The sequence below is a fragment of the Mizuhopecten yessoensis genome, unplaced genomic scaffold, assembly GCF_002113885.1.
Source record: "Mizuhopecten yessoensis strain PY_sf001 unplaced genomic scaffold, ASM211388v2 scaffold716353, whole genome shotgun sequence".
Taxonomy (NCBI): Eukaryota; Metazoa; Mollusca; class Bivalvia; order Pectinida; family Pectinidae; genus Mizuhopecten; species Mizuhopecten yessoensis.
In genome coordinates, this window is record NW_018480074.1 from 887,945 (window position 1) to 944,113 (window position 56,169).

The window sequence follows — 56,169 nt, forward strand, 5'->3', positions numbered from 1 at the left end:
AAAGCATTATAAAGATAATACGCGACTGCCTTATCAGAGTTTTGAAATACGTTAAAAATACGAATGTGTTCAATAAGGGATATACATAAGATAACTAGATAAAAGTATATTTTCTTAAACAAAAACATCAGGGCCCGTATTCAATAAACCGTTCTCATGCTCAAGCATGGATTCTGTGCTCAAATCAACGTTCTTGTAACTCGATTAAATCATGTCAAACGTTAAAAAAGTCAAATGTAAACATTAAAAACAGTTTTCGGACTAATAACCCTTTTTATTAATTTATAACGATAACAAGAAGTTAGGCTTGAGCATGAGAACGGTTTCATGAATACGGTCCCAGATAATTGTCTAACCTTTGGTCACATTATCATCAATAGTGAATCCTCGATGTCTTTAAGAATTAACTAAAATGTACCAAGCAGAACAGTAACATGCATAGACGTTAAGCAATCAATTCTACCAAGTGACGGCTATATCATCAATCGTATCGTGTACTACCTGTTTGGGGATTACTCAACAAAATTATTTACAGAATTTTTATAATCCATACTTCATTAAACTATTCCTCTCGTGTCTTTCCAAGAACAATCCAGACACTCAATTTTTAACTGCATTTGAACGTTTCTCTTTCATCAACAACTTCCACAAACGCCGTCCAAATTTATTTCTATTTTATAGACTTATTTTAGATTTCAGGGAAAACAAGGAGAAAGCATCAAAATGATGTATAAACTCTAAAATATTCATCGAGGAATCACCAAGCGAGTCCGCCAGATCAGTGTTATACTCAATAGATATTTTCAATGGTAATGACTACACTTTTAACAGAAAACAATTTCGTGTACTAAAGTGATTTACAAATGACTCTCTACAGCTATCACTGGTTAGTGGAAGTTTGCATTTCAAAGCAAGATATGACCAGGCTGAAGGAAGAGATTTTCAGTTAAGCATTGATTGACATTATATAAATGTGTAGTTTGATTCAATGATAAACACATCAGAAATATTATTTAATGATCAATAGATTCACAAATCACCGTTTTGACAATATTACAGAGTTTTATAATAGAACGATTTCCCCCACAACTTCCTATAACCTTTATTATATTATTTGTATATTTTTCTCTTTCGGTACTTAATCAAGTCTCAAACAACGTGATATGTTGGGAAACAGCCGACATCAAACTAATATGAAATCGTAGGCTTCAATACCTCAACTGATTAACAGCCAAAACAATCGTTCACATATTAACATGATTTAACATTTAAATTAATTTACACTTCGGTTCATGCAACACTTTTCTACTTTTAAATAGCTCCTGACAAAAACTTAATTATTAAATGATCATCCTTCAGTTTTTTATTTGTTAATGAAAAATACGAAATTCGTCACCAACGACGACGAGATTTACAGCAAAAAACAATATTGCATATTAATTCAATGTAATGTTATATATTTCTGATTTTACTTTGAAACAAATCTAAAACTCATTAAACAAACTATGTTATTGACATATAGTCTATCAAAAGTCGTAATCAATGTAGAATGGCATTAAATTCACTCACCCATTATTTATCACAAAACAGTTCATACAATTCCATACCAATTACGACGACGTTATAACAAATGACGATTTCAAACCAATTGTTGCTCCAAATACAAAACAAGCCACGATTTTGTTAATCTACCCTGTCTATATATAACTAGATAATCCCTTTGTAAGGAATCCGGAGGATTAAGTGAAGAGGAGGAGGAAAGATAAAACCCTCGGAATGAGAGATAGCATATTGACCTGGTTGTTGCCGTTATATTGTGCTACATAACAACTGATATAGGAGATTAATCATAGGAGCCTGCTACAGCCTTTCTTGTGTTACAAAGACGAGACCAGAACTTCTGACGAAGCAATACGCCAGGCCGGCCTCGACTACCAGACCAAAACAATGAGTGTCATCCATACGCCTAGCCAATCAACAACTGTGATGAATGAAATCAAAATGAAACCCAATATGTGAGGCACCCAAAGGGGTATTTTATTGTTTATTGGTAAGTTGCTGCACACTTCGTGTATATATGTAAACAATGACAGAGAGAAAACAAATACAAAACACATACTAAATGGATGGTGTTGATGTGATTTTTCATTTCCTTTTCTTCCTTCGTGAATTTGTGGTTGATGATGGAGTGAAACGAAATACAGGCACAACCAAAGAGCATCTATTATTAATATTGTTTTGTATACATTTCCAAACTGGACCGTGAAGTTGAAGCTGCAAATGACATTAAACGTGTCATCTTTTGTTCCAGAACAGATGAAGCCTAGTTTAAGGACATACAGAGCTAGCTCAATCGATTACACAGCACTACGGTTGCTAGAAAATATTATCAGAATTATATTTGCAATAAAACAATTACATCAACATGTTTAGGACAAATAATCTGTATTAAAATCTATTAATTTCTTTTTTAACTTATGAATATTAATATTGCTTGATGATATAGCTCTTCTGACATTTTATGTCTATTTGATACATATCAAGAATTTATCAATACATTTTCATTAACAATACATTTTCAAACTCCGTACATTTTCCAAAAAAAAACACCTAAAATATCTGGTTTTGAAACAAAGAATGCTGTTAATGCTGGAGGCAATGTTATACTCCTGATCTGGAACACATGTTATACAAGACTTACTAGAAGTGCCCTTAAAACTGTCTGACATAACCACTAAAAACTGTACATCGTAATCACCAGCAAGTTTCGACAAAGCCAGAAGGAAGAGTGATCAATTGACAATGTTTTCATAACAGAAGAGCTGTCCCTGCTCCATCTGACAGCAAAAAACATAGCTTGTAACATATTAATACATAAGTTTATATTCAATTAATAAATGTAAATGTCAATATTTATTCAATATTCAAATATAGAAATAATTAAGTCTATGGATCAACAGTTTCTAAATATCTGAAAATCATATCAGAATATGTTTTTATTAGAGGACACAGTTTTGCAGAAATTATGAACATTTCATGAAAAAAGTCAATTCATTTAGTTTGTATACTTTATATCTATGACTTTTACCAGTCATTATGACAACGATTGTCAGCTCTCTGCCAAAACGATGACCAAATAAAATATCTTTAGTTTCACAAAGGCTAACATCCCTTTTCTTTGTAGCAAAAGACCAATTTCTGTTACTTATCACAATAGCTTACATCCCTTATCTTAGAAGCAACATACCAATTTCCCTTACTTGTCACAGTTGTTTAGCTACTCCCGAGTTTCTTCTGTTACCTAACTACCAGGACTTCCTACAGACGGCTGTGACCTGTTAACAAATAACTACTGGACCAAGGTTTCCAACCAGAGTGGTTGTAATCTACACTGAAAAAAACATGTAAAGGTCGTCATCATGAACAGATTTTGAACTTTTCTCATTGTCCGTGTCCATTTTATCTGAAATTGTACACGCATGCTTGTTTTTATTTTAATGATCTATGATATCAGATAAAAAAAAAAAGTTGTTTATAAAAGAGTAACAATATTGTCTTAAATGTACAAATAACACACCAACAAATTCAAAATTATTTTACCCGTTTGTTAACAATATGAAACACCTTTCAATCAGTTAATTTGTTATCAATATTATCATAACACAAACAAGGCAAGACTGTCAATATGTTAACTAGCTTTACAAAAATATGCCTATGAACGTTTTATTAAGAACGATTCCAGCTCATTATCAGTATATTGAGCAACACTATCACGCTTTATTTGTTGTTATATATAAGCAATGGCTAAGTACACCAGCAATTTGACGCATAAAGCAATCTATCTCATTTTATTTTGATACATTTGAGATATGCTGCTTCTTTATGTGGATATAGAATGCATCCACCTCCCAAAGAAGTGTCTAAGGATTGACCTTAGCCTCAGGATGTAGTCAATTAATTTGTAAACAGCAGTAAGTTACCTTTTTATTTATCAAGTATAATGAACAAAATAGCCTTGTAAGTGAAAGTGTTGGATATAATGCATTACAACTGTTACTTAACATGGGCTCAGCCTAAGTAAAAACAAGTTGTTTTTATTCTTCTAGCACCTGTCTTTTGAACTTGATTTCACACCTGGAGCTAAAGGTAAAATGTAAATTCTTACATGCAAATATACTACAAAAATTTCCAAAATACTTAATATTTTTTAAACTGTGATACATCATTGAAAAGCAGTGGCAGGTCATCTTGATGAAATATTAACATGTATTTATTTCAACAGTGTATGTTGTAGAGAAAGACTTGATGAAATTCTTCAGTGCTATAATATGAAATTACAACAGTGACAGTAACTAATGTCAAGAGATTACTAATGAATTGCAAGACATACATCTGTTATCAGAAATAATCTACAATGTCTTTCACAATGAAAAGAAATCTGATGACCAAATTTGATAAAGCAGATATATTATCATATGATAGAAAGGATGTTAAGACATTAATACTAAGAAAAAATCACTATAAGATTAGATATACAAATGTAAAGTATGATCATCCCTTTATATCCCTTTATTAGGGAACAAAGAAATGGTTAAATCTGTAAAGTGAGGAATGATTCTCTAGAATTTTTAATTACTATAATGGTATACTTATTGATTAAGGGTTTTAGAAAGAAGTTGATGCTCCTACTTGTAAGGATTAGATGACAAATAACCTTTTACGACAACACGTATTATACTAACATTATCCATACATGATGAAGAAGAGGCTCCACCGAAAGTAAGCAGCATGAACCATAGCTCAAGGTCCGATAATCTTATTATATTTCAGATAGTTTAGTTTGAAATTTGACATTATGAGACCATGTAAAATTTGAAACTTATACTTCAAAATAAAAATAAACCAAAATAAATCAGACTTTGAGTTATGGTTCCAGAAGCTCGTTAAACGTGTCATTAAATGAAAGACAAATTTTAACATATCTGGTTTATGAGTTGGAGTCTTAACACTTTGCTTTGTGATTTATATACAGGTTTAAATGACTTCACACACATTTTTCATGAAATCATCAAAAAAAATAAGTACAGAGCAGTTTCAATAAGGTCATATTAAAAATGCAAAGCTAGAAAGTTGTAAATACACATGGTAAACTTGACCTGTGTGTAAAGAGTGCAAATCTTATGTTCTATAATAAACTTAACACTGAGAATTGAGCAAGTATTGAAAAAGATAAAAACAAACAACTTTAAAGAAAGCATGTAAGATCCGTTTTGAAATGAAAATAACATGTAAACGTCTGTATAGTTGTCACAAACATTAACCGTTGCTTTTAAATAACAAGACATTTAAGTTTCATTGTCCTTCTTGCATGTGGCATTAATTTTTGTTTTTGTTTTTAATGGACAACATAATTCAAGTTCTTTATTAACTTTAAGTCTTGCGACTTATCAGTGTACATAGTTCTTAAACATGATTAAAAACCAAAATTTACTCATAATTACACAAAACTTTAATATTCATAAAAAACTGGTAAATATATTAAAAAAACACTCAATACATTTAATCCCTTACGGATCCCTGTCCCACTGCACTGGTGGGTTTTTTAAACCGTAACATCCCATTAATTGCATTTTGCATATGACTGTAACATATTTGGTTCAGAGCAGCTTCCGATGACCAGGTAGCCCAGTCAGTGAGAGCAATTGTATAGCAATCTGAAGTCTAGGGTTTGAATACCATTGCAGACGTGGTGAATTTTTACACTCAGAATATTTATAATTATATTTACAGTTAATTATAAGTTACTTTTTTCATCTTTGTTATTTTTTCATAAAGTCCCACAAGGTACCAGATTTTTTTTTTTCTTTTCAGAGAAAATTTATCACAGCTATAGTTATACCGGAAAAAGTCCAGTTTCTAATGCATAAGAACAGATTTTAGCTGTGGCATACGAATCCTTCAACAAAATCTTAAAATACTCAGAATCATAAGTATCAATACAAAAAATTCAAATGTGCATAATCATGCAAAAACCTCAATTTACCCATAAATACTTAAAATCCTCAATTTACTATTGATCATACAAACACCTCAATATACTCATAATCATATAAAACCTCATATAATTATGATCATATAAAAACCTCAATAATTGTATAATCATACAAAAGCCTTAATACACCCACCATCATACAAAAACCTCAATTTATTCATAATCACATAAAATCCTAAATTTACTTGTAAATATTAAAATTCTAATTATACTCATAATCATTCAAAAACCTGAATTTCGTCATTTTCATACAAGTCCTCAATTTACTCCTTATCATTCAAAAATCTCAAAAAAACACACAACTCTTTCATGTTTGTTAGTCTGTTCAAAATCTTACACTAGCTATGTGTTGTAGATAGGCATATCCATAAATACAAGTGATAAAGATTAAAAGACCACCTGAAATTAAAGGATCTACGAAATGTCCATATTACTTATTTTTCAGTCACAAAGAAAAATAATATTGCTTATCTTTCAGTCACAAAGAAAAATAATGTAAATAATTAACAAAATTATGAATGATATTTTCCCTCCCAATATCATAATTGTATCATTGACATCACCAGCAAGGTACAGGATTTAACATTGCATAAAAATAATTACAGGACAGATAACTCAACTAGATACATATATTTAATGTTGAAACACGTATGGCAAAAAAGCATTGATTCTTCAGGCAGTTTATAATGGTGATTTATAGCATGATCTACCTTTATACTTACACTTACTATATCTACAGAATATGTATTGACAATTTCATTTTTTGCAAACTCTAACATTTCAGAATTTGAAGTATTGGTATGTGTTCAGATACAAATATATGCAAAGATATATATTATGCTAGTGATTTTGCTACGATTACCTTCCTTCAAAATGTTTTTCAATTAGAAACTTGAATAAAGAATAACCAGATTGTTATGAATGCCCATATTCTCTTATACCTTTCAAATGTGTCATTAATTAATTAAACTTCTACAAAGTCCTTTTCCAAATTGACATTACACATTTTTAATCAGGGCTCTTTTTGTTTAACATTTATGAAAGCAAGCGACATGTAACAGTAAGATTACATATACCTTTAATTTAAAATCTCTTTAACATTGTAACTATGTACTACTGTGTGGTTTACACAAATGATAATGGTATGTTTATAATTGTTTTTTCCCTTTTTTTTAAAAATCTCTAGTTCTAATTATATTTGGTATTCAAAATTATACATAAACAGGAGTTATAAAATGTAAAAATTATACATAAACAGGAGTTATAAAACGTAAAAATGATACCTATCCGTGTACGGAAATGTTATCCATTGATGATGATGACAGAACAGGTGTATCAAGACCACAATGTTGGTTCCATTTAATCATGATGATAAAGGTAATAAAAATACAAGATTGAGTACCTCCTCAGCAACACTTAAAAGTCTTGCTTTAGTGTATGTTACCTGTAATTTACCTGTACATAAGGTTTATGTTACCTGTACGATAAAGACTAGAAGATGGGGAGATACCTTATTACCAAGATATCAAACAACCATCAAAGAAGGAGAACAGAAAAAATATCATAACTTGTTCTTTTGGTTAACCTTTATTTGACCTATGTAAGTATTAATTAACATCAAATATAAATAAATAACTAAAAAGTCAAGGAAACACTACTTGGTATGCCTATTTCCTATACTATACTAATAACATTATTCACACTAATTTGCACTGTTAGCTCCATCTAGTAGCAGCCAGAATTTGGAATATTCACTTCCAACTTGTCATGATCAACAAATTTAACTTTGTTCATTTACATATACTACTGTAGAATCATTTATTTTCGTGGGGTTAAAATTTCATGGTTTTCATATACAAGCCTGTTTCCAGGACATTATATTTCCCTGATTTTTTATTTCCCCCCTATCTATATCAAACCAAATTTATGTTTTCGTGGGGATTTCATTTTGTGGATTTTTTTTATCCACAAAATAAATGAAATTTAATCTCCCACGAAAATTTATGATTTTACAGTATACCGGTTGGAAAAATATTAAGATTTTTACAGAATTGTGTCAAAAGACACTACACCAGAGGAGGTATGCAGATTATTGGAAGAAGAAAAACTTTTACCTACAGAGAGCTAATGTTAGCCATAACATCCTTGCTCCACCAATCTTTTGTCTTCTGGCTTTTTTAAAATGAATTCACACCTTGTTGTGGTCACCCTCGGGTATTTCAAAACCACAAAACTATATATATCACAATTTTTACCTCATGTTGAATGCACCCTCAACATTTTGTTCAAAGAGATTTTTTATTTTTTTTTAATAAAAGAACGAAAATGAAGTTGGGGTGTAAAACCCCTCTTTACAGTGTATCCATGAAACATAATAATCATGTTATACAATGTACCCCACTATCCCATATGTGGCATGAAATAAGAGAAAAATGATGATCAGTAGATATTTTTTTACACCCGAGTTTCGATAACAAATGATTCAACATTAGATTTTGAAAGAAAGTTTGAAGGAATGCATTTTATATACTTTACATAAGAAAAATATTGCAAAATATCACCCTGTGCATGTATATTGTTAATCAGTTGTTACTTTTGTTAGTGAATGATGCAGCAACGTCTATAATTGACTTCAAACGATGCTGGTTAGAAATACAAAAGTTTGACTTGTAATGTTTTTCTCCAATTCCTACGAAATACTAAATTGTAATACCATCCGATGCGGTAACTACGTAATAACGACCATCGTTTGATTTGCCAACTTGGCAGTATAACAAGGTTTTACTGTCTTTACTGTGTTCACTTATTGTGAAGACCATATACGCAAAATTCTGGAAGAAATCTCCCAATTCTGGACTCTTTAATTTGATATTTTCAACCAGTGAATTTGTAAACTATGACCTGACCTATCATATTTTTTTTGAAGGAACAACTCAATTTTAAAGGTGTTTTTTCCTTGGGGTATATAAACACATTTCATTTATGTTTTTAATTTTGAGCATGCAAGATCTCCTCAATAGAAATTTCAAAAGATTGGCAAATAATAAAATATGGACAACATTAGATTCCATTTCACTGTAACATAAACTATCAAATGTTGTGCCTTAAACAAATGTATGCTGTGTTTAAAAGGGGTGAGCATTTTGTTCATGTTTCTTGTTACATTTCTGTCTCCTAGTAAATCAAGTTCTACAAATATGTAATAAATACTAATGCTAATTTTTACTGTGTATATCATGAATGAGTACCAAAGAACACCATTAATATGACCAATTGGTTTCAGGATGAAAAAGGATTTCAGCTACATGTGACAAAATTGTTATAGTTATAGGAAAAAATTGTTACAGAAGGATAATTGTCTGGAGAATTTTGATCCGATTGTGAGTCCTACTTAACCTTTTTACCCCTATGTAACTTTAGTAAACTCTACCATGCACTGATCTGGATGAGTCCATTATGGTCCGCAGTGGTGAATGGGTTAATGAGGTTTAATGCTCAAGACTAAGGTACACAGTACATCAAGTTTTCTGTACAGGTCTTGACCTTTCACCTTGTATGAATTATTACCTTTCACCTGTAAAGATCATGCCCTGTTACGCTGTAAAAGATCTTGTCCAATTATTTCAAACATATTTTTACCACTCATCATGAACAGATCGTTATAAGTCACATTGAACATATTTCTACTGTTCATATTGTACATATATTGACCTTTCACCCTGTATAAATATTGACTGTTTTTCTGGTACAGATTTTGACCTTTCACCTCCTGATAACCTTTGTACTGTGTTACACGTGAGAAAAGGACTGGAACTCCCTCAACCTGCGGCGCCTGAACACATTCAGCCAGTTGACACACGAACCCTTTCCACAAACCTCTCTGTATGCCACGATTTCCGGACGCATCTGAATCCTGTGAAAATAAACATATAATAATACATCTTCTTTTCAAAACTACTCTGGGAACAAGACAGTTTTGATATTGGGAAAAGTTCATAGTCTGGATATTCAATTTAATCAGTTTAGAAAATACTGTATTTGTCAACTTTCCTCCAATCAATGTAACAATATTCAACAATTTGTTGCGTTGTCTTCATTTAACACATTGATGTTTGTATTTATAAAAAATAAATAATTGAATTTCATCACCCGATCTTTATCCCATCAACCCCTGTATACAACAATATGTATTTCATTAAACTAGCTGTATTCTATTGACTGTCAACACTGTATACACTTCTTGTATAACACAATTCCATACATGTTCCCTTCCATTTGAAGCCGACTCTCACCGTATTGTATGTACTTTATCAAACAACTCCATACATTTGTCACCCTTCGAGAGAATCTAACCATTGTTGCTCTGTATGTACTGTACAACATAACAATTCTAAATGTCTTGGATCCCTTTGAAGAAATTGTTGCATACTTTACAGACTGACACAGGTTTATATATAGGCTTTTAATGACCTCATTCCTGATCAAATTTGTTGAATTTATGATGCAATTATATGTTTTCATAAACTTTCATATAAGATGCTACCTGCTCTAATAACAATCAAAACTTGCTTGTGAAGAAAATGTACAAAACATAACAGAGCTTCTACCTAGACATAACCAGGGTGATAAAACCTTCACAGGTTAGTATGACTAGTCTGATGTTCTGTTTACACCATCACACCTGGACTTAAAATGTTGTTGGTTTTATTACTTTGTATTTAGTCTAGATAATGCAAAATTCAACCAGTATCACAGACAAACAAAAATTAAACACAAGATAAAAGAGGCCCATAGGATCTGTACCACCCATATGACATCTTGAAAAGGGAGTAGGCAAAATGAGGGTCAAAGTAATTTATTGTAACAAAACTGAGAGCCCATCATTTCAGTAACTTACAGAGCAAATGTCATTACTCTAGGCCTTATGGTTCATTAAAAGAAGTTGTTTGAAGATTTTAACACAATTAACTTTATGACACAGATAGTGCAACGGGGTAAATTTCAACAAGGTGCTAGCCCTTCATTCCACCAAGCTACAGTTATATAAAGAAGTTAGGTATCTTGTTTTAGTGGTTCATATATGTCAATTGTGTGTTTATTGCTAAAGATATACACAAGCATGCAATATATGTTATTCTAGGGTGTGTCCTATGTATAAAGTATCCATGCCCTTGGTTGGCAGTGAGCCAAAATCTTCCTTAATTTCACAAAGGTGTGCTTTTTGGGCAGAGCCATGTAAACTCATGAATTGTGTAAAGCAAGGGTGGTCCTTGGTTGACAAATTGAACTTCTCTCTTGATTTGTTCCAAAAGAGTGTCATAAGTTGGAGGAGTAATCTGAAGCCTTGTTTTATTGAACTATGTTTAGCAAAATGATCTGAACACTTGTTGTAACAACAAGGTTGTCCCTGATTAACAAAGCTATCTGAAAACTTGCTTTATTTCACAGTGGTGTCCTTGGTTTGCAGAGTAAGCTTAACTCTTGAATTGTTCAACATGGGTGTCTTCGGTTGACAACGTGGGATGGAATCTTGCTTTAATGCACAAGGGTGCCCCTGGTTGGCAGAATGAAGTAAAATCTTGTTTTTTTTTAAACAAAGGTAGCCAAGATTGGCAAAGACATACTGAGAGTGATCTAAGCACTTCTTATGTTCAACAAGGGTGTCCTTGGTTGGCAGAGTGAGTTGCACTCTTGCATTGTTCCACCAATAATTCATGCAGCTTGTGTTGATGGGTAGAGATGGACAGAGCTATGTTATCTACATCTTTACTGTTGCCTCTAAAGTACAGGTGTCCCACTGTTAGGTCAGCTGATGCCAACTACCTCTGTATTAATCATAAGTGAAATGTCTGACACACTTACGTAAAATCATAAAATATCACTAAGATTAGTAACAGTCTAGGTTACAGAAGGAGGCTGCGGTATATAGTCTTACTGAAGAATGACTCAAATACACCAGCATAATGTATCTTATAAATAATGTAAATATAGTAGATTTTATCTTACATATTGTAAATAAAATTATTTTTTCTTACATAATGTCAATATAGTTGATTTTATATACCGGTAGGTAATTTATTACAATATTTATTTTCTATAATGTAAATGTAATATTTTATCATATATTATTTTACCTGGTACATGTATTATATAAATGTAAGATATTCTATATTACATCATGTTATGTTTTATCTTATATCATGTAGATGTACTGTAATAAGTTTTATTTAATGTAAATGTAACCCATTTTGCACTCTTCAATGAAAATATGTGTTGTATCTTAAAAAATGCATATATGTTTTATGTACATGAATAATGTGTTATATATATAAAAAAAAAATCAAAAAAATCATATATATCTTTTCTATATTTAAAATATTTTACTCAAACACTTAATGATACCCTGTTTCATATTTTCTGCTAAATAATTAAATTATAATTAAGGATGGCAACAGCTTACATCCTGAAATCAACAAAGTTTAGAACTGATCTCACTAATGACCGACTAGTCACATTATACATTTTGTATGTAGTCGACGGTGATGAACGGACTCATTCCTGTGAAAGAGACCCTTCCCATCACCTCCAAATTGTCTTCGTTGCAGGAAGTATAAATATAAAATACTAATAAAAATTCTCAGACAATTCCACACCTGAAGGAAGGTCATACTTCAAGTTAATGATGTAGACTGTTCAATGCCACACCTGAGGCCAGCCATACCTGTAGGTAACGAGGTACCTTGGAATACCACACCTGAGGAAAGGCCATATACCTGGTACATCCTGACCCCACAGTAACTATGACATTTGTGGAAATACTGCACTGTTTGCAACGGAATTTCCTAATTAACTGTCTGGGGTCTTGGCAATAAGTTGTCTGCAATCATATTCATAAGCTTATGACTGTCATCTTTTAAAGTGATAGCCATTGCTCATATCATCACACATGGTAACAGCAAGGACGGATCTAATACTTACCTACAGACTAAACTCAATCAATATTTCATATATAATCCCTCACAAAAATGTCTGAGTATATCATTCAGTTGAAATCATGATACAAAGGAGTGCCAGTCATTTGATTATCATATGGAAAAGTCAAACATTCTTACCATATTTTTTTTTATTTTTTTTAAATACATAAATAAAATGTGGTTCCAATTCCATCTCTTCAACTAGAGTACAATAACACAGAACACACTACAACTGCCAAACAGCTTTTACTTTTTGTTTGCCAGTCAAGCATTTTTTGTAACCAAATCATTACCAGTAATTCCTAATCATACCATCATTATAGTTAGTCTTTATCATAAAATACTTCAACTTAAGGCTTGGCTTTACCCCCCCCCCCCCCCCCCCCAAAAAAAAGAAAAAGGATACATGTACAAACAATATAGAAGTTTAAGTTCATTGAACTTATAAACCTATACATTTTGTAATTGCTTTTTTAACTCATTCAACCCTTAAATTTCATAATGAACTATTCCAGGCTTTGAATTGGAAGAGTTCAAATGTGTCTTCAGGGGTGGATGAGTTGAAAGACCAATGTGACATTTCAAGTTCTTCAAAATGTTTCACTCTATTTTCCTTGATATCTGGTCAGCATTAAGCAATCTTTTCAAGACTTTCAAATCATACAATGCTATTCTGGATAATCATGTGTCCCACCCACACCCTCTGTCCTTGACCTTACAGACTGGTCTTCGATAATTAACAGTTCAAGGTCGGGCAACCGATAGACACAAATGCACAGACGAATCATTAGCGTGAAACTATTTGGTATCTGGTGCTTTGGAGTAGAAATGGAGAAACAACATCAACCAAACACATTGTACTAAAATCGCCTAATTTCAACATGTGGTCTTGTTTTTTTTGAAATGCTCAAGGCCAGTAGCTTCTTCCTTCACAATGTACCTGTGAATTTAACCACCCATTCTTGCTGGATAATTACACAATTTTTGAATATTTCGAAAAGCAGTCACTGCAATAAAATCTGTTTTTTATCAGGAATGCATGGTTTTGTTTGTAATGAATTAGCGTAGGATTTGGTAACTCCAGCAGGGTCGTAACGATCAGACAGGATTTAACATCTTCTTACGTGATTCATCTTCCCGGTGTGATTGGTATTGCAGGAAACGTAGAGAATCAAGAACAGAGAGGTTTAGACAAAATCTCAAAAGCTTGTAGAAATATTAAAACAAGAAATCCCAAATGGGTCTGAGCACCCACATCATAAAATCGTTACTTTTATGCAAATTTGAACTTTTTTTGTATCTGTTGGATTCATGATAAATTTGGTTCAAAAAGTCATACAGTTGTGTTTGACAAGTGATATTGTCATTTGACCCATTTACTAGAATAGTAACATGTAAATATAGAGCAAGTGAGTAAAGGCTAAGTTTGTTTTGAAAACAAACAGTAATTGAAAAGTTATTTTGCAAGCTTTTGAAAATGTTGGTTTTCTTTTGTCAAACAAAGAGTGTAAAAGACTGGTGTCTCAACTCTAAACCACTGAAAACAACTCGCTAAGCTACAGTGGGTTGAATCAATAAAGTCAGCTGTCAAAAATGATAGAGACATTTCGCCCAATTGCACTATTACTGCAGGTAGTCAGGAGGAAGATGGGCAGAATGGGTAAACATCTTATTCAGAATAGAACAAGTGAGATTTTCAATTTCTGGCAGCCATAATTTTCTTCTGATTAGAATCTTAAGTTCAAAATGCATGAAAAATTAGAAATAAGGGAGTACCTACATATTAAGCTGAGAAAATTTGCACTTCATTTTGTAACAATTTTCTGTCAAATTTCAAGATAATCACCTGGCAGCCATCTTGTTCTTGTGATTGGTTCCAATACTAGTACTGAACATGTACAACTATGAAAAAGCCTGTGAAAATTCAACTTCGGAAATCATGAAATTGTGAAGGCTTTGAAAATATATGCCGAAAATCCTCAAGATTTCAAATAACTTGGAAGCTAACTGACAGGCCAAAGTCAACAAGAGAATTCAAATCAACTTTGAAACCCAGATCACGGTTATGATTATTACGAAAGTTTAAAAACAATTCCATCGGAATTCACATCAACTTTGAATCTAATGGACCAATGTGCAACAGTGTTCAGCGTAATCTTTGAAATCAACACCTAGGATAACAAAATTACAAATAAACTTCAAGCTGGATTGCAAAAAAGAATAAAGCATTATTGTTATACCAGGTAAATCTTCAGGGACACCGTTCCCTACAGGTATCTAATAACTAATTCTCCGCTTTATGTAGCGTAACTAAGAACCACGATCCGCTCATGTCAGGGTAAGATTAATTGTTTCTGCGTAAAATATGAACTAAGTTCTGGAGGTATTGGCATGCCCGTCAGACTAATGTCGTACATATTGATGTACAGGCCCCGCCATTGTAACCAACGGAGAGGTTTAAAAAAAATCCTTCGCTTTCTTGAAATGTCTTTTGCATTATATAAGGGATAATCAATCCGTATTCTATGGATCATGTTTGGGTTTTATAGAGGTAAGTAAATACCAGCGAGTGTTATTCTATTGCAGAATGTTAGATCTTTGCCAAGGCTTCGGAAAACGGGGCACAAATCTTAATTAAATTGACATCAGTTTTTTCAGCTGGCATGAGAGTCGGCCATCAAATTAAAGCTTATTTCTACTGCAATCCTGACAATAGAAGTCTGATCTAGGCCCTAAATCAGTCGGTTTTCACACATACCAGAGTGATTGTTCAAATGCAGACTTTAAATGCAACATGCTCTGCTGACTCGTGATCCTAGACACACAGCTTCTGTTTATTTCGGTTTTGATTACTGGACTTTTTCTTGAATATCTTTGCAATTACATTGTCCAAATAAAATTTTTGATATGCTGTGTGTCATGGGCAACGTCTAGGGCAACGTCTAAATATATGGTCTCCTTAAAGTACATCAAAGGAATTTTGGTGTTGGATTGACATAGGAAATGCCTATGTGGAATCCTTAATCAAAATATCTCTTTTTTTTTGCTCTGACTTAATCAACAGATATTTTTGCTGTTGATAGGTGGTCAACTTCATTATTTTTATTAATGTCAATAAATCTTAAACCCATTGTATATTAGATATATTTATATGATGAATGCTTTTAATTTCCCCCATTACCAGCCATCACATTTTAGAGAGGATTTTTATATGGCGACGACTGATAACAATTTATATCCATTCTATAGTGATACAAAATCTGATCAGATTTACAAGATATGAGCTTCAAGGAATAGCAAGAAAATAGTTATCACTTATAGACTTTGTTAATATGAATATGTGGTTATATGGACCTGAGAAAGTGATATTGACCAAGTTGAACAGGTAATGACAATTTGATGTCAATGATAAATAAAACACTGACTTAATGAGTACCGAAAACTAGAAGAAATAGATTCTGCAATTATGCTGAATAAACCTTCTACAGAAGGTGTAGGGACATGATTATATCACTACATTGTAACATACAAATGATGTAACTTTAATCATTATAAATATTTGTTTGACATTTGAATTTGTGAATAAAACCCCTTTTCAATTTAAAACTAAAACAAGTTTGTTTTTATTTATTAAAATTACTTACAAATTTCATAACCCGTGAGATTTAAAAAAATAAAATATTTAGTAACAAAAGAATCCAAATAACTCACTTGAAAAGCGTTTAAAAAAACCCACACCAAAGTGTGAGCTTAACATTCCAGGAACACCAACACATTTAACGGCCAATCACCCATCTGTGACCAGTGGTTTGAATACACAATGTAGTTAAGGCCGTTTACATCAGTTTATGACTCTTGTTTGGAGTGTGAATCCATTGCAAACTGCCAAAGACTATACAAAAGTCTGTAACTCAGCCTTTCAGTTTCTTAATAAACCGCCAAATAGTTTTGATCCTCTGAACCTTACGTTTTTTCTATAAATGTTTTCAGAGCATGAAAATCTGATGGAATTAATTTCACATAGAAATCTAAATGAGACTGACTTATTCCTCACTTGGCCTTGGAAACCATTAACTTACCAATAAAATCGGAACATTCTAACTCGTACTACTGATACTGCCAACTCTGCAGCAAGCACCTGCCGCTGGTCGTAACCAGGGAACTTATAAAGATGACAAACACTAAATATAATTGTCTTATATCTGTAGGTTATAATGTCTAATAACCTTGAGCGCTGGTGTATAGTTCTACGGTAAGCTTTATTGATCAACATGAAATAGCTGTTAAAATAATGTCAGAAATACAATTCAGGCATTTTATCAAATTTATGAGGCTGATATAGGTTTAATTAGTGGCAAAATTGCTTTAAAATTTTAGATTTTTACAAAAGTATTTACATTTTGACCAAGATAAACAAATATTTAATGTTGGCCTGTCTCCTCATTTTGATTTAGCACTACATAATAAGCTTCACAAGACATGAAATTTTGTAGTAAAAAATTGAATTCAAAACAAAACAAGGTATTGGGGGTTTTAACAAAAAAACAATCCTAATTCTATTAATACCATACAACATTTTATTTTTATTCCTGTTACTTTCACTCTTGTTTTGTTTGTTTTAACACATGTAATGCATATTTTGAAAATTAACAAATTGAAATTTATTTATAATTAATCAGTACAAATGATCAACACTAACATATTAGTTTAATTATATGTCTAATTATGTTTGTTTCAGTATTTGTTGTCTTATGACAGTTTTAATAGATACAATCTGGTGTTATAATTGATTATTGAAGAATAATTGTTTTGACTGAGGAATAATTGGATTAAATTTGTATTGAATTAGTTAATAAATTAAATTATTTACTTATGTATACAATATACTACAATGTATTTTTTCTGTTATCTTATTATAATAACTACCATGGGAAACAAATTAGTGCTGAAAATCTTTCTTTCAGAAGATAAGCTATCTTAATGAATTATTCTCAAATCTGGATTTTCACTTTAAGTTAAACTTAATTTGAATTTTCTTTGTTAAATTACTTTTTAGAGCTCCTTTATTTCACCCAGCTGTTTTGCCCACGGAAACATGACTACCTGTACCTGTCAGTGGATGAAGCCAATGTACCACAGCACAGCTACGTACGGTGTTACATCACAAGTTTTCAACATTTAAAGAATTTGCTGATAATCGATAGTGTAGAAAGATAATCATGGAGAAACCTCAACCTCAGAGAAACCTCAACCTCAGAGAAACCTCAACCTCAGAGAACCCTAATGATAAGATTGTATGTGTCTAGGATAACAGACCCTCATTCTGTTCATTGAATGCCCCACCCGCCAAATCCCTCGAAATCAAACTGGCCTGGTGTTGGGTTTTTTTAGTGTTTTTTTAAAAGTTATTAAGGATTATGATCACTGCCCTATATTTTGATTTCAAAATACATCTGTATATCAAATAAGCTGATTCTATGTTTATACCTAAAATCGTGAGAGGGATGATCCAGACCCTTGAGCCACTTCAGACATTCGGTGGAGGGCACTGACCGCTCTGCCAGGTAGGGAATGCTGGGATAGCCACATACACATCATTTCTGCTGGATGTCACCAATTAATTTAGAGTGATCCCTCACATCTTTGAAGTACCATCCACTTTACCATAATAATGCCCAAATTGACTTCGTGGCTCACATCAGGTCCAGATCTGGGATTCTTGATTTATGGTTCGACATTGTATTCCTTACTTATAATACTAACCAGGAGCGGTCAGAACTATACATCTATCTCGCCACAAAACATCAAATGAACTACCTTTAATCAGAGTTTTCTTTCTTTCCTTAAATACACCAATTCAGCAATTATCCATTTCTGATACACAAAATGTGTTTTTTGAGATTGAGCTAGTCGAAGGAAATACACATAGTGCTTTTTGTAGGACATTTGTATCTATCTCAAGACATTTCTAATTATAATGATAATTCATTTTATACAAATGCTGTATACCTCTGTAGCCCACTTTCACCCCTAATTAACCAGCTCATCCTCTTAAACTTAAACCCTACCTAAATATGAACCCTGCAATGTCAAAAGGTCACTCGTATCACTACACCATTCCTGATACCAGGAACACGATTTTCCTTTCCAGAACTTTGTTACACCTTATTACTGAAATGCTGTACAATATCTCCAGATGTTTTTATTTTTTTGGAGCACGCCTCCAGGTAATAACTGCAATGGCTTGCTGTGCATGGCCACATGGTTTCAATAGTTGTTGGAAAGAATGCTCACAAAGCAGAAAGAGGCATACCTGTATGAAGGAATGTTAAACAAAACCAACAACAGTATACCTGTATGTAGAAATGTTGAACAAAGCAGACAGGGGTATCCCTGTATGTAGGAATGTTAAACAAATATGACAGAAGTATATCTGTATGTAGAAATGTTAAACAAAACAGACAGGAGTATACCTGTATGTAGAAATGTTAAACAAAACAGACAGGGGTATACCTGTATGAAGGAATGTTGAGCAAATACCTGTATGTAGAAATGTTAAACAAAGCAGACAGGGGTATACCTGTATGTAGGAATGTTAAACAAAGCAGACAGGAGTATACCTGTATGTAGGAATGTTAAACAAAGCAGACAGAAGTATACATGTATGTAGGAATGTTAAACAAAGCAGACAGAGGTATACAAGTATGTAGGAATGTTAAACAAGGCAGTCAGGGGTATACATGTATGTAGGAATGTTAAACAAAGCAGACAGGAGTATACCTGTATGTAGGAATGTTAAATAAAGCAGACAGTGGTATACCTGTATGTAGAAATGTTAAACAAAACAGACAGGAGTATACCTGTATGTAGGAATGTTGAGCAAATACCTGTATGTAGGAATGTTAAACAAAGCAGACAGGGGTATATACCTGTATGTAGGAATGTTAAACAAAGCAGACAGAAGTAAACCTGTATGTAGAAATGTTAAACAAAACAGACAGGAGTATACCTGTATGTAGGAATGCTGAGCAAATACCTGTATGTAGGAATGTTAAACAAAGCAGACATGAGTATACCTGAATGTAGGAATGTTGAGCAAATACCTTTATGTAGAAATGTTAAACAAAGCAGTCAAGGGTATATCTGTATGTAGGAATGTTAAACAAAGCAGACAGGGGTATATACCTGTATGTAGGAATGTTAAACAAAACAGACAGGAGTATACCTGTATGTAGGAATGTTAAACAAAGCAGACAGGAGTATACCTGTATGTAGGAATGTTGAGCAAATACCTGTATGTAGGAATGTTAAACAAAGCAGACAGGAGTTTACCTGTATGAAGAAATGTTAAAACACAAAGATAGATGTTAACCTGTATGTACGAATGTTAAAACTCAAAGACTGATTATTTACCTGTATGTAGGAATGTTAAAACACAAAGAGAAATGTTCACCTGCATGTACGAATGTTAAAACTTAAAGACCGACTATTTACCTGTATGTAGAAATGTTAAAACCCAAAGACAGATGTTTACCTGTATGCAGAAATGTTAAAACCCATAGACAGATTTATTACCTGTATGTACGAATGTTAAAACTCTAAAGACAGATTCTTTACATGTATGTAGGAATGTTAAAACCCAAAGACAGATGTTTACCTGTATGTACAAATGTTTAAACCCAAAGACAGATGTTTTACCTGTATTAACCCAAGAATGCTTCAGACCAAATATGGAACAAATCCTTTCATTCCTACAGAAGAAGGATTTAAAAGAGTTTGCTATGTTTCCCCTATTGGGCCCCGCCCCTCAGTCCCCAGGGGGGCCAGACCCACCATTTATACAAACTTTGTTCCCCTTCCCCCAAGGATGCTTCTGATGCAATCCTTTCATTCCTACAGAACAAGAAGGATTTTAAAGAATAATTTGCTATGTTTCCCCTATTGGGCCCCGCCCCTCAGGCCCCTGGGGGGCAAGACCCATGGTTTATACATAATTGGTTCCCCACTACCCAAGGATGCTTCAGACCAAATATGGAACAAATCCTTCCATTCCTACAGAAGAAGAATGATATTAAAGAATTTGCTCATTTCCCCTATTGGGCCCTGCCTCTCAACCCCCAGGGGGGCCAGACCCACCATTTATACAAACTTTGTTCCCCTTCCCCCAAGGATGCTTCTAACCAAATATGGAACAAATCCTTTCATTTCTACAGAAGAAGAAGGATTTTAAAGAAGAATTTGCTATATTTCCCCTATTTGGCCCCGCCCCTCAGGCCCCTGGGGGGCCAGACCCACCATTTATACAAAAATGGTTCTTCTTCACCCAAGGATGCTCCACACCAAATTTTGTTAAAATCCGCTCAGTGGTTCAGGACAAGTAGTGTAAAGTTGACGGACGACTGACGACGGACGCTGCGGTATGGCATAAGCTCACCTTGGTCCTTTGGACCAGGTGAGCTAAAAACAGAGACAGATGTTTACCAGAACCTGTTTGTAGGAATTAAGTAGATAGTGTATACCTGTGGGTATAAACAATTCGTAGTACTAGTATGTCAACTAGGGTGTGACTTGAAGCTCCATTTCAAAGGAGTTCTACATTTGAATTACATTTATAATCATCTTTTAGAGATGGTATACTGTAGGCACAAATTGGTAAATCATCTTTTAATGATAGTAGATTAGACAAGCTAAACTCTGTTTTTACACAATGGTTTCAACACACAATTACATAATGCTAATTAGATTAAGGGAGGTAACCCTCACAGACAACACAGTTATGGTTTGGTTGTTAACAACCTTAACCTAAACAACCCTCACTGCTGGGTTAGGTACTGGTCCAGAGACATTCTGTTAATCAATTTCACAAAAGTACAATCCCATCAACGTATTCCTACAAACAGTTTCTGGGTCTTTCTATCCCTGTGTTTCACCGGCTCTGTTTGATGACTAATTTCTATTCTCTTGATGGGCTCTCTATTATGAAATTCTCAAACTGAATTACGGCAAATATCGTATATCACAGATAACAAACATATAAAGTGTTTCTGTACCATGGCATAGCTTACATCTGCTTAAATGGGACAGACAAACATGCTAAGAAATGACAGATACTTTTTGTCTTTAACTATATGTCAGAATGAACAAACTTTGAAAACTAGTGTTTTACAAAAAAAAAAGTAAAAACTTTCCTATCAGACATTTAGAATCAACATCAGAAAGTTTCTTTTATTGTTTTCTTTTAAATAAATAGATAAGGTTTTATAAAAAAATATCTTTCAAATCTAGATATGATACCTAGCCTAGAAGCCAATTATGATGGCTACCTAGCCTAGAAGCCAATTATGATGGCTGCACTCAGTTTCAACTGATTTTTTTTTCTATATGCTTAATTTTTGTCTGTATGACATGTACATGTTTTTCAACTAAACAAAAAAAATCTATAAATATTTCATCCAAACCCGAAATACATATACATGATGTATTTTCTTTATGAAATATTAGAAAACAAATTAGAACTAGAGTGATCTGTTTCCTAACTGTTGAGCCTTTCTTTATGTGTTAGGTTGAGGAAACAGGTCCATCCTGCTATATAGCCTAGGGCTAACATTCTTTGGGATGAAATTTTCCCACAGTCTCCTGGGAGGAAGAGATATATATCCACACATTTATACATGCTGAAGCTAAGAGATAATGCATAATGTAATTAGGCCCTGTATCTGCCCTGATCTAGGCATAGACCACCTGACTACGCTCTGCGCTGTGAATGCCACAGAAACACCGCTGATAACTCAACAGGTTACTTTCCACTTTTATCTGTTTTTCCTTTCTAAAGAGCAATTTTGACATAACGTAATATTCCGCTAACTTCCACAGTCTTACCTCTACAACATGTGAAATTTCACACCTTCACGTTTACGAGATAATTATTAAAAGGAGCCGTCTCTTCGGGACTTATATTAAATATTTACCCCTCAGAAATCCCTGGAAAAGACGAAAGCAATTCAGCCCATTGAGATAACAGGATTTAACGACTGAAAAGAGTCGAAAGAATATAATTTGATTTCGCTTGGAGAGCTCTTCAGAGTTTATCCGTCTATTTTTATATGCCATCCATACATGAGAGACGTTTAAGAAGACTAATTTTCAATTTAATAAAATAATTTCCTGTAAACCATTTTAAATCCTGAAATAGGCGTCCAGTAAGTGCCAACCTATCAAGACTAATTACAAGCATAAAGACCCTGTTAAATGTCTGAGTACTTCTCAACAGTAATCACGAGTTTTTTTTTTTATTTAACTTCATTACGAATCTCCAAAACTTCCACAAGTTCACCTAAGCTCTGTCTGATGGGCCATTAAAGATGGAAAGCTGGCAAGGGGCCTTAACTCCTACATACCATTCATTCATTAGTGAGGTTAAATATTACACACGTACAGATTATCACATAATTACATAAGTGATTAAAAATATGTACTTTTACCTATCAATGTGATCATCTGAGTTTTTGCTCCGAGCCTACATATGTATTATTGCATTTGTTATATAATTACATTGGTTTTATGCCACCACCTATTAACTTTATAGATGTTTTTTTTTTATAATTCTTGGGAATGGTTTAACATAAAAGGCTGCAGTCAAAAGAGTGCTCATACTTAATCATGAAATCAAAGTAAACAAACAAAATTGTGATGCATAAACAAGCAAACAAAAAAAACATTTATTTTTTATTGTAATCAGTTATGTAAATTATGATAACATTTTTGAAATAATTTCCTTTGAATAATTTGTCACATTTTGAGCTACAAGATTATGCATTTTGATGAGAGACAAATTCAGATAGTTTTCCTATACGATAAAAAATATCAATTTCAAAGGCATCATCATTGACTCAGGGATGAACTATACAGGGAAAAAACACTGTTTATCTTTAATTTGGCACAGTATAGTACTTTTCATAAATTGCCATGTATATAATACATCAATCAAAACTAGGTTAGATCATATTATACCTGTCAATACTCAGAGATTCTATGGGGTAACATGAGGTCACCTGGTATTAATCTCACACTTGTAATCTTAAAAGTGGACTAATATACAGCTACAGGCAAAATATCTGTGTTCTATCCATTTGAATCTATGAAATGATTTAAACATATTTGACCCCTGTGACCTTGAACGTTTATAGCCTTCTGTCCCGGCATACTTCTGGCTAAATATCATTACCCTAGACCTTTTGAATATTCAGAATAAGTCATTTAAAGATTTAAACATATTTGACCCCTGTGACCTTGAATATGAGCAAAGGACGTTCATCCCAGCATGTAACTGGCCAAATATCATCATCCAAGGCCTTTTGGTTATTGAGAAGAAATTGTTTAAAGGTTTTAAACATATTTGACCCCTGTGACCTCGAAAATTGGCGAAGGTCATTCATTTGAACAAACTTGGTAGCCCTTTATCCCAGGATGTTACTGGCCAAATATCATTAGTCTATGCCTCTTGGTTATTGAGAAGAAGTTGTTTAAAGGTTTTAAACATATTTGACCCCTGTGACCTCGAAAATGGGTGAAGGTCGTTTGTTTGAACAACTTGGTAGCCCTTCATCTGAGCATGATACTGGTCAAATATCATTGTTCTAGGCCTCTTGGGTATTCAGGAGAAGTTGTGTAAAGGTTTTAAACATATTTGACCCCTGTGGCCTTGAAAATAGATAAAGGTCATTTGTTTGATCAAACTTGGTAGCCCTTCATCCCAGCATGTTACTGGCCAAATATCATCATCCAAGGCCTTTTGGTTGTTGAGAAGAAGTTTTTAAAAGATGTTTGACATATTTGACCCCTGTGACCTTGAAAATAGATGAAGGTCATTTGTTTGAACAAACTTGGTAGCCCTTTATCCCAGGATGTTACTGGCCAAATATCATTATCCAAGGCTTCTTGGTTATTCAAAAGAAGTTGTTTAAAGGTTTTAAACATATTTGACCCCTGTGACCTTGAATATTAGTCAAGGTCATTCATTTGAACAAATTCTGTAGCCCTCTATTACAGCAAGCTACTGGTCAGATAGCATCATCCTAGGCCTCTTGGTTATTGAGAAGAAGTTGTTTAAAGGTTTTAAACATATTTGACCCCTGTGACCTTGAATATAGGTAAAGGTCATTCATTTTAACAAAAATTAGTAGCCCTTAATCCTAGCATGTTACTGGCTAAAAATCATTATCCTAGGTATCTTGGTTATTCAAAAGAAGTTGTTTAAAGGTTTTAAACATATTTGACCCTGTGACCTTGAATATTAGTCAAGGTCATTCATTTGAACAAATTCTGTAGCCCTCTATTACAGCATGCTACTGGTCAGATAGCATCATCCTAGGCCTCTAAGTTATTCTGAAGAAGTTGTTTAAAGATTTTTTAAGACAATTGACCCCTGTGAAAATGGGCGAAGGTCATTTATTTGAACAAACTTCGTAGCCCTTCATCCCAGCATGCTTCTAGCCAAATATCATCACCCTGGGAATCTTGGTTATTCAGAAGAAGTTGTTTAAAGTTTTTAACATATTTGACCCCTGTGACCTTGAAAATAGGTGAAGGTCATTTCTTTGAACAAAATTGGTAGCCCTTCATCCCAGTTTGCTTCTGGCCAAATATCAATACCCTAGGCATTTCGGTTATTAAGGAGAAGTCATTTAAAAATAAATAAAATTGACGCCGGACGGACGCCGCACCACGGCATAAGCTCACTTGGCACTTCATGCCAGGTGAGCTAAAAACTAAACCACAAACAATTGTATTAGTTATTGTTATCTGTATGTCTTTTTGTATGTTGTAGTAAAACAAAATCTATAACTATCAAATAAAATTTATAATCATTTATACAACTTACAGTTGATAAAATAACAGGATTTTACAAAAGACTTACAATTTCTTTTACTAAATAGGAATATGGGAGTTCAATGGGTTCCTATAAATTGTATTGCCCCTTTGTCTAAAATTACGCATTGAACAGGAATATAAAATCAGTATTTTAATCAAAATGTTGCAAAACATATTTCTTTATCGACCAAAGAAACAATCCGAAATACTGGACAGTATACATTATGAAACTTAGGGCCGACATCAATATATCATGATGCTCTTAAACTTTGTACATTGTACATGCTGGTGATATTTAATCAGAATAAGTGTCAAATGATACATAGAAAAACAAGAGGCCCATGGACCTTAACGGTCACCTGAGTCTTACAGTATTTATTTTTGTTGTTGAAATATGTACCAATTTGAGTAAAAAATTGTTAAGTATAACGTTAACTTAAGTTTATCAGGACCATGAGCTGATCATTACTAGACCAATTTTCAGTTAGTTCGGCCTATTAGAACTTTGAAATAGGTATTTTTAAAATAGCGGCCATGGCAGCCAAATTGTGTTTCTGACCCGAAAAATAACAAAACTTTGTCAGGACCATGAGTCGATCATTCCTACAAAGTTTCAGTTCAATCGGCCTAGCAGAACTTGACTAAGTTTGAAATAGTTTTTCAAAATGGCGTCTGTGGTGGCCATATTGGATTTCTGATCGACCCGAAAAATAACAACACTTTGTCAGAACCATGAGTCGATCATTCCTACAAAGTTTCAATTCAATCGGTCTAACGGAACTTGACTGTAAGTTTGAAATAGTTTTTAAAAATGGCGGCCGTGTTGGCCATATTGGATTTCTGATCGACCCGAAAAATAACAACACTTGGTCAGGGAGATGTCAGTAACCTTCCCATGAAATATTAATGAAATCCTTTTGCAAGTATTTCAGCTTAAGTTGAAAATGTGAAATGTTAACGGACGACGGATGACGCACGACGGACGACGGACGCTAAAGCTAAAGCTCAGGTGACCTAAAAATTGATACAAGAATTATTTTCCTTTTAACTAGTTTTATAAAAAAAAAAAAAAAAAAAAGCCAATGAGTTAATTTTTTTTCATAATACAAATTCAATTTTCCTAATTCATAGTTGTTAAGATTGCTAATTAAGAAGCCAATTATAGTTAAAATTTGAAAATATTTAATTACCTTCACCTAATTTCCTGTGAAACTGATCTAAACAGTACTATACAAGAGTTACCTCCCTTGTTTAAGTTTAGTTAGGAATATTAAGTTAAATCCAATAAGGAATAGTGCTAATTAATTATCCAAAGAAAGCACTCAAATTTGAATTCAAAGATAGCCAGATAGACCTACAGGGTGATTACTACCGGTATAGGGCTCCTGCATTGTCCTGTCCTCATGTGACCCTGGCTGTTACGAGGATGTTAAACCACAAACAAACAAAACCTGCATTGTCTGAATATGTCCAAATTACAATATTTTATTTTTAAATAAATTAATAATTTTGACATCATTATTCATGTATATAATTTTCATTTTTTTTTAAAAATTGTAATCAGAAAGAATTAACAGTATTTAAAGTAAGTTTTATACGACTGAAATAATCTCACTTTAAATCAATTTGATGTGATTTTAACAGATATGGAATGAAAATTATAAAGTTTTGATTTTACACATGCTAACATCCCAATTTCCACTTTTACAATTACAATGAACTTGGACAATTTCCACTTATATATTATCTATATGAGAAAATATCAAAAAGGCATAATAGATCGGTCTTAAGTGTTTGAAATATTTGTTCTGATGTTGATTACAAAAATACAGCGTAAAGGTGTACATGATAATTGTTTTACCTTGCCTGTGCTGACTTAAAAACAAGTCTGACATAACCTTGTAATATACAATCACGAAACACATAAATCAACCCTACCCCTTTACCTCAATACCAACAACACACACAATTAGAAGAACACTCTTTCTTCCCGGATTACTACAGTGAAATATGTTACTACAGAATTTACATATTCCGGTCAATGATTCTTCATGCTGTTAATTCTATTCTAATATGTTTTAGTCAAGCTGTTCGCACATTTTCACACATTTTTTCTGCATTTCAATACACCTGGTTTTGATATTTTGATAACCATCGGTTTTCAAGTTATTGCGATATTTTTGTAAGACAAGGTGAGAACATGCCTCGGATACAACAGGGAGATGTATTCCTGTCGGAGAAATCTTAGCAGGATAATAGGGTAGGACCAATCAATAGGTACTTTACAACTTCATAACCTGGCAATTCTTACAGAAATGGATTTTACTGATAACAAACATATGCATCTAGACTTGAACCCATACTGTAGTCGATGGTCATTTTGAAAAGATTATCATGAAATAATGATTAGTACTGCACTAATTATATAATTGTTTAAAATCTTTTCATAGGATTTTTTTGTAGCTTGCTTGTTAGCTCTTATGCATTAATCAAGACATTCATCTCAAATTGCTATTTTTACTTTATAATAAAATAATTGCCTTTGCAAACTTACCGGGAGCTGTACATTTTTTACAGACATGATATTAATAATTACACATCAGTAACTTTAAGTAGTGTGAAGAAATAAAAAAACCTGATAATAACATTACAGTAAAAGAAGTTGTGATTTTTTTATTTTTTTTTATGTATTAATTTGTTGTTTTAGATACTGTTATACATTTTTAGAACCTTATTTTCCCTTGAATCCTTTGAAGGGTTGATTCCATACAATTTCAATAATGCACAGGAAATTTCATTTACTCTTCTTCATTTTTTACTGTAAAACTTGAAACTTGAAAATAAAATTTAGGACCTAATATTCATGGATTTAAAAGCATTTTAAGATTCATCAACGGTACACTTCTGTAGAAATAAATTATTTACTGTCTTTTATTACCAGAGAAAATATATTCATGAAAACACAAAAAAAAATACCATAGGGTTGAGAGTCTACAGCATAAATTGGTCTGAATAAGGTTGATTTTTACGACCTCCCGAAGACTAGACTTCGAGCAAGAACATTTTATTAACATTTTTAGTGTTGATAACATATAATTAACGAATGATGTGTGGTGACGAAGAAAAAAGATTTTACATAACCTTTTTTTCTTTTTATACTATAATCATTGAATCATATACAACATCATATGAAATAACTTAACAGACAACTTGGTCTATGAAGTAAATGATTTCCGTAGACCTAGTGATTTTCATTGTGATCGTGTATGGATCTGCTGTTAAATAGAATACAACATTACACTTTTTACAAAGAAGGTACAAATCAATACGTGGTTACAAATGTATTAACACTTCACTTACAAATCTGTGACTTGTAATAATTAAAGTTTGTAATCAACCACTTTAGGAAACGTTATCCACAACCCACTTATCGTCATATTCGTTGACAAGTGAAATATTACAGATTGAATGAACACTTAACCATATGTACAATTACATTAAAACAGGGGATTTATCATCCGAACTGATGTCATTTATTTTCTAATTACCTTTATCAACAAAGTTATATCACAAAACACAAGTCGACTCCTTCAAAAATTCAAATCTCACCGCAACATGTTTCCAATATTTGTTGTAATCGCGACTATAATTTGTTATTTGAATAATCTTGACACCAACATCTTGTCAGGACCTCGTAACATCTTGTCAGTTCCTCATTAAAGCATTTCTCTCAAATCTCTTCTAATGATTGCAATATGAAAATCTGACATTTTTATCTGAACTTAATTTCACGAGATCTACATTTATTAATTGATTCTAATTTTAACCTTCGATGTCGGAGTGCTGATCAGAGGATTTCATTACTATTTATCTCGAGATCAGAACATATGCAACACGGATGTCAATTTCACAATGAGATGGCACCGGGCACCGAACACTGTAAATACATATCACCCACCAGCTGTCTTATCTCCTTGTCAAATCCAAAAACACATCTTATCCCAGACTTAAAAAACCCCAATTTTATCATAATCTTGAATTGGACCTTTATCGTACATGAATCTAATTTGAAATAAAAAATTGATATGAAACTGTGACTTTATAATACTATCTGGGGAAATCACAATATGTCACAAATGTACGAACATTCTATTCAAAATTTAACAAATAAATATGCAGGTACATTAAACTTGTACTCTGAGCTAGAACTTTTTACCTTTATAACATACAGTACATTCCAATTTATATCAGTTGTCATTTGTGTGATACTAAGAAAATCAGGATATAAACTGCAATTGTGTTTGTTTGTCATTTTGTAATTATAAAAATACATACCTAAAAGAAAATAATTTTTGATTTTTTTTTTACTGCAGTTTTCACAAAAAAGTAAAATTGTTAATTTCTTTTTTTTAAAGTACAATTTAGAACATAATTTATCTTAATTTATTTTATTATTATCTTCACATACTTTAAGTTCTTAAATAAAGAAAGTAAATCAATCTTTTGTATTTAGAAATATTTGTTCTTCCCCGAGTATTTGCACGAATTATAAAAGTTTCTCCTTCAATATATATGCTATTGAATCTAGACAATAAGATTTTTTTTCTCACCTCACTCAATATTCATTCAGATAGGGGGAGTTATATGAAAAGTTTTAATTCCTGTTGTTATGTATTAAAAACAGATTAATAGCATATAAATAGTATGATATTTAATAGGCAATCTCAATACATCTTGACATGCTAAAAGTCCCCCCCCCCCTCCCAAGAGCTATAAACTAACCAGAAGCACATGGTTCTGTGTGTGGCATAGGAAAGGTTTACTCTCAAATCAAGAGTTTCAGGTTTTACCCAACATAAACATAGCACAGGTTTACTCTCAAATCAAGAGTTTCAGGTTTTACCTTATCCCAACATAAACTGTTTACTCTCCTCAAATATAGAGTTTAAGGTTTTACCTCGCCCCAACATAAACGTAGTACAGGTTTACTCTCAGATCAAGAGTTTTAGGTTTACTCACTGATCAAGAGTTTTTAGGTTTTACCTCGCCCCAACATGGGACATAGCACAAGTTTACTCTCAGATCAAGAGTTTTCAGGTTTTACCTCGCCAACATAGGTCATAGCACAAGTTTACTCTCTGATCAAGAGTTTTTAGGTTTTACCTCACTCCAACATAGGTCATAGCACAAGTTTACTCTCTGATCAAGAGTATTTATGTTTTACCTTGCCCCAACATGGGACATAGCACAAGTTTACTCTCAGATCAAGAGTTTTCAGGTTTTACCTCGCCAACATAGGTCATAGCACAAGTTTACTCTCTGATCAATAGTTTTCAGGTTTTACCTCACTCCAACATAGGTCATAGCACAAGTTTACTCTCAGATCAAGAGTTTTCAGGTTTTACCTTGCTCCAATATAGGATATAGCACAGGATTACTCTCAGATCAAGAGTTTTCAGGTTTTACCTCGCTCCAACATAGGACATAGCACAAGTTTACTCTCAGATCAAGAGTTTTCAGGTATTACCTGCCAAACATGTACAGTCAATTTATACATCCACTAGCTTTTACTTTTTCTGTTTATTTATAACATGGAAGGTAATACAGTTGTTCAACTAACTACGACTACAATGTACTTATTAAATTTGAAAGGTCAAACTACATATGAAACTCTATTTTTACGCCTGATGTTCTACTATTTATCTTGAGAATTTTCTGATACTAGAAGAGTTTATGGAAAATTCAGACTGTCTATAATACTGAAAATACTGGTATACTGAAATGTTTTTCTATATTTTTATATTGAAAAATTAGCCGCAAATTAGTGTGAACGATGAGTTAAGAAATAGTCAAATATTTAAAAAAAAAAAAAAAAAAAAAAGACTTGGCTTGGCAACTGTTGTGGGTGGTGATATGCACTGAGTTAAAGCAATTTCATTCTTGTAGCAAAAATGCATAATAAAAAAAGTAGAAAAAAACCCCACTGTATACTTAAAAAAAGAAAAGAAAAATAAATTGTAGGAGACTTACTCTGACAGTGGTGGCATTGGTCCCATGTTTTCCAATGTTGTCCTGTCCTGTAAATAAACAAATAAATTATTTAATCATGATTTTGACATTAAGGCTGGGATAAAATGATCCGTTAATACAGGACCACTAAATCATGATATATATATATCATAATACATGCTTCACAATAAACTAGCTTATAAAACATAATTCCTCATAAATCACTCACCCAGTAAACAATCATATATTGATGATCAGGAACATTTCTAAAATATTTATTTAGAAATAATTCATCGACAGGAAATATTGTTTTTCTTTTTATTGTTACTTAGAATTCAAAGTATAGGTAACATTTTCTTGAGATAACTTTTACGCAACTAACAACTTTTTTCAGCAAATTATTTAGGACGCTATATAAGTGTTGTATATTATTATTATTATAAAGGCAAAGTAGTACAAGCAATCCATAGCCCCTTCCTCCAAACTAATTTTGAACCATAAGTCCCCTACCTCCAAACAAACTTTGGAATAAAAACTAACAAATTGCAATAACTCTGTATATGTGTAAAGGGGGGAAATGAGACCCAATTTCAATATGTGCCACTCTACAATTACACCAGGTACTTATATACAGACCTTTGCAATTGCAGGTGACAGAATATACAAATATGTCCGTAAAAAAAGGGCCATAACTCAGTTTAAAAGCTGGTTTATTAAGTGACATGATTCTGCTATCCCAAGAGGTAATGGAAACAAAATTATGCAATAACATGCAACATTATACATGGAACATGCCCTTGATAATGTGAAGGAAGGGCCATTACTCTGTATATAATCAGAAACATAATGAATTTTGTTCATCTTAACTATGACCTGATGTAGGGCCCATCTCCTCTCTTATCAATGTACTGTGACAACCTTTGGTTACCCCCTCCCCCAAACCCAATTTAGGGTACAGAAAAAATCAGTGTGGCTTACACATGACTGAAGTAATTCTACAAGTAATATACAATTTACCGGTAGTTACATCTTTTCTATACAAAATCTAGTTAAATAATCTCTTCTATCCAAAATTTAGTAACACCACTTTTCCACACTCTTTAGTTACATCTCCTCTACTCACACTTTAGTTACATCTCTATTTTCACTGTAGTTACATCTCTATACAAACTTTAGTTACATCTCTATACAAACTTTAGTTACATATCTATACAAACTTTAGTTACTTTTCCTATATACAAACTTTAGTTACATCTCTATGCTCACTGTAGTCACATATTTATACAAACTTTAGTTACATATCCTCTTTACAAACTTAAGTTACAGCTCACACTTTAGTTACATTTACTCTATGTATACACACTTTGGTTAATTTTCGTCTATACAAACTTTAGTTACATATCTATACATTTTACTTTAGTTACTTTTCCTCTATACAAGCTTTAGTTACATCTCCTCTTTACAAACTTTTAGTAACATCTCACACTTTAGTTACATTTACTCTATGTGTACACACTTTAGTTAATTTTCCTCTATACAAACTTTAGTAACATATCTATACACACTTTAGTTACTTTTCCTCTTTACAAACTTTAGGTACATATCTATGCTTACTGTAGTCACATATTTATACAAACTTTAGTTACATATCCTCTTTACAAACTTAAGTTACAGCTCACACTTTAGTTACATTTACTCTATGTATACACACTTTGGTTAATTTTCCTCTATACAAACTTTAGTTACATATCTATACAAACTTTAGTTACTTTTCCTATATACAAACTTTAGTTACATCTCTATGCTCACTGTAGTCACATATTTATACAAACTTTAGTTACATCTCCTCTTTACAAACTTTTAGTAACATCTCACACTTTAGTTACATTTACTCTATGTGTACACACTTTAGTTAATTTTCCTCTATACAAACTTTAGTAACATATCTATACACACTTTAGTTACTCTTCCTCTTTACAAACTTTAGGTACATATCTATGCTTACTGTTGTCACATATTTATACAAACTTTAGTTACATCTCCTCTTTACAAACTTAAGTTACAGCTCACACTTTAGTTACATTTACTCTATGTATACACACTTTGGTTAATTTTCCTCTATACAAACTTTAGTTACATCTCCTCTTTACCAACTTAAGTAACATCTCACACTTTAGTTACATTTACTCTATGTATACACACTTTAGTTAATTTTCCTCTATACAAACTTTAGTTACATATCTATACAAACGTTAGTTACTTTTCCTATATACAAACTTTAGTTACATCTCTATGCTCACTGTAGTCACATATTTATACAAACTTTAGTTACATATCCTCTTTACAAACTTAAGTTACAGCTCACACTTTAGTTACATTTACTCTATGTATACACACTTTAGTTACTTTTCCTCTTTACAAACTTTAGTTACATATCTATACAAATTTTAGTTACTTTTCCTCTATACAAACTTTAGTTACATCTCTATGCTTACTGTAGTCACACATTTATACAAACTTTAGTTACATCTCTATACTCACTGTAGTCACATATTTAAACAAACTTTAGTTACATCTCCTCTTTACAAACTTAAGTAACATCTCACACTTTAGTTACATTTACTCTATGTATACACACTTTGGTTAATTTTCCTCTATACAAACTTTAGTTACATCTCCTCTTTACAAACTTAAGAAACATCTCACACTTTAGTTATATTTACTCTATGTATACACACTTTAGTTATTTTTCCTCTTTACAAACTTTAGTTACATCACCTCTTTACGAACTTTAGTTACACAGCATTGTCATTTAAATATAAATGGGCTACAGATCACACTTGAAAACTTCAAATCATAATTCGGTGGTTCCTACTCAATTTAGAAATACTTTAGTCAGACTGCATTAAAGTATTTTAAAGACTGTTGGCAACTGACCCTTGGTACTTGTGTGTTATAACCTACATACTCACAGCAGTTTACACACACATTTAATGTGCATGGAGGATACAGGGAAATAAAACACTGATTAGGAATGAGTAATACAACCTTCCAGTTTTTGTCAGCATTCCAACAATGGTACGCTTGACTGAACTCACTAGTGACAATGCAATGTAATTGAATTTCGTAGAGAACACAACAAGCGTGAAGGATCCGCCTTCTTGAGGCAAATTGTCAGAAACGTGACGGAAAGATTCAAGAATATCTAGCAGAAGAAAAATTGAGACTAAATATTAACTCAATCACCTACTAGAGATGCCCAGACTTTCAGAGTCAGTGGCTGTAATTTCGATGGCTATGTAGGCAAACTCGTAAAACTAATCACTTCCTCCTACAAGCCTATGTTTCCTGCAATAAAATAGAAAGCTATCAAATAGATAGACAGTATAAAATGTCCACTTTAAATTGTTGTTAAATTCTAAAAAAAAAAAAAAAAAAAGGGGGGTCTGATGCAGTGCAGAATATATCACAGGGAATTATGGGAAAACAATAAGCTATTTAACAGTGTTGTTGATTTTTATATGTAAAAGTACAAACTAACGTACCATGATGATATTTAAAATAATATCCTTACTAAAGTAAATTGATTGTTATATGAAATACTACTCCCATATGTAGACATGTAACCGATGATATTGTCAGCGTACTTGGGTGATCTACTTTAGACTGATTTGTCAGCAGACAGAACACATTGCGATAATCATATTTCTTACATGTACTTACATGTTTAGTATTTAGTTCTAAGTCAGCATATTTATTTTTTAACTCTAAGTCAGCAAAAAACCAACCCAGATTTAATTAAGATATTTAAAAGTAATAATATAAACTTGTTTTTTCTTGTATCACTAAAAGGAATTCTACAGTAAATTACAACAATTATTATTCAATGATGGCAAATTCAAACTTACTTTTTTTTTAATAGAGTAACAAATGTTCACAATGTTTAACTATATGTTTCCAAGAATATTATTCCTAAATAAGAAACCAAATTTGAAAATGATAGACCATAATATGAAACACAATATACAAGCCTTATTTGATTTCAAAGGACTTACTAAAAAACATTTTTTTATAACATCAAAAATTGTTCGATAAAAGTGAAAACAGCCTACATCAGGAGTCCGGAGAAGAAATTTCGGCATGGCCATTTTTCAACAACGTAAACAGACAAGCTCCTTAGAAACCTTATAAGCCAATGTAATATTAACTGTACAGACAATTCATGGAATTCAAGTAGCAAGGGAGGTAACTTGTGTTTCACGACACTGCAAGGAGTGAAGTTTGTGTACAGGTGAAGGGAGCGAACTCAAAATTCCACTGGAGACTTATCACCAATCAAACATGCTGCTGTTTGCAATAAAATATCTGCATTGAACAGGCAGGTTGCTGAATAAATTTGATCTTGATTGAGTGCTTCTGAAATGGTAAGATCAAATGTAACATTTATACCCTAACAAACTGATTTTTTTAAATTTGTAAATGAACTGATGTTGGTTTTTTTCATACCGGGTATGCAGATATGTTTTTTAGATTAATTTCTCTGTAGTAGTAGAATTAGATGAGCATTTTTTCTAGCTCAATAAATGAACATGATAGTCATCTTCAGGTAGCAGTATACAGTAGAGGGTTGTGGCCATAGGTGATATTTTTGTTAAATGGCTAACCCCTGTATAATGATATGTAAAAAAAATATAAAAATAAAACTGTACTAAAATTGGTATAAGCATGATGAAGTGGGCTATGTGAGCTTCACATTTGTAAAAAAAAAAAGATTTTTTTGGTTCGAGGATTTTTTTTAGCCATAATCCGAAAGGGTGCCTACACATGAAAAGCTAGCTTTACAGGAGGTAAAATTTTGACAACAGCACACGACGCAAAATTGCAAAAAAAAAAGTTTTACAACTTTACTGGGACCCAGATAATTCTGCAACCAGGTAGGTAATCTTTAATTTCAGACAGAACTTAGGAAAAAAATTACTAGTTGCGGGGGTCAAATTTTGGGTCAAAAATAGCAATTTTTGGCATTTTTTGGTAATTTTTGATGTGGTAACCATGGTTTTCACACAAGTGACATACATAGAAAAAAGAGGTTTATACACTTCTCAGTACTTTATATGTATTGTAAATGTAATGCAGTTTACAAATATATATACATGTATACATGTGTTGTGTAGGGTAAATCCGCTGTGTTTACATTTCCTCGACATGTGCATTGTTTATCAGAGTCAGGCCATTTCTACTGTATTCTGCTACCTCAGTTTAACAAAGTTAACAAGCATATTATACTTTTTTTGCAGGCCCATTTTGTTTTACACCTAGTAAGTTACATTTCTAGGCAGAAAACTATTAAAAGTTCAGAGCACCGACAACCAATTTTCTTTAAAATGAAGTCACCAGACAGTTTTAGTTTTTTACAAATCTGGGTTATGTAGTTACTGACAATAAGGTCATCAGACTGGCCAAATTACTGACCATAAGGTCATCAGAGTGGTCAAATTACTGACCATAAGGTCAGCAGACTGTTCTAGTAACTGACCATATGGTCATCAGACTGTTCTAGTAACTGACCATACAGTCATCAGAATGTTCTAGTAACTGACCATACAGTCATCAGACTGTTCTAGTAACTGACCATACAGTCATCAGACTGTTCTAGTAACTGACCATATGGTCATCAGACTGTTCTAGTAACTGACCATACAGTCATCAGACTGTTCTAGTAACTGACCATATGGTCATCAGACTGTTCTAGTAACTGACCATACAGTCATCAGACTGTTCTAGTAACTGACCATATGGTCATCAGACTGTTCTAGTAACTGACCATACAGTCATCAGACTGTTCTAGTAACTGACCATATGGTCATCAGACTGTTCTAGTAACTGACCATACAGTCATCAGACTGTTCTAGTAACTGACCATATGGTCATCAGACTGTTCTAGTAACTGACCATACGGTCATCAGACTGTTCTAGTAACTGACCATATGGTCATCAGACTGTTCTAGTAACTGACCATACAGTCATCAGACTGTTCTAGTAACTGACCATATGGTCATCAGACTGTTCTAGTAACTGACCATACAGTCATCAGACTGTTCTAGTAACTGACCATATGGTCATCAGACTGTTCTAGTAACTGACCATACAGTCATCAGACTGTTCTAGTAACTGACCATATGGTCATCAGACTGTTCTAGTAACTGACCATACAGTCATCAGACTGTTCTAGTAACTGACCATATGGTCATCAGACTGTTCTAGTAACTGACCATACAGTCATCAGACTGTTCTAGTAACTGACCATATGGTCATCAGACTGTTCTAGTAACTGACCATACAGTCATCAGACTGTTCTAGTAACTGACCATATGGTCATCAGACTGTTCTAGTAACTGACCATACAGTCATCAGACTGTTCTAGTAACTGACCATATGGTCATCAGACTGTTCTAGTAACTGACCATACAGTCATCAGACTGTTCTAGTAACTGACCATATGGTCATCAGACTGTTCTAGTAACTGACCATACAGTCATCAGACTGTTCTAGTAACTGACCATATGGTCATCAGACTGTTCTAGTAACTGACCATACGGTCATCAGACTGTTCTAGTAACTGACCATATGGTCATCAGACTGTTCTAGTAACTGACCATACAGTCATCAGACTGTTCTAGTAACTGACCATATGGTCATCAGACTGTTCTAGTAACTGACCATATGGTCATCAGACTGTTCTAGTAACTGACCATACAGTCATCAGACTGTTCTAGTAACTGACCATATGGTCATCAGACTGTTCTAGTAACTGACCATACAGTCATCAGACTGTTCTAGTAACTGACCATATGGTCATCAGACTGTTCTAGTAACTGACCATACAGTCATCAGACTGTTCTAGTAACTGACCATATGGTCATCAGACTGTTCTAGTAACTGACCATACAGTCATCAGACTGTTCTAGTAACTGACCATATGGTCATCAGACTGTTCTAGTAACTGACCATACAGTCATCAGACTGTTCTAGTAACTGACCATATGGTCATCAGACTGTTCTAGTAACTGACCATACAGTCATCAGACTGTTCTAGTAACTGACCATATGGTCATCAGACTGTTCTAGTAACTGACCATACAGTCATCAGACTGTTCTAGTAACTGACCATATGGTCATCAGACTGTTCTAGTAACTGACCATACAGTCATCAGACTGTTCTAGTAACTGACCATATGGTCATCAGACTGTTCTAGTAACTGACCATACAGTCATCAGACTGTTCTAGTAACTGACCATATGGTCATCAGACTGTTCTAGTAACTGACCATACAGTCATCAGACTGTTCTAGTAACTGACCATATGGTCATCAGACTGTTCTAGTAACTGACCATACAGTCATCAGACTGTTCTAGTAACTGACCATATGGTCATCAGACTGTTCTAGTAACTGACCATACAGTCATCAGACTGTTCTAGTAACTGACCATATGGTCATCAGACTGTTCTAGTAACTGACCATATGGTCATCAGACTGTTCTAGTAACTGACCATACAGTCATCAGACTGTTCTAGTAACTGACCATATGGTCATCAGACTGTTCTAGTAACTGACCATACAGTCATCAGACTGTTCTAGTAACTGACCATATGGTCATCAGACTGTTCTAGTAACTGACCATACAGTCATCAGACTGTTCTAGTAACTGACCATATGGTCATCAGACTGTTCTAGTAACTGACCATACAGTCATCAGACTGTTCTAGTAACTGACCATATGGTCATCAGACTGTTCTAGTAACTGACCATACAGTCATCAGACTGTTCTAGTAACTGACCATATGGTCATCAGACTGTTCTAGTAACTGACCATACAGTCATCAGACTGTTCTAGTAACTGACCATATGGTCATCAGACTGTTCTAGTAACTGACCATACAGTCATCAGACTGTTCTAGTAACTGACCATATGGTCATCAGACTGTTCTAGTAACTGACCATACAGTCATCAGACTGTTCTAGTAACTGACCATATGGTCATCAGACTGTTCTAGTAACTGACCATACAGTCATCAGACTGTTCTAGTAACTGACCATATGGTCATCAGACTGTTCTAGTAACTGACCATACAGTCATCAGACTGTTCTAGTAACTGACCATATGGTCATCAGACTGTTCTAGTAACTGACCATACAGTCATCAGACTGTTCTAGTAACTGACCATATGGTCATCAGACTGTTCTAGTAACTGACCATACAGTCATCAGACTGTTCTAGTAACTGACCATATGGTCATCAGACTGTTCTAGTAACTGACCATACAGTCATCAGACTGTTCTAGTAACTGACCATATGGTCATCAGACTGTTCTAGTAACTGACCATACAGTCATCAGACTGTTCTAGTAACTGACCATATGGTCATCAGACTGTTCTAGTAACTGACCATACAGTCATCAGACTGTTCTAGTAACTGACCATATGGTCATCAGACTGTTCTAGTAACTGACCATACAGTCATCAGACTGTTCTAGTAACTGACCATATGGTCATCAGACTGTTCTAGTAACTGACCATACAGTCATCAGACTGTTCTAGTAACTGACCATATGGTCATCAGACTGTTCTAGTAACTGACCATACAGTCATCAGACTGTTCTAGTAACTGACCATATGGTCATCAGACTGTTCTAGTAACTGACCATACAGTCATCAGACTGTTCTAGTAACTGACCATATGGTCATCAGACTGTTCTAGTAACTGACCATACAGTCATCAGACTGTTCTAGTAACTGACCATATGGTCATCAGACTGTTCTAGTAACTGACCATACAGTCATCAGACTGTTCTAGTAACTGACCATATGGTCATCAGACTGTTCTAGTAACTGACCATACAGTCATCAGACTGTTCTAGTAACTGACCATATGGTCATCAGACTGTTCTAGTAACTGACCATACAGTCATCAGACTGTTCTAGTAACTGACCATATGGTCATCAGACTGTTCTAGTAACTGACCATACAGTCATCAGACTGTTCTAGTAACTGACCATATGGTCATCAGACTGTTCTAGTAACTGACCATACAGTCATCAGACTGTTCTAGTAACTGACCATATGGTCATCAGACTGTTCTAGTAACTGACCATACAGTCATCAGACTGTTCTAGTAACTGACCATATGGTCATCAGACTGTTCTAGTAACTGACCATACAGTCATCAGACTGTTCTAGTAACTGACCATATGGTCATCAGACTGTTCTAGTAACTGACCATACAGTCATCAGACTGTTCTAGTAACTGACCATATGGTCATCAGACTGTTCTAGTAACTGACCATACAGTCATCAGACTGTTCTAGTAACTGACCATATGGTCATCAGACTGTTCTAGTAACTGACCATACAGTCATCAGACTGTTCTAGTAACTGACCATATGGTCATCAGACTGTTCTAGTAACTGACCATACAGTCATCAGACTGTTCTAGTAACTGACCATATGGTCATCAGACTGTTCTAGTAACTGACCATACAGTCATCAGACTGTTCTAGTAACTGACCATATGGTCATCAGACTGTTCTAGTAACTGACCATACAGTCATCAGACTGTTCTAGTAACTGACCATATGGTCATCAGACTGTTCTAGTAACTGACCATACAGTCATCAGACTGTTCTAGTAACTGACCATATGGTCATCAGACTGTTCTAGTAACTGACCATACAGTCATCAGACTGTTCTAGTAACTGACCATATGGTCATCAGACTGTTCTAGTAACTGACCATACAGTCATCAGACTGTTCTAGTAACTGACCATATGGTCATCAGACTGTTCTAGTAACTGACCATACAGTCATCAGACTGTTCTAGTAACTGACCATATGGTCATCAGACTGTTCTAGTAACTGACCATACAGTCATCAGACTGTTCTAGTAACTGACCATATGGTCATCAGACTGTTCTAGTAACTGACCATACAGTCATCAGACTGTTCTAGTAACTGACCATATGGTCATCAGACTGTTCTAGTAACTGACCATACAGTCATCAGACTGTTCTAGTAACTGACCATATGGTCATCAGACTGTTCTAGTAACTGACCATACAGTCATCAGACTGTTCTAGTAACTGACCATATGGTCATCAGACTGTTCTAGTAACTGACCATACAGTCATCAGACTGTTCTAGTAACTGACCATATGGTCATCAGACTGTTCTAGTAACTGACCATACGGTCATCAGACTGTTCTAGTAACTGACCATATGGTCATCAGACTGTTCTAGTAACTGACCATACAGTCATCAGACTGTTCTAGTAACTGACCATATGGTCATCAGACTGTTCTAGTAACTGACCATACAGTCATCAGACTGTTCTAGTAACTGACCATATGGTCATCAGACTGTTCTAGTAACTGACCATACGGTCATCAGACTGTTCTAGTAACTGACCATATGGTCATCAGACTGTTCTAGTAACTGACCATACAGTCATCAGACTGTTCTAGTAACTGACCATATGGTCATCAGACTGTTCTAGTAACTGACCATACGGTCATCAGACTGTTCTAGTAACTGACCATATGGTCATCAGACTGTTCTAGTAACTGACCATACAGTCATCAGACTGTTCTAGTAACTGACCATATGGTCATCAGACTGTTCTAGTAACTGACCATACGGTCATCAGACTGTTCTAGTAACTGACCATATGGTCATCAGACTGTTCTAGTAACTGACCATACAGTCATCAGACTGTTCTAGTAACTGACCATATGGTCATCAGACTGTTCTAGTAACTGACCATACGGTCATCAGACTGTTCTAGTAACTGACCATATGGTCATCAGACTGTTCTAGTAACTGACCATACAGTCATCAGACTGTTCTAGTAACTGACCATATGGTCATCAGACTGTTCTAGTAACTGACCATACAGTCATCAGACTGTTCTAGTAACTGACCATATGGTCATCAGACTGTTCTAGTAACTGACCATACAGTCATCAGACTGTTCTAGTAACTGACCATATGGTCATCAGACTGTTCTAGTAACTGACCATACAGTCATCAGACTGTTCTAGTAACTGACCATATGGTCATCAGACTGTTCTAGTAACTGACCATACAGTCATCAGACTGTTCTAGTAACTGACCATATGGTCATCAGACTGTTCTAGTAACTGACCATACGGTCATCAGACTGTTCTAGTAACTGACCATACGGTCATCAGACTGTTCTAGTAACTGACCATATGGTCATCAGACTGTTCTAGTAACTGACCATACGGTCATCAGACTGTTCTAGTAACTGACCATACGGTCATCAGACTGTTCTAGTAACTGACCGTATGGTCATCAGACTGTTCTAGTAACTGACCAAGAGGTCACCAGACTGTCCTAGATACTGACCAAGAGCTCATCAGCCTAGTCTAACTGACCAAGAGCTCATCAGACTTGTCTAACTGACCAAGAGATTATTAAAAGGAACAAGAGGTCCAAAGGGCCTGTATGACTCACCTGAATATCTAAGCAATCATGGCAAAATATTCTCCAAATGAGATCCAAGGAAATATGCCAGACCCCAAGGCCAATCCTTATAGCATATCTGTATTAGATTTTTCATGCCCAGCAATTTTATGTATGGTTATGGGGTGGGGATCTCACCTGTTTCCAAGCAGTGACTCAGAAACTAGGACCCTAGGGTTGTGGCCAGACCCCAGGATCAATTCTTATATCATGACTGCATTTGTCTCTTTTTGCCTAGCATTTGTATATATAGTTTTGGGGTGGGGATCTTAACCATTTCGAAGTTATGACCCAGGGGTTAAATCTCCAAGGATGGGGCAGTCCCCAAGGCCATCCTGGAAGAATATGTGCATTCTCTCTTTATACTCAGCAATTGTATATATGGTTATAGGGTGGGGATCTCAACTATTTCCAAGCTGTGACTAAGAAAATAGGTCCCTAGGGGTTTGGTCAGACCCCAGGGTCTATTCTAATATAATGACTGCATTCGTCTCTTTATGCCCAGCATTTGTATATATAGTTTTGGGTTGGGGATCTCAACCGTTTTAAAGTTATGGCCTAGGGACTATGTCTCCAAGGGTGGGGCCAGACCCTAGGGCCATCCTGGAAGCAAATGTGCATTCTTCTCTTTATACTCAGCAATTGTATATATAGTTATATGGTGGGGATCTCAACCATTTCCAAGTAATAAAACTTATTTTGGCCCCACCCCTTAGCCTGGGGGGGTCAGCCCCACCATTTGTACAATTTTGAATCCCTGCCTCCAAAGAATGCTTCTGACCAAATATGATCGATATCCATGGCACAGTTCTACAGAAGAAGTCGTTTATAGCAATATAGCCAAATAACCCTTTTTGACCCCGCCCCTCAGCTACCTGGGGGGTCAGCCACACCATTTGTACACTTTTGAATCTCTACCACCTAGGGATGCTTCCAGTTAAATATGGTTGATATCCATCTCTTGGTTCCAGAGAAGAAGTCGCTTAAAGCAATATAGCCAAATTGCCCTCTTTTTGCCCCGCCCCTCAGCCCCCTGGGGGGTCAGCCTCACCATTTGTACAATTTTGAATCCCCACCACCTAGGGATGCTTCCAGTCAAATATGGTTGATATCCATCTCTTAGTTCCAGAGGAGAAGTCGCTTAAAGCAATATAGCCAAATTGCCCCCTTTTTGCCCCGCCCCTCAGACCCCTGGGGGGTCAGCCCTACCATTTGTACAATTTTGAATCCCTGCCACCTAGAGATGCTTCCAGTCAAATTTAGTTAAATTCCAATCAGTGGTTAAGAAGAATAAGTCGTTTAAAGAAATTGTTGACGGACGGACGACGGACGCCACGGTATGGCATAAGCTAACCTTGGTTCTTCGGACCAGGTGAGCTAATAAATGATACTCAGTCAACACCAAACTAATGTTTTGGTAATTTGTACTTGTGCCTACATGATTAGGCCTGTTCTGTGGGCCGTCAGGAGAAAATGACAGTGTAGCCGGCAAGGCCTAATGTGAGAAACTGTGGTACAAATATATTGTAATGGATGGACATTAAGGTTAGATTACACTGTGATGTCACACTAACTTTGAAGCTACTTCTGATGCTATTGATAGTCAACCATTGTTGTGGGTGGAAAATCCCATACAATACACTCTGTAAATATTAACCTGTATGTTTAACTAGATTCTGAAAACAAGGGAACTGCCACCACAGATTCTTTGTTTGTTGTATCATTCATCAATGTTGAACTCAACAAAATACCATGGATAGTTCATAATACACCCATTGGCACCACTGAGGGAGTCAAACTGATAGTTCTAAATCTTATGTAAAAGTAATGTAAGGTGAGCTTTGTATTTAATTTGAGCTAAAGAAGCAGAGAAATTTATGATGGTAAGAAATGAAGAGTGACTTCTGTGACATTTGGTTGAAAATTGAGTCAGGAAAATGTAGGCAAGCCAATTTTCTAATTGGGACCAAATTGATAGGTAATTCTTTAGGAAACAAAAAATTATAACAATGACCAATAGGTCAGAATAAAAAAATAAAATAATATATATTTCAATTTGAATAAAATTGAAGCAAGCGGTATATAAATATAGTATAATGGGCTTTACCTCCTAAATATACATGAATGTTTACATAAACATATTGGTACATGTAGTATGCTAAAACTCCTGTTTTACTAACTGTGGCTATGTATCATACAATCTACCTATATATAGTTATAGGGTAGTTTCCAGTACATGAGCAGTAAGTTTCCCTACACTTGTAGCTTCAGCTGTTACTTCCTGGTAGACTTCCTGTTGTCTAGCATTTTAATGCTTCTAATTTATCACTGTATTTTGCTTTCATAGGACTTGTGTAGTCCAGCTGCACTCTCACTAAACTTTTATGTATAATGGAAAGAAATTTGAGTAATTCATGAACATTTGATTTTCTATTTAGTTCCGAATTCAGATTTATTCTGTCTATCTTGATTTTTCTCCTTTATATGATTTCATATAATTCTGAATAGATTGTCACTCACTATCCCATTCCTATAAGCTTTTGGTAGATTATTCTCAAGTAATTTCATATGTGTCCCAATAATGTATCTCTTCATAAAATAGGTAAATTTCTGAACTTAAAATCCTGACAATACTTTGCAATTTCATAAAAATAAAGTAAATTATCACATTTTTCATCATTACACATAAATATGAATGTAATTACATGTATATTTCTTATCAATGACTGAATCAGAATTTATCTGGCATGAATCTTGAAAATTATTAAAATTATGATTAGTCATTGTCAAAATTTAAGCTGGAAATATGTCTAGAAATAAAACAAGATATATATCTGTTTTAGCCTGACACAGAATGATCATAGTTCTTTGAAGTGCATGACATCAGAAAGTAGCTATTGAGACCTGATGACTTTGTACCCATCACTTTGCTTTGGGTTTAGAGAGTCAGCTTTTCATCAACAAAGAAAATGCTTTCTTAAATAAATGATTGTTCTCCTTTCCCTTTTGTGGTAGGACTATTTGGCAGACCATAAATCTAAAGAAATGTAATGAATGAATGGTGAAATAGTAATCCTATTGGGGTTGGCATCCAAATAGTCTGATATTTTTACCTATCATTTAACTATTCGCATGTTTTGAAAAAGATAATAAAATATTGTTGTGATCAATAGACTAGTTTTTTTTGTCAGTTCAAATGAACACACACACGCTCCTCAAGTACACCTACATGGTCGATGTAGTTACAAACCTTATAGTAACAAAATAGGCATCACTCAAACATAGGAATGACCCAGAATTATGGAGAATTCAAAATTTGAAACCAACATAAAAATATCCTGATTAATTGGGAAGGTCAGTTTCAAAATGTGAACAGTAAACCTTTTAAAGTATTTTGTTGATGTACATATTAGGAGCGGTAGTCCCGGCAAACTACCAATGAAATTGGTGTGTGCTGTGTGTGTAGATTCTTTAGCTGTAACATAGACCTTCATTATATGACTTTGATCTTTTACTTGTCTTGAGTTTAAGACTGATGCAGAGATACTTGAGTGAAGTTTCATGAAATTTGTCTGAAATTAGATCAGGAACCAACAGATAAACCAATGCTACAAATTTCACATTGTTTCGTCACCGTAGCTGTGACCTTGACATTGAATACAATACATTGACAGTTAATTGATGGAGGGAATGTCATGTAATTTGAATAAAAAAAGGTAAGTCAGAAATTTGTGAAAAGACAAATATCCAATTCATCCATCATGATGACCATTACAATTTTGTAGCTATGACCTTGACCTTGAGTGTATGGCATTGACCTTCAACAGGTTTCCATAGATTGATGTAAGTAACACTTGTGTGAAGTTTCATTAAAATTGGAAGAATAGTTTTATCAGGAACCTGCGGACAAGCCAAATAATGACAGACGGACGGATGACCCGGATGACACACATATATGCTTCACCAAAGCACACGTACAATAATGATGATAACAACACAGAGACATACCATAATGAGGTTGAAGTGCTGACCCATCAGATTGGCGGCCATAAAAGCTCCCATGCCAACACCCATGGCCGTCAGTAAGTAACAAAACCATATACTGTTTCTGATAAAGAACCCCTCCTGTAAAACAAAATAAACACAACATTTTTAATCCATTTAAATGATGAATTTTGAAGGATTATTTAAAACTAATATAACTGTTGTTGTAACTTATAATTAGACCTTGACATAATCAAACTATAATATGAAAGCAATTCTTCCTTTGAAGCAGTTCCAACTTCCTGCATCTCCACAAATAAAGATATTTCATGATGATTTTGTCTTAATATCAATCTGTTCAAAAATATATATTAAATGGATGAGATACTAATTTTCTAAAGATTTGTATATGTAATACCAGCAGTAACGATTTCTTTTGTTTTTATAATCAGAACTACAATCTATTAGGTTTATATGGTTATATGTCAGATCGATATTTTTGTGCACACCGTTTTTAGTGATAGTGAAAATTAAATTTGAAATTAGAGCTAAATATTATCAGTAGTTTCAAAGATCTTCCACTGTGTAGTTGATACAATGCTTTAGAAAATATTAAATATACCTTATCACAGGTTATACAGGGAGGGAAGTACCAGAAGTGTAACTGACACAGGACAAAGGCACTGCCACTCAGCAGCATGGAATATAACAACAGCTGTAAAAACAGGAAATGGTTTTCCTCTCCCACACAATTATTTATCCTGGAAAAAAAATCAAAACGGAAATAAAATATGAAGGAAATAGCTGTAAAAACGTTACAGGAAATGTTTTTCCCTCTCTCATCTCCATTCCCCTACATTACTAATATATTAGTACAGACTAAGGGACTTACCAGTGTTGTTTCCCCCAAAGGACTGAGAGACTAACAAGTGTCCCCTTGTCCAAGAGACTAAGGGATTACCAGTGTCCCCTAACTCAACAGACTAAGGGCCCCCCTTCCTCTACAGACTAAGGGCCCCCCTTCCTCTACAGACTAAGGGACATACATGTGTCCCCCTCCCCTACAGACTAAGGGACTTACCAGTGTCCTTTCCCCCAAAAGACTAAGGGACTTACAAGTGTCCCCTCCCCCAACAGACTAAGGTCCCCCTTCCCCTACAGACTAAGTCTGTTGGGAGGAGGGTCCCCCTTCCACAACAGACTAATGGACTTACAAGTGTCCCCTCCCCCAACAGACTAAGGTCCCCTTCCCCTACAGACTAAGTCTGTTGGGAGGAGGGTCCCCCTTCCACAACAAACTAAGGGACTTACCAGTGTACCCTCCCCCAACAAACTAAGGGACTTACCAGCGTACCCTCCCCCCACAAACTAAGGGACTTACCAGTGCCCCCATCCCCTACAGACTAGGTGAAATTTACCAGGATCTCTCCCAAGTCCTCCTTCCCCACCAACAGACAATTTACATAATTTAACATGCTATCTCCTCTCCTGGAGTATGGACAACGGACAATTTTCTAGTGTTTTATGTATCCCCCCCCCTACCTAACTATGACATACCTACCTAGGTCCTTTTTTTCCATATGTACCTTCATTCCTACCAGACACGTATACTAAGAGAAAACAGACTTACCTTGGTCACTCACACACACATATACACAGGATACTGACTTACCTTGGTCACTCACACGCACATATACACAGGATACTGACTTACCTTGGTCACTCACACGCACATATACACAGGATACTGACTTACCTTGGTCACTCACACGCACATATACACAGGATACTGACTTACCTTGGTCAATCACACACACATATACACAGGATACAGACTTACCTTGGTCACTCACACGCACACATACACAGGATACTGACTTACCTTGGTCACTCACACGCACATATACACAGGATACTGACTTACCTTGGTCACTCACACACACATATACACAGGATACAGACTTACCTTGGTCACTCACACACACACATACACAGGATACTGACTTACCTTGGTCACTCACACACACATATACACAGGATACAGACTTACCTTGGTCACTCACACACACATATACACAGGATACTGACTTACCTTGGCCACTCACACGCACATATACACAGGATACTGACTTACCAGGGACAGTGGTGGTCCATCCTCAACACACACTGTTGACAGCGCCGACAGTGGTGCGCTCGGTGGGGACGCTTTCTCTGACACTTATCACAAAAATACCAGTCAGTTGTATCTGTGAAAGATAATATTAAACCAGTTACATATATTGTATCTGTATAAAATCTTCAATATGATTAGCCAATTTATACTCCTGTACATATTCACTAATGTAACTAGGTTTATTCCACAATGACAATTTGCAAATTATTGGAACCAGACATAAATTATGATCTTCCTCTGTACAAGTCTACAGTCAACTTTCAACCATATTTCCCTAAATTCAAGTACATACTTCTCAAATGAAAAATATTGTTTCAGCATCCCCCCTCCCCTTTTTTGTTTTTCTTAAATATGAAATTTAAGCATTGTTCATCAAGTCTCCATCCTAAATTTAAACACTATCAAAGTCTGTATGAACCATATTTATGTAAACAACATGCTTACAATTCTCAACACAAGTTTCTGGAGTATACCATCCTCGATATCCAGGGTTACGCTCACTTTCGCTCTCTGCACCCCTGGAATCTGCTAGCTATTTGATTGGTGTCCGGTAAAAAAACAACTGAACCATCACTAGGCTGATAGTTGTCATTTGAAGATAACAGAGGAGCGACGCCCGACTTTAAAGCCAATAAGTTTTACCGAGATTCTTTTGCTGTACATCAGATAATCAAACTAGCCTTCTCATCTCATCCGCTAGGCGTTGCACACTGAATTTTGCGATCACAAATTCCAGGGGTGCAGAGAGTGTAAGTGAGCGTAACCCCTGGATATCAAGGATGGAAGTATGTATACATGATACTCTTATTAAACATGACTAAGTTGCTTTGTAGACAGTTTCTGATGGCACTATACTCATGAGACCATTTTACTTACTGATGCCAGATAGGTCCTCCAATAGAGGAACTCTGCCTGGATTGGTGGTCGCACATCGAAACAATGCAACAATACAGTTCACAGAAATAATAGAATAACCTGCAAATTACAATGAAAAAATTATAATTTCTGGAAAAAAAGTTATATTAAGTATTAAATCTTTTATAATGAGATAGCTTACTACTGTCGAGAAAATATCATTTCTTTCTTAGGAAATGAAATGGTTTAAAAATTACAACATACATTAAATTATCAAAGTACAACATTGAAATTAAATAGGGGTTAAAAAAATAAAAAAAGATTGACCATCATGGTAAACATTTATATCACCACTTCCCAGTCTCAGGTCGGTCAGCAGCATTGATTGAGACATTTTGTAGATTACAGGTATAGTTGGTTAACCTTGTATTTATTGTTTTGATTTATTTCAAATGAAATGAGAACTATGTCTTACCAATGATAAAGAGCACAGAGACTTGGCCATCATGATAACGCGGTACCAGTATGATAAATAACCCTACACAGGTCCCGTAGACCCAGTACAGTGCTGTAAACGCTAGAGTCAGAATACCCATTGTGTCATTCACAAAGTGAACACGACCGAGGAAGGGTAAACGTTTGATCATAATGTTGCTGGAATAATCGCTGGAAGGGGGCTTTGGTTTGGGGAACTCCATTCCTTTTAATGCCATTGGAGTTCCAATAAGGATAGCTGTGTCGTCCTCCATATTTTCGGACATCTGGTTGCGAAGGAATATATTTCCAAAATTTGGAAGTTGAGAAGATCTGGATGTTACAAAGGATGAAATGAAATCACAGTCTTCAATTGAATATGTTCACCATTCATCTCAGTGATTACATTCTGGTCTGAAAAGTGAGAAAAGTAAAGTCAAATAATACAATTTTGCACAATGTTTCTTCTTCCTCATTTCAGCATTTTTATAAAACTAAATACAGCCAGTTTAGGTATTAATCCCAATACCTAAACATATCTTAAAAAGTAGCTTTGCTCTATGAAGTCAGATTTGAAAAAGAACTAATAGAGGAGGCCCAAATCAATAAAATATCCTGTAATGTGGGCTAGAGGTTCTATAATTAAATAATAATAATAAAACTCCCCACACATCGAGATATGTATAAACATATGATTTGTAAGTCCCTGTATACGTAGTAGCCTATTGAACTAGGCAAGTACCTGCAGTATTGAACTAAGCAGACCTATTGGATAACTCAACTACTTCACCTAATATTGTAAACAAGTATTTAATGCTAGTATTAAATTGTCAAATTGCTGCATCTAATTGTTGTAAATTAACGCCAACCCGTACGTTCAAACGAAAACATTTATCGGTTAGCATGGTGTTGACATATATGTAACATCGATCTAGGCTCCTAACTGTCTACACCCAAGCGTCAGTAAGTGAGTAACTTCAGTAGGCTAACGCACAGACAAGTTTTGCTGACAGCGTTCCTCAAATATTTTCCGCGTGGTGATAAGATTTTATGGCTGAATAAACACAAAAACATGCACAGGCCTACCTGTTTTCCAAGGAAACAAGAAAGCTGCAAACTTTCACAGAAACTCTTGGTCGGTAAATATCTTTCCCTGGACACGTTTTTAAGCGTTTCCGCGAGAAAATACTATAAATTTAGGTACGAATTCTATTTTTTTCCGGATATTTTATTTTATTGCACGCCATTCTTAAATTGAGAGACACTGTCAATTCAGGTCTCTGTAAAATAGGACGAAGTTATCTTAAGCTACATGTTTTTAAAAACATGCATTTTAAAAGCAAATTACTGTTCTTCATTTTTCTACCTTTTTAATTTTCCTCATTTTCAATCAGCAATTTTGTTTAACCCCTCTTTTGACCCCCTCTAACGCAGGAGCATGATTGGTATACTTACACAACTACTTACAGGGCCAAAATAAATTAAGTCACGGACTTAGATAGCTAATCTATTTTCATAGAAAGTTAAAAAAAAAAATCAACACACTAAGATGAAAATAAAACTTTAAATATGTTCAGATCAATCGAAATATTTCAACAGCCAGTATACATTCCATACATTGAAACATCAACTATGTAGCACTTTCAAAAATTAGCAGGCACGTAGCTGCCTATAGGCAGAATAGGAAACTGCCTACACATAAATTTCATAAATACACTTTTTTTACTGGTCCTTGTTTTTGTCGATTACATGTATAATTTTGCTTTTTGACTGTCTTCGGATAAAGTTTTTTTCCCGTTCCCGGGCCGTCATTAACGAGCCGTTCCCTTGCCGTCCAGTTTTCTTTTGTAAGCCTATGTCTGCCCGGAAAACTTGGCGATTACAATTTGTCTGAACTCTGTCTGACCTCTGAAATCGTTCAGTTAACGTTATACTGACTTTGGATAACGCTTAAAACATTTATTCACATAAATCACTGATGTTGCCCATCATAAAGTATGCATATTCGACAAAATGTGTGATATAATATGGAATAAAATATATTTCCCGATATTTTCTCACAAAAAAAATAGCTTTATTTTCATTAATTAAACTATTGAAATTGCCAGCGGAACACAGGAGATTGCTCCTAAGGCCTTCTATTATTCCAAATTTTCCGGGGGGGAGGCCCCCCAGACCCCCACCAAGGGGAGGGGGAAGACCCTCCCATACCCTCCCCCTCTAGCGCTTCGCGCTCGGGAGCTGCCTACGGCAACACAATGTCGTGGAAAGACCCCCTCCCATTCCCTCCCCCTCTCGCGCTTCGCGCTAACATTCTGCCTACATACCATATTCAACCCTGAGCTACGCCCCTGATTAGTGTAGACAAATGCTAATTTGATACTGTGTAAGTTTCCCACAGTGAAATTAATTAAAGTTCACATTACCTGTAAGTATTAAATGTCATTGATTATACTTTTTCACAAGTACAAATCACACTAAGGTGTTCAGATTAATTTTACATGTTTTAGAGGTTTAAATCGACTTCCGGTAAAAATGACATATTTAATCATTGGGGATGGCATTTTTACCGAAAGTCAATCTAAATCCCTAAATAATGTAAAATTACTCTGAATTACACCTTAGTTAAGGTCCAAATATAGCTGTAACAAACTCTCAGGTCCCTGTGGTACGTATATACATGTACATCACACTTAACTTCACAATTTCTAAACCCGCCTTTAATCAGTTAACATGTAAATTTACTGCATGCTATCATAGGTCTGATTGTACTTTGAGTCCTAGAGGAAATCAATATATATATATCTGGAAAGGGTCAGCTTATACATTTTTAAAGAATTTTCTGTTGATTTTATACAGCTCTTTTTAAAATTATCAAAATGTTAATCACTTAGCTAATAATTGCAAAAAATTGCTGACCAAGACATTCTAACTTCTTTCAACCAGCAAGGGAAATTGAACTGGGTTGATTGCCTGTGACTTAGGTCAGTTTGTTAATGTGTGTCTCAAGTTCTGAAATCAGGGTCTTCTCATATTATTAATATTTTTTTAAATAATTTTTTGGTCTTAAGTCTTTAACAGTTTTACTAAACTGCTTGTTGGACTGTTTAGTCTATTTAATGGTGAACTGCTAAAAACTTTCTGTTAACAGTTTCTTAGCAGCTGTGAAGACTGCTAAGATTCAGACTCACAGCTATAGTTATAACTGCTCAAACAATGCCAAATAAGTCCTTGACTGCTTAAAAACTGTTTAAATACTGCTTAAATAGGCAGTTCACTTTGACTTGGGAGGTCTCATGCGAGTTTATTCTGAGGGAGGAATTTGTAGCTTACAGACTTATAATAGGCATGTACATGTTCCGCTAAATTATTTCATTCTCTTCTATAACCCATTTCTCGTTAAGAAAAGGGTCAAATGAATACACATACTTTTTGACATCTGATTTTAATTGAAAGTACTGACTAGGTATATACCAAAAATACAACACCCATGTTGAAACCATGATAATAATCCCTATAATTTGATTTAAGAATTTCTTATTCCAACATTATATGCATTGAATTCAAGTTTAATTCAAGGTTAACAAAACAGATGTTTTTTTCCCTGGATGAATCATTGCATTAAAGAACATTTGTAAAATATAATAATTGGAGATAAGTTGTCCTGTACTTTCTAGTTTTTTGCTCACCTGGTCGAAGAGCAATAGTGCTAGCTTATGCTATGGTGCTGTTTCCTGCATTAATTAATCTCATTGTTCAAACGAATGACGTTTACCCTCTTTCAAGGTCACATGGTTGAAATGTGCTAAACTCTCATTCAGACCACTTCTGCTGGTTAAACAACAGACCTACTGGTACTTATGCTACATTGTTATCTTGCCTAGCTGTAGTATGCTGGTAGAGCTACCAAGTTGTTAAAAAACATGACCTTCACAGTGTTCAAGGTCACAGTAGTCAGTTGTGCCCAAAACCTTGAAATAACTTCTGAATAATCAAAAGGAAGAGGACCAAGACATTTTGTCTGTAGCATAAAGGGATGAAATCAAAGGACTATAAAGTTCATCAAAATAAGCAAACTTATATCTACTTTCAAGCTGTTTTAACCCGTTAACCAACTTCTTGTAAATGACTAAAAATCTTAGGGTCATATTTGGCTTGTAGCACACAAGACTGACAGGTCAGCAAGGGCCCAGACATGTGCTTGACCATACCCCATGGTCTTTTTAGTGATAGCGACTTTGACTTTGATATCCAAAACTATTCAAACCCCTATTGAATGTCTACATTATCACCATGCCAAATTTAAAGAGATCAGTCTTTTGGATTCTGAAATAAGGACTGTACTTTCTAGTTTTTAGCTCACCTGGTCGAAGAGCAATATTGCTAACTTATGCTATGGTGCTGTGTCCTGCATTAAATAATTCTTCTTATTACTCATTAAGCCAGTATCATACTGTCACATTTGTTCAAATGAATGACCTTTACCCACTTTCAAGGTCACACCCCAGAGTCTTTTTTTAGTAACAGGGACCTTGATCTTAGAAACTTTTAAATCCCTTTTGCACATCCACTGCCTTTATATTTTCCTATGGTTGGTGGGAGAAACAATGGTGCTTGAAATAAATGTATTTCCTTTTGTTTTATTGGTGACTGTTCAGCCNATACCTGTGTATTCATGTTTTTTTAAAACTTTTTATAGGGAGTGACATTGGAACATTTTACAGATTCTAAACTTCAACTGGTCATATTTTTGTTTACTTCACTGATCAACCTAATCCTATTCCGCACAGTCTAAATGCCGAACATTTACTTTCAAGTACAATTTTGTTCCAGTTTCATTGTTGAGTTTAACTATAAAAGATAATTTTGTTCATGCACTGATTTCATTTATTACAGTTGGTTTTATAGCGAATACGGAGATAAGTAGCATTTGTACCCAACAGCTGAGGGCTGTGTGGCTAAGGTGTCTGACCATCTATGACCACTAGCCCTCCACTACTGAGTCACAGGTTTGAGGCCTGCATGGGGCAGTTGTGAGACCACAGGTCAGTGATTTTTCTCCAGGTACCCAGTTTTCCTTCACCACCAATACATGGCTTATCCTTAAATGACCATAAAACTGTTAATAGGACGCAAAGCACAAACCAAACCAAACCCAATAGCTATAGTAAAATATCCTTCTCATTTGGTACATTACGAATGATCATATCAATGTAAATTATGATTTATTTCAATGT

At 34.6% G+C, this 56,169-nt stretch overlaps 1 protein-coding gene across 1 annotated transcript; it reads right to left on the bottom strand.

Annotated features, from left to right (window-relative positions):
• Nucleotides 1-8,032: 8,032 nt before the first annotated feature.
• LOC110443577 (probable palmitoyltransferase ZDHHC21) lies at nt 8,033-52,082 on the bottom strand. Its single transcript, XM_021487868.1, has 8 exons — nt 52,019-52,082; nt 50,934-51,346; nt 50,480-50,578; nt 49,565-49,676; nt 48,053-48,191; nt 47,455-47,571; nt 31,927-31,973; nt 8,033-9,965 (listed from the first exon to the last, which is right to left on the bottom strand). Exons 2-8 carry the CDS (start codon nt 51,217-51,219, stop codon nt 9,842-9,844), a joined length of 924 nt encoding a protein of 307 aa, XP_021343543.1. The 5' UTR covers nt 51,220-51,346; nt 52,019-52,082; the 3' UTR covers nt 8,033-9,841.
• Between the last annotated feature and the right edge of the window lie 4,087 nt (nt 52,083-56,169).

Bases quoted from the DNA above. Each gene is read 5' to 3' on its own strand.
- LOC110443577 (XM_021487868.1), bottom strand. From the start codon at position 51,219: ATGTCCGAAAATATGGAGGACGACACAGCTATCCTTATTGGAACTCCA. The intron at 48,192-49,564 runs GTAAGTCAGTAT...TTTTTTTTCCAG, and splicing joins ATGGACCACCACTGTCCCTG to GATAAATAATTGTGTGGGAG. The intron at 9,966-31,926 runs GTAAGTCTCCTA...TTATTTTCACAG, and splicing joins CCAATGCCACCACTGTCAGA to GATTCAGATGCGTCCGGAAA.